The 60,948-nt window shown below is 44.0% G+C and overlaps 1 protein-coding gene across 1 annotated transcript; it reads right to left on the reverse strand.

Moving 5' to 3' along the window:
• Positions 1 to 15,748: 15,748 nt before the first annotated feature.
• LOC149451013 (vomeronasal type-2 receptor 26-like) lies at positions 15,749 to 46,864 on the reverse strand. The gene is made up of 8 exons (XM_089691155.1): positions 46,842 to 46,864; positions 46,243 to 46,420; positions 43,330 to 43,421; positions 32,617 to 32,908; positions 30,120 to 30,908; positions 24,157 to 24,384; positions 19,215 to 19,338; positions 15,749 to 16,659 (listed from the first exon to the last, which is right to left on the reverse strand). The coding sequence occupies exons 1-8, from the start codon at positions 46,862 to 46,864 to the stop codon at positions 15,749 to 15,751; spliced, it is 2,637 nt and encodes an 878-aa protein (XP_089547281.1).
• Between the last annotated feature and the right edge of the window lie 14,084 nt (positions 46,865 to 60,948).

Genomic DNA, 60,948 nt, shown 5'->3' on the forward strand with positions numbered 1-60,948 from the left:
CTCGTATGTTATTTCCCTTGCTAATGCCAAAAAAAATGACATTAATATTTTTGTTATAAATGCCTTTTCAAGTTGTTGAACACTGTGGCATGTCACAACCAGCTTTTTGGCTGATGTGCAAACCTGTATTCTATTTCTTATGTCAATGTCCAAAAAAAAGAAGGTAGATGCTAAATGCCTGCTTAAGCACTCAGAAATTGTGGCCTGTTCAAAAATGCGTATTAGCTATTGTGCAAATGTGTATGCTATTTACATCTTCAATCCATTTTTCAGTCTCCAGATTTAGACATTTTATATATTTCAAAAATGGACCGTGCTAAGGTCACAAATTGACAAAATAAACTGTGCAATCTTTAAAGTGATAACACTGAGCAAAAATACAAATAAAATATTAATATTCAGTCCCCACATGTGAATAATTGGTGCAACGGTGCTGTGTCTTTAACGGTGATACTCCATACTGAAATGACAAGTGCTTCACTGTGTTCACACTGGTGCTCCACATAGATGTAAACTCATCATCATTCCATGACCACCTATCTCTAGGTAAGTCACACTCACTTTTTGGGACTATCCCAGTGTGCAATCCGGTCCTGATGGCCGACATTCCTTCGCCCTTAGAACTGTGGTTGCTGGTATTAACCAATAACTTTCCACTAGATAGGCATCAATGTTAGGCAACTCCTCTCCTCCACAGGCAGTATTATGGGCAGCACAGTGGCTAAGTGGTTAGCACTTCAGCCTGGCAGTACTAGGGTCATTGGTTCAAATCTCAGCCACGGCACAACCTGCCTGGAGTTTGCATGTTCTCCCTATGCCTGTGAGGGTTTCCTCCAGCTACTCCGGTTTCCTCCCACACTCCAAAGACATGCTGGGATGTTAATTAGCTCCTGTCTAAGTTGTCCCCTGTATGTGTATGTATGAATGTGAGTTAGGAACCTTAGATTGTATGCCCCTTGAGGGCTAGGAACTGATGTTAATGTACAATATATACGTAAAGCGCTGCATAAATTGATGGCGCTATATAAGTACCTGAAATAAATTTCATATTTTCAGCATAAATCAAAACAAAACCAGAAATCCCATAGTGTAAAACTGTATAAAACTTTAATATGGTGTCAAACAATAGAAATGCCGCTCACAAAAAAAAGTGCCTTTCCTGGCACTAGGTGTATTCAGCTTTGTGTATTATGAATGGGAATTAAGATGGCCGCCGCATTCCAGCGTGCGTTCCAAATTCTGGAAGTGACGTCAGCGAAAGTTGCGTCATAAGCCCCAGATTTAGAAAAGAGCTCTTTTTTAGAGCTTGTTTTAGAAAATGTTCTTTTTACTATATCTAATTTGTCTGTTCACTCCATTGGGAATCGTGGAATGGCAAAAATGATTCAAGGAGTCTGCATGAAATGTGTACAGTTGTTTATGTAGAACGTCTGAGGAAAAAAAGACATTGTGATTTGTTTGTCCCAGATCAGGTCTGCTGGTTCTCATTCTGACATAGTATAGAATTTTAGTAAATAAGGATTACATACTTTCCAATTGCTAAATAGGTTCCATATTTTTTTTAATTTGTTTTGAAAAGCACTCATTTATTATTTAAGAGGATCAAACCTGCCTTGCCTCTCCATTTTCCATTGTAGCCTAGCAAAACACTTGGTGTGCTACGTGGCTGTGCAATATTTGTGGCTCTTGACTGTGACATAATAAACCAAAGTATTTTTTATAGATAAAATATGCTTCATCTTTTTGTCTGATACAGTGGCCAAATAAATATACTTGCTAAATAGCACTAGAGGTTTTTTCTAGCATGCTTGTAATATCACACCTTAAATGTTTTTTTTAGAAAAAAGAAACTAATTTCTCTCTCTTATGTTGCTGCCTTGGACCATAATCAAACTGTTTGCATGCTCTCCAGCTACTATGTGAAAATTTTTGCTTTTGTCTCCTAACCACCTCCCGTCCGGCCATTGTATATAAATGGCCGGACGGTGGCAGTGCAGGGGAGTGGCCATTTATAAATGGCCTCCCTGCCCCCTGCTTGTGCACGCTCCCTGGGAGCCCGCAGCACCGCGATCCAGTGCCCGCTGTGTCCTCCGGACACAGTGGAACACCGATTGTCATACGGGACCTCTGTGCGAGGTTCCGATCATGTGATCACTGATTGGCCAATCAGTGATCACATGCAGAGTAGTAAGCAAGATGTCACTTCTAACATCATTGCTTACTACGTTTGAAATCTGTGAATGATCACAGAGGTCACATGGTACAAGACTATTCACAACAGCCTTGTACCATGTGCCACGCTGTGACCAATCACAGCTCACACAGTATTTCTCAATGGCTGCAAGAATGCAGCCAGAGAGAAGGAGAAATTATTGCTTTTACAGCCTTCATGGGTGTAAAAGCAATCAGTGTAAAAAAAATAAATAAATAAATCTTCCATCACCCCCTACAAGTAGTGCAGTGTCACCATGGTGACACTGTACTGCTAGGGTGACAGTATGTACAAAAAAAACCCATAAATAATAATGTAAAAAAATAAAAAAAAAAATTATCATTTTTGGTTATAAACTAATTTGGGTTATTTAGATAACTGAATAAATTTTGGCCAAGATTTAAGATGAAATATTATTTATTTGCAAAATGTTATAAGAAAAACACTTTTTTTCAAAATGTTTGGACTTTTTCATTTATATAGCAAAAAAAATAAAAATCCCAGTGGTGAATAAATACCACCAAAATAAAGCTTTATCTGACTCAAAAAAATGCTGAAACATTCATATGGGTACAGTGTTGCATGACCGCACAATTGTCATTCAAAGTGTGATAGCAGTGAAAGCTGAAAATTGGCCTGGACGGGAAGGGGGTGAATGTGTCCGGACTTGAATTGGTTAAATATGACATTGTGATTACTTTTCTTGTTTGGGGTAACAAATGCAATATGTGTTTGTGGATTGTGGTTTGTGGTTGGCACACAATACTGAAAAGAAGATCACAACAAGCAATGCCCTGGGACTTATTTTATCCCTGTTCAGCATTTTATATAACATTGATAGCTTTCACTTTTTGTTTTTAAGTAAATGTTTTACAATAGTTTTTGGCTGTATTGCCACTGCTGTTTCCAAAGCTCAATTATTACTTGTACAAATGGAAATTGAATATAGTACTATACAACCCAAATTACTTTAGTAAGCAATCATTAACTTCATGTAATAAAAATAATAATTAAAAAAAATACAATTTACATTTTTGATTAAAGTAATCCTGTCAAATAATAACACCATATGCATTGTAAAGTTTAATATGAACTGTTTTCCTAGAAGTTGAAGGAAAACTAGAAAGAAAAAAAAATCAAATAGTTCTTTGTCCTTTGTTCAATTGAAAGATGGGGTCCTCAAGCCCACCCCCCAAGAGGCCGCATATGTGTGTATGAATGGCGGAAAAGTAGTTGAGTAATGAATCATCTCTCTGCCTAACATCTGCTTACTCAGCATTAATCAGAACTATCAACTTTGTCCACTGAATAGGAAAATAATCCAGGAAGCAATAAAGCTGAACCGGGAAGCATTAGAGTCATTTTCTGGCAGTGCAGTAGGGCAGAGCTGTGTAAACCAAAGATTAGCTGAACAGAACCACAAATACCTTGTCAGGTAAAACTGTAAACATACTGTACATGTATTACAACTAAGTATGAAGCTGTTTTCCTGGATGACCAATTTCTGCACAAAAACATGACCACTACGTCTTGTCCAGAAGAAACAATAGCACAATACCATCACTCATCTTTTATTTCATGAATACTAGCGGAGCTTTACATTTGATCAGGAAAAATGTTATATTGTATTTAGTTTTATTTATTGATCAGCTGTCTTTCCTTTTGACTCTTTATGAGACACAATGTATAGGTTATTACTAGAGATGAGCGAATCGAAGTATCCGAAGTGGAATTCGAGTCGAATATCTGAAAAATTTCGATTCGTGCCGAATCCGAAAAATAGCCTAATTCGGACGCGCGAATCGAAATTTTTCAGAAAATGGCGGCTGACATGTGCGGCGACGGAGCGGGGATGTCTGGGAAGGCGCGCAGACAAGGCGCGCTGCCCCATAATGCATTCCTCAACGACATGTGATCGCATCAGCCAATCAGCAGCCAGCCAGCCAGCACTGTGTAATGGTCGAGGTATATATAGCGGCCATTTTGGAATTCTTCATTTGCCTGCAGTCATTGAACAGAGGCAGACCGCTCTGTACTAGGGACAGGGACAGAGTTAGGGCCACAGAAACGAGAATTGGGGACAGAGAAAAGTTACTTAGGGACAGAGAACCATTACTCAGGGACACAGACTTGTTAATGAGGGCCACAGAATCGTTATTTAGGGACAAAGAAACGCTAGTTAGGGCCACAGAATTCATACTCAGGGACAGACAGAATTGTTACTCAGTGCCAGAGAATTGTTACTTAGGGCCACAGAAACGTTATTAGGGCCACAGAATTTTTACACAGGGACAGACAGAATTGTTACTGAGTGCCAGAGAATTGTTACTCAGGGACAGACAGAATTGTTACTGAGTGCCAGAGAATTGTTACTCAGGGCCACAGAATTCATACTCAGGGACAGACAGAATTGTTACTCAGGGACAGACAGAATTGTTACTGAGTGCCAGAGAATTGTTACTCAGGGACAGACAGAATTGTTACTGAGTGCCAGAGAATTGTTACTCGCACAGACACAAAATTGTTACTCGCACAGACACAGAATTGTTACTCGCACAGACACAGAATTGTTACTCGCACAGACACAGAATTGTTACTCAGGGCCACAGAATTCATACTCAGGGACAGACAGAATTGTTACTCAGGGACAGACAGAATTGTTACTCAGGGACAGACAGAATTGTTACTGAGTGCCAGAGAATTGTTACTCAGGGCCACAGAATTCATACTCAGGGACAGACAGAATTGTTACTCAGGGACAGACAGAATTGTTACTGAGTGCCAGAGAATTGTTACTCAGGGACAGACAGAATTGTTACTGAGTGCCAGAGAATTGTTACTCGCACAGACACAAAATTGTTACTCGCACAGACACAGAATTGTTACTCGCACAGACACAGAATTGTTACTCGCACAGACACAGAATTGTTACTCAGGGCCACAGAATTCATACTCAGGGACAGACAGAATTGTTACTCAGGGACAGACAGAATTGTTACTGAGTGCCAGAGAATTGTTACTCAGGGACAGACAGAATTGTTACTGAGTGCCAGAGAATTGTTACTTGCACAGACACAAAATTGTTACTCGCACAGACACAGAATTGTTGCACAGACACAGAATTGTTACTCAGGGCCACAGAATTCATACTCAGGGAAACACAGAATTGTTACTCAGGGACAGACAGAATTGTTACTGAGTGCCAGAAAATTGTTACTCAGGGACAGACAGAATTGTTACTGAGTGCCAGAGAATTGTTACTCAGGGCCACAGAATTCATACTCAGGGACAGACAGAATTGTTACTCAGGGACAGACAGAATTGTTACTGAGTGCCAGAGAATTGTTACTCGCACAGACACAAAATTGTTACTCGCACAGACACAGAATTGTTACTCGCACAGACACAGAATTGTTACTCGCACAGACACAGAATTGTTACTCAGGGCCACAGAATTCATACTCAGGGACAGACAGAATTGTTACTCAGGGACAGACAGAATTGTTACTGAGTGCCAGAGAATTGTTACTCAGGGACAGACAGAATTGTTACTGAGTGCCAGAGAATTGTTACTCGCACAGACACAAAATTGTTACTCGCACAGACACAGAATTGTTGCACAGACACAGAATTGTTACTCGCACAGACACAGAATTGTTACTCAGGGCCACAGAATTCATACTCAGGGACAGACAGAATTGTTACTCAGGGACAGACAGAATTGTTACTGAGTGCCAGAGAATTGTTACTCAGGGACAGACAGAATTGTTACTGAGTGCCAGAGAATTGTTACTCAGGGCAACAGAATTCATACTCAGGGACAGACAGAATTGTTACTCAGGGACAGACAGAATTGTTACTGAGTGCCAGAGAATTGTTACTCAGGGACAGACAGAATTGTTACTGAGTGCCAGAGAATTGTTACTCGCACAGACACAAAATTGTTACTCGCACAGACACAGAATTGTTACTCGCACAGACACAGAATTGTTACTCGCACAGACACAGAATTGTTACTCAGGGCCACAGAATTCATACTCAGGGACAGACAGAATTGTTACTCAGGGACAGACAGAATTGTTACTGAGTGCCAGAGAATTGTTACTCAGGGACAGACAGAATTGTTACTGAGTGCCAGAGAATTGTTACTCGCACAGACACAAAATTGTTACTCGCACAGACACAGAATTGTTGCACAGACACAGAATTGTTACTCGCACAGACACAGAATTGTTACTCAGGGCCACAGAATTCATACTCAGGGACAGACAGAATTGTTACTCAGGGACAGACAGAATTGTTACTGAGTGCCAGAGAATTGTTACTCAGGGACAGACAGAATTGTTACTGAGTGCCAGAGAATTGTTACTCAGGGCCACAGAATTCATACTCAGGAACAGACAGAATTGTTACTCAGGGACAGACAGAATTGTTACTGAGTGCCAGAGAATTGTTACTCAGGGACAGACAGAATTGTTACTGAGTGCCAGAGAATTGTTACTCAGGGACAGACAGAATTGTTACTGAGTGCCAGAGAATTGTTACTCAGGGACAGACAGAATTGTTACTGAGTGCCAGAGAATTGTTACTCAGGGACAGACAGAATTGTTACTGAGTGCCAGAGAATTGTTACTCGCACAGACACAAAATTGTTACTCGCACAGACACAGAATTGTTACTCAGGGCCACAGAATTCATACTCAGGGACAGACAGAATTGTTACTCAGGGACAGACAGAATTGTTACTGAGTGCCAGAGAATTGTTACTCAGGGACAAACAGAATTGTTACTGAGTGCCAGAGAATTGTTACTCAGGGACAGACAGAATTGTTACTGAGTGCCAGAGAATTGTTACTCAGGGACAGACAGAATTGTTACTGAGTGCCAGAGAATTGTTACTCAGGGACAGACAGAATTGTTACTGAGTGCCAGAGAATTGTTACTCAGGGACAGACAGAATTGTTACTGAGTGCCAGAGAATTGTTACTCGCACAGACACAAAATTGTTACTCGCACAGACACAGAATTGTTACTCGCACAGACACAGAATTGTTACTGAAGGCCACAGAACTGTTACTTAGGGCCACAGAATTGTTACTCGCACAGACACAGAATTGTTACTCAGGGCCACAGAATTCATGCTCAGGGACAGACAGAATTGTTACTCAGGGACAGACAGAATTGTTACTGAGTGCCAGAGAATTGTTACTCAGGGACAGACAGAATTGTTACTGAGTGCCAGAGAATTGTTACTCAGGGACAGACAGAATTGTTACTGAGTGCCAGAGAATTGTTACTCAGGGACAGACAGAATTGTTACTGAGTGCCAGAGAATTGTTACTCGCACAGACACAAAATTGTTACTCGCACAGACACAGAACTGTTACTGAGGGCCACAGAACTGTTACTTAGGGCCACAGAATTGTTACTCGCACAGACACAGAATTGTTACTCAGGGACACAGAATTGTTACTCAGGGACACCTAATCGTTGAATTAAAGAGTATGTCAGACAACATGCAGAGGAGTGGCAGAGGAGGCAATGTTTTAGGAGCGAGCAGACGTGGCAGCAGAGGAAGGGGTCGAGGCAGCAGTATTCGCAGCCAGAGGCCAGTGCTCCCGGTGTCATCCAGCGGTCGTGTCTCCACCGACAACCCTGCCGTCATTGATTGGTTGGCTCGGTCGTCTTCCTCTTCCCAGGTCACCTCTGACACCTACAGCCAACGGTCGGTGGGTACGTCAGACACAACCGTTAGTTGGCATGGCCCGGGAGCAAGCCCACTGAAATCACGTGTCCTCTACCTGCCCCTGTCCTTTGCTGTTCCCTCACCAAGCGAAGTATCGCATGCTGTGGGCTCAGCCCCACTGTACAGTGAGGAAGAGCTAACAGAGGGCGGTCAGGAACGGGGGGAGACATTGGCCTTTTCAGCAGCCAAGCGAACAAGTACTGGCGAGGAGAGTGGCTCGGTAGCCGGTCTAGAGACAGGTCTGTCTCCTGACCCAGACGCAGCCGAGGGGGCTAGTAGTGAGGCGGAGACCGTACTTGATGATGAGGAGGTTGATCGCACTTGGCTGCCTCGTCGTCATCAGGCAATTTCTTCCGCATCATCAGGAGAAGAGGGTGCCAGCTTGGCAGCGAGCGAAACAGTCGGTGGGTTGCCCAGGAGGCAGCAGGGTCGCATCAGTGTCAGTGGAGCCAAACGTCCACGGAGTAGAGCACCAGCTCCACTGCAGCCTACCACCACGGCCAGTAGTGGTGCCGGTGCGCACGGAGGAAGTAGCAGTCAGCCAGTGAAGAGTAGCGGGGGCAAAGTTTCCTACTCGGTGGTGTGGCAATTTTTCGTCAAGCCGCCCGAGGAAGTAAACGTAGCCGTATGTCGACTATGTGGCCAGAAATGCAAGCGTGGCCAGGGGGCCCATGTTGGGACTACAGCGTTGCGTCAGCATATGCAGCGTCACCATTCGGTGGCCTGGGAAAACCGTGATAAAGATACGGCGGTTCTGCCTGCCCCAGCCCCCGCTCCATCACCCGCTCCGTTACTTGCTCCGTCACCCGACGTCGTCAATCACCCTCTATCAGCCAGTCAAGGCTCCAACACCTCTGCTGAGGGGAGTTGTCGCTCGTTGGCATCTTCCGCTCGTTCAGATGCTCCTTCTCCTGCTACTCCTCTTCTCGGATTCCGTCAACAGTCTTTCTTGGAATCCGTATCCAAGAGACAACAGTTTGCGAGCACGCACCCGACGGTGCAAAAGCTGAACGTCCTCCTGTCCAAGTTGCTGGTGCTGCAGTCCCTCCCTTTCCAACTGGTGGACTCAGCACCTTTCCGAGAAATGATGGCTTGTGCCGCGCCGCGGTGGAGAGTGCCAAGCCGTCATTTCTTTGCCCAAAAGGCAGTGCCAGCCCTGCATTCACATGTAGAAGAGATGGTGGGCCAGTCTTTGAGCATGTCGGTCTCTGCCAAAGTGCACGGCAGCGCCGACGTGTGGAGCTGTAACTACGGTCAGGGACAGTACATGTCATTTACGGCCCACTGGGTGAACGTGGTGCCGGCACAGCCGCACCAGCAACTTGGACAGGTCACGACGCTTTTGCCTCCACGTTTGCACGTCCTTGGTCCAGCAAGCATGTCCGCCTCTACCACCTCTTTTTCCGCCGTGTCCTCAGCCGCCACCCCCGTGCCAAGTCCCATTACCCGACCGGCATATCACATGTGCAGGGCGCAACGGTGTCACGCTGTGCTGCACCTGGTATGCCTTGGCGAACGTAGTCACACAGGGGAGGAACTTCTGAGTGTAATGAACAGAGAAATCGACAGATGGCTGTCTCCGCGCAAACTGAAAATCGGAACCATGTTGACCGACAACGGAAAGAACATGGTGTCTGCTCTGCGTCAAGGAAGGTTGTGCCATGTGCCATGCATGGCTCACGTGTTTAATCTGGTTGTCAAGCGGTTCCTAAAATCCACCATCCCACTGCAAGACATCCTTAAAATGTCACGTAAACTTTGCATGCATTTCAGCCATTCCTACACCGCAAAGAACACCCTCATTGAGCTGCAGCGGCAGAACGGAATTCCACAGCATCGCCTGATCTGCGACGTTGCAACAAGGTGGAATTCAACCCTACACATGTTAGACCGCCTTTACGAGCAGCGAAAGGCCATCACCGATTTCCTGATGTTACAAGCGGATAAAGGTACTCCCCTGTGTAACTTAGATGTCAGCCATTGGCAGCTCATGCGTGACACCTGCCGCTTGCTCAGGCCCTTTGAGGAGGCCACGCTATTCGTGAGTCGGCAGGACTATGGGATGAACGACGTCATTCCTCTGTTGCACGTCCTGGAACAAATGCTGTTAACAATGGCTGGTCAGGGTGCGGTAGACGTGGCGCACAGATCTCAACGCCACATGACCCCTGTGGGGGCAGGACAGGAAGAAGAGGAGGAGGTAGAGGAGGACATTTGTGCTCAGGAATTATTGAGTGAAATGGGTGGTTTTTCCACTCAGCGGACAGGAGTGGAGGAGCAGGAGCATCTGGGAGAGGAGGAGGAGGAGGAGACAGAGGACCCAGACGCACCGTGGCAGTATGCTGTGGAGATGGAGGCAGGGAGTCCCTCGCATTCCTTGGCACAAATGGCCCATAGCATGCTCGGTTGCTTGCGTAGCGACAGCCGAATAATAACCATCAGACAGAGGGATGACTTTTGGCTGTCCACCTTGTTGGACCCTCGCTACCGGTCCAAAATGGTGGCCTTTTTCACACCTGCTGAGAGGGAGGCCAAAATTACGTACTATAAAAACCACCTATGTAGTCAGTTGGTCTCTGCCTTTGTGCGCCAACGTCCATCCTCAGACACTGTGGGCCCTGTGCGCTCGCATTCCGCTGGCATGGCAGCAGGGGAGGGGTGGGGTGGTAGGAGCAGTGGCAGCTCCACCAGCAGCGGCTGCCTCAGTCTGCAGTCGATGATGAGTAGCTTTCTTCACCAGCGCAGTGAGGAAACTACTAACCAGCCGCAGCAGCAGCAGCAGCATCAGGTGGACCTGGAGCAGGAGCTCAAACAACAGGCTTGGGCCTACTTGGACAGCACCCTGCCAACCGAGGTAGACAATCCCCTTGACTACTGGGCAACGAAACTTGACCTTTGGCCCCAACTAGCTGAATTTGCCCTTGAAAGGCTGTCATGCCCGGCCAGTAGCGTGGCATCGGAGCGCGTGTTTAGTGCGGCAGGAGGTATTGTAACTCCGCGGAGGACACGACTGTCCACCCAAAGTGTGGAGAGACTCACGTTTGTGAAAATGAATCAGGCGTGGATTAGTCTGGATATCAAACCACCAGTTCCTGACACAACTGACTAAATCCGCCATGAATCATGCCTCAAACATGTGCCACTTTCAGGTCTCCTCACACTGCTGGTGTGTTGAATTTTTTGACATAGGGTGCTGGCAGATTACGGGCCTCCTATAGCTGCTGCCAGGCCCCTAATCTGCCATAGGCCCCTATATACCACCTCCTCCTGCTGCTGCCAGGTCCAGAGTCTCTCATGGGTCCCTGTACGGCCTCCCATTGCTGCTGTCTCCATCGCCACACTCTGCTGCCATGTGCCACTTTCAGGTCTCTTCACACTGCTGTTGTGTTTAATTTTTTTAAAATAGGGTGCTGCAAGATAACGGGCCTCACATAGCTGCTGCCAGGCCCCTAATCTGCCATGGGCCCCTATATACCGCCTCCTCATGCTGCTGCCAAGTCTAGAGTCTCTCATGGGTCCCTGTACGGCCTCCCATTGCTGCTGTCTCCATCGCCACACTCTGCTGCCATGTGCCACTTTCAGGTCTCTTCACACTGCTGGTGTGTTTAATTTTTTTAAAATAGGGTGCTGCAAGATAACGGGCCTCACATAGCTGCTGCCAGGCCCCTAATCTGCCATGGGCCCCTATATACCGCCTCCTCATGCTGCTGCCAAGTCTAGAGTCTCTCATGGGTCCCTGTACGGCCTCCCATTGCTGCTGTCTCCATCGCCACACTCTGCTGCCATGTGCCACTTTCAGGTCTCTTCACACTGCTGGTGTGTTTAATTTTTTTAAAATAGGGTGCTGCAAGATAACGGGCCTCACATAGCTGCTGCCAGGCCCCTAATCTGCCATGGGCCCCTATATACCGCCTCCTCATGCTGCTGCCAAGTCTAGAGTCTCTCATGGGTCCCTGTACGGCCTCCCATTGCTGCTGTCTCCATCGCCACACTCTGCTGCCATGTGCCACTTTCAGGTCTCTTCACACTGCTGGTGTGTTTAATTTTTTTAAAATAGGGTGCAGGCAGATTACGGGCCTCACATAGCTGCTGCCAGGCCCCTAATCTGCCATGGGCCCCTATATACCGCCTCCTCATGCTGCTGCCAAGTCTAGAGTCTCTCATGGGTCCCTGTACGGCCTCCCATTGCTGCTGTCTCCATCGCCACACTCTGCTGCCATGTGCCACTTTCAGGTCTCTTCACACTGCTGGTGTGTTTAATTTTTTTAAAATAGGGTGCTGCAAGATAACGGGCCTCACATAGCTGCTGCCAGGCCCCTAATCTGCCATGGGCCCCTATATACCGCCTCCTCATGCTGCTGCCAAGTCTAGAGTCTCTCATGGGTCCCTGTACGGCCTCCCATTGCTGCTGTCTCCATCGCCACACTCTGCTGCCATGTGCCACTTTCAGGTCTCTTCACACTGCTGGTGTGTTTAATTTTTTTAAAATAGGGTGCTGCAAGATAACGGGCCTCACATAGCTGCTGCCAGGCCCCTAATCTGCCATGGGCCCCTATATACCGCCTCCTCATGCTGCTGCCAAGTCTAGAGTCTCTCATGGGTCCCTGTACGGCCTCCCATTGCTGCTGTCTCCATCGCCACACTCTGCTGCCATGTGCCACTTTCAGGTCTCTTCACACTGCTGGTGTGTTTAATTTTTTTAAAATAGGGTGCTGCAAGATAACGGGCCTCACATAGCTGCTGCCAGGCCCCTAATCTGCCATGGGCCCCTATATACCGCCTCCTCATGCTGCTGCCAAGTCTAGAGTCTCTCATGGGTCCCTGTACGGCCTCCCATTGCTGCTGTCTCCATCGCCACACTCTGCTGCCATGTGCCACTTTCAGGTCTCTTCACACTGCTGGTGTGTTGAATTTTTTGACATAGGGTGCAGGCAGATTACGGGCCTCACATAGCTGCTGCCAGGCCCCTAATCTGCCATGGGCCCCTGTACCGCCTCCTCATGCTGCTGCCAGGTCCACAGTCTCTCATGCCATGTGCCACTTTCCGGTCTCCTCACACTGCTGGTGTGTTGAATTTTTTGACATAGGGTGCTGGCAGATTACGGGCCTCCCATAGCTGCTGCCAGGCCCCTAATCTGCCATAGGCCCCTATATACCGCCTCCTCATGCTGCTGCTAGGTCCAGAGTCTCTCATGGGTCCCTGTACGGCCTCCCATTGCTGCTGTCTCCATCGCCACACTCTGCCATGTGCCACTTTCAGGTCTCCTCACACTGCTGGTGTGTTCAATTTTTTGACATAGGGTGCTGCAAGATAACGGGCCTCCTATAGCTGCTGCCAGGCCTCTTATCTGCCATGGGCCCCTATATACCGCCTCCTCATGCTGCTGCTAGGTCCAGAGTCTCTCATGGGTCCCTGTACGGCCTCCCATTGCTGCTGTCTCCATCGCCACACTCTGCCATGTGCCACTTTCAGGTCTCCTCACACTGCTGGTGTGTTGAATTTTTTGACATAGGGTGCTGGCAGATTACGGGCCTCCCATTGCTGCTGCCAGGCACGTAATCTGCCATGGGCCCCTATACCGACTCCTCATGCTGTGACGTTGCAACAAGGTGTAATTCAACCCTACATATGTTAGACCGCCTTTACGAACAGCTAAAGGCCATCACAGATTTCCTGATGTTAAAAGCGGATAAAGGTACTCCCTGTGTAACTTAGATGTCAGCCATTGTCATCTCATGCGTGACACCTGCGCTTGCTCAGGCCCTTTGAGGAGGCCACGCTATTCGTGACTCGGCAGGACTATGGGATGAATGAGGTCAAATCGGCCATGGGCCCCCGTACCGCCTGGTCACGCTGCTGCTGAGCCCACAGTGTGACCTGGGTCCCTGTACGGCCTCCCATTGCTTCCACTCTGCCATGTGCCACTTTGAAATCTCCTCACACTACTGCGGTTGTCCATTTTGTCATAGGTTGCTGGCAGATTAGCGGCCTCCCATAGGTGCCGCCAGGCCCCATATCGGCCATGGGCCCCCGTACCTCCTGGTCACGCTGCTGCTGAGCCCACAGTGTGACCTGGGTCCCTGTACGGCCTCCCATTGCTTCCACTTTGCCATGTGCCACTTTGAAATCTCCTCACACTCCTGCGGTTGTCCATTTTGTCATAGGTTGCTGGCAGATTAGCGGCCTCCCATAGGTGCCGCCAGGCCCCATATCGGCCATGGGCCCCCGTACCTCCTGGTCACGCTGCTGCTGAGCCCACAGTGTGACCTGGGTCCCTGTACGGCCTCCCATTGCTTACACTCTGCCATGTGCCACTTTGAGGTCTCCTTACACTACTGCGCTTGTCCATTTTGACATAGGTTGCTGGCAGATTCCAGGACTTCCATAGGTTCCGCCAGGCCCCATATCGGCCATGGGCCCCCGTACCGCCTGGTCACGCTGCTGCTGGTCCCACAGTGTGACCTGGGTCTCTGTACCGCCTCCCATTGCTCCCACTCTGCCATGTGCCACTTTCAGGTCTCCTCACACTCCTGCTGGTTTCCATTTTGTCATAGGTTGCTGGCAGATTACAGGCCTTCTATTGATGCCGCCAGGCCCCATATCGGCCATGGGCCCCCGTACCTCCTGGTCACGCTGCTGCTGAGCTCACAGTGTGACCTGGGTCCCTGTACGGCCTCCCATTGCTTACACTCTGCCATGTGCCACTTTGAGGTCTCCTTACACTCCTGCGGTTTCCATTTTGTCATAGGTTGCTGGCAGATTAGCGGCCTCCCATAGGTGCCGCCAGGCCCCATATCGGCCATGGGCCCCCGTACCGCCTGGTCACGCTGCTGCTGGGCCCACAGTGTGACCTGGGTCCCTGTACGGCCTCCCATTGCTTCCACTCTGCCATGTGCCACTTTGAAATCTCTTCACACTCCTGCGGTTGTCCATTTTGTCATAGGTTGCTGGCAGATTAGCGGCCTCCCATAGGTGCCGCCAGGCCCCATATCGGCCATGGGCCCCCGTACCTCCTGGTCACGCTGCTGCTGAGCCCACAGTGTGACCTGGGTCCCTGTACGTCCTCCCATTGCTTCCACTCTGCCATGTGCCACTTTGAAATCTCCTCACACTCCTGCGGTTGTCCATTTTGTCATAGGTTGCTGGCAGATTACAGGCCTTCCATAGGTGCCACCAAGCCCCATATCGGCCATGGGCCCCCGTACCGCCTGGTCACGCTGCTGCTGGGCCCACAGTGTGACCTGGGTCCCTGTACCGCCTCCCATTGCTCCCACTCTGCCATGTGCCACTTTCAGGTCTCCTCACGCTCCTGCTGGTTTCCATTTTGTCATAGGTTGCTGTATGGCCTCCCATTGCTGCTGGCTCCACCGCCACACTGTGGCTCCAAACACTGGTTTTGGCCCCGTGACTGGCCAAAGGAGTGAAGTGTGCAGTGATTCTAAGATCGACGGCACTCATCTGCATGTCATACTGACTGACAGTATTATTTCTCTTCCCCAGCAGACTCCAAGGGCATTTAAATTAAAGGTACAGTGTTCTGCACTAATATTAAGTCTCTCTGAAGCCTAGAAACACCCTTTTTTAAGTTAAATTCACAGCGAATTTATTCGACTTGAATCGAATATTGTCCACGAATTCGCCGAATCAGTCGAATCAAATTTTTCATTTCTTCGCTCATCTCTAGTTATTACCATGACACCATAACTAGTCAGAAACAAGATGCTGCACAAATAGCACATAAGAACAAATTAACTGCACACATAAGCATTTAAAAATAAAAACAACATATTTAGTGGTTTCTTGTTACCGGCAAAATCAATTGTTTTGTATTATTTTCTGGTCTGAACAGGATTATGTAACATTTTGGGAAAAATATACAACAGAGAAGTCCAGCACTTGATGACATAATGGCAAAAATCTGCACAGCCACCATGTCTTTCCCTTTAGTGCTCAGATAGGCCGGGATCATGGCAATCCAGACACTGCAGAACACCAGCATGCTGAAGGTGATGTACTTGGCCTCATTAAAAGTGTCCGGTAATGTCCTGGCTAAAAAAGCTATAATGAAACTCACAACTGCCAGAAGCCCCATATATCCCAGGACAGAGTAGAAGCCGATAACTGAACCCTCATTACACTGAAGGATGATCTTTCCCTGATAAGAGTGAGTGTCCTGATCCTGGAAGGGAGGAGAAACAGACAACCAAGTGACACAGATTATGACTTGGATAGATGAACACCCACACATTACACAGTTGGGCAATTTGGTCCCAAACCTTTTCCTCCAGGATCTCCCAGGTTTGGTGGCTTTAAAAGCAATACACACCATGATACTTTTGGCAAGTAGAGAAGAGACAGAAACTGAGAAGATGACACCAAAAGAGGTTACACGCAGCATGCAGGTTACATGTACTGGACGGCCGAGGAACAAGAAGACACAAAGGAAGCTCAGCATGATGGAGACCAGGAGAAGATAGCTCAGGTTCCGGTTATTAGCTTTAACAATGGGTGTATTCCGATGATAAACAAATAATCCCAATATAAGGCCAGTTATTACACAACATAAAATAGTCACAGATGACATTACTGTAGCAAGGGCATCATTTTGATAAGAAATAAATTCCAGTATTTTTCGCACACAGCGATCTTGTTTTTTATTGGGCCATTGGTCATCTGGACATCTCATGCAGCCTACACTGTCTATGGGGAAAAATACAATTACAGTTTATTGGTTATTTTTAGTTACTGCATTACGTGCACACTATCCCATACGGCATAATGTTGTAATGAAAGTCTCAAACAGGATCCTACTGATCCATTAGGGGTCATCAGCACTATTATCAAAAAATGTAACATTCTATTTATTAATCATCTGCATGCACTGCAGATGGGAGTATGGATAAAATATCAATGGTTTTGCAGTCCTCTATTTTTTCTCAAGCCAAATCATACAGGTAGATGAGTATAGAGCTCAGTAGAATTCATACATTTAAGATTCCAGTTGGATCCTTCTACTTCTAACTTCAAAGTCAGCAGTGCTATGGGAGGAGATCAGTGCAGCAGGTGGGAGAAATAACTGGAACTCATCTTTTGTGGCTCTCGTTGCTGCAGCTGGAGCAGGAGATGTTGGCTTTCGGCTGCTGCAGTGAAAGAACAAAAAATTGGTTTTAGTTTTCATTCTCTCACCTATTGCACTGATCACCCACTCTATTTACACACAATCTCCCCTGTTGGGAGGGGGAATTTCAGGGGCCCCCATGCACCTGGGGCCCCTGGCATGATTCCAGGGGTACCCATGCAAAAAGACGGTCCTGCTCATGGGGCTGTGTTGCCAACCTCCGATGACTTTTGTTACTGACGAGACATGAAAAATTTACTGAAGGAGCACATTTTTGTACTCTCAAGCCAAAACATGACAGCAAATCCTATTGTAAACAAAGACAATCAATATTTAAAGGCTAAAGTCACCATCAAGGAAAAAATAATTACTGCCCTGATATTTCCAGGAAATTAAATGTGCATTTATTATTTTTACCCACAGGAGCCCACAAAGCAGTGCACCTGTGCTCAGTGGATCCTGTTTCTAAAGGAACAAGCGGGCATTCTGGAGGATGTAAGGGGGGCAGTCTGGAGGTACTACGTTATTACCTCCAGAGTTCCTCCTTACCCCCTCCTACAGAGTGCCCTCTTGGTGCCTTTTGAGTGCCCCCTTACATCCTCCAAAGTGTCCAATTAGTAATAATGTACTAAGGGGGCACTCTGGAGGCAACAATGGGACATGCTGGATCATGTATAAGGGCACTCTGGGAGTACTAAGTTAGTACCACCAGAGTGCCTCCTTACATCCTCCTCCAGAGTACCCCTTAGTGCCCCCTTATGTCCTGCTCCGCCAGAGTGCCCCTTTTCATATAAATAAAACACTTCAGAGAAAAAAAACCCTCATCAGTGACTCTGAACTGTGAATGTGCAGTCTGGATGGAGCCAGTTAGTGAGCTGCTGAACTTGGCCTCTACTTGTGTGGCGGCGAATGTGAATATAAGCCACATCCCACTACTAATCTGAGGCTAATATGAGGCTGAGTCCATCCGTTCTCTAACTGGCTGGCTCAAGCCTGCATATGCACAGTTCAGAGTCACCAACAAGGATTCTATTTTCCTAACGTGTTTTACTGCCAGTCGGGATGTACTCTCTCCTTGCTTCACTTTTGTTTTACCTGGAAAAGCTCAGCAGAAATCACAGGCACAACAGTGTGCGGGTAGCAAGACCAGAAATTGTGATGACAGACCAGGCTACTGCTATGCAAGACAGGTGCTCATAATGTGCCCCCTCTCCTAGTTTGGTGTTGGTCAGGAAGGCTCACAGCACCAGGCATGGCGGGAGAAATACTATGATGGCTGGAATGCCAAGAAGGAGCAGGTGCAGAGACAATGCATAACCTCCATTATGGAGCTCGAACAGAGGAGGAGGGAATGTGGGAAGGCTTGGGGAGGCACCCTGCTGTGGCTGCAAGACTAGGAGAGACAGTAGCTGGATGGAACATACTTCACCTCTATCACCAAGCACAGGGAGAGGAGGGGGGAGAGCGCGGGAAGGATCACAGAGGTATCTGGCTAGAGCAGGCAGTGGCAGGCTGGATGGGTGTGAGAGTTGGGTGTACTCATGACTCTTCTACCTGTTGTTATGCCCAAAGGCGTTCGGGACAGAGAACAGAGTCAGCGGTGTGGAGCTGCCCGAGAAACCTGCAGATTGGGCCAGTATATGCTGAGTGGCAGCAGGGCTCCCATATCATGAGTCAGCTCTGGACGGTTGGCAACACAGTCATGGGGCCCCCTACTGGCTACGGGTCCTTAGGCAATGCCGAGTGCCCAACTGGTCAGTCTTCCCCTGATTGGTACATTTTGAAAATGATGTAAAGAGCAACTACAATGAAAAGGACCAGAAAAGAGAAATGTAGACTATATATATAGTATATACCAGGGGTGGACTGACAACTCATTCGGCCCCCGGGTAATAGGGATCATGGGGCCCCTGTGTCCTTGCCCAAACTCAAAAAAGCCTATGAAAAAGGTACCAGGGGCATCTCATGGGGCCCCCTACTGACACTGGGCCCTCGGGCAGTGCCTGAGTTTCCAAATGGTCAGTCCGCCCCTGGTATATACAAATGTATGCATCATCATCATCTTGATTAATATCACCAACACCCCCATCATCAACACAGTCTATATTTGTATAAACTGAGCAAGAACCAGATATACCGGTATCGTTAGATATTTCTCCTTCTGAACATGGAACGCAGTCATAACAGCACGGATATTTTGTTGATCTCAGCTTTTTTCTGCTTCCTGGTAAACAATGTTCAGAGCACTCTGACACCGGGACCTGAAAACAATGAAAAGACCAATAATCTCAGTGTTGATGCAGAATATACAGTTAGCACACACCAAACCAGGGGTGGACTGACCATTTGGAAACTCTGGCACTGCCCGAGGGCCCGGGGTCAATAGGGGGCCCCATGAGATGCCCATGGTACCTTTTTAATAGGCTTTTTTGAGTTTGGGCAAGGACACAGGGGCCCCATGATCCCCTATTGCCCAGTGGCCCCATGAGTTGTCAGTCCGCCCCTGCACCAAACTGAACGGAACCATCACTGCATGCTGGCCCAGAACCAGTTACAAACCTTTTGCTTCACAAAAAGAAAATAGCCAATAATGACCACAACAAATAACCTTAAATCCAAAATTCATCAAGATATAAAGTTCTATGACACAACCCGAACACATAAGAACACTTATAAGATACTCCTAATATCCAAAGGAATATCCTTCAATAATATACCAGTATAATGCCAATTATTTCCAATATTCGGAAGGTCTGGCAAACATATGAACAACAAACCAGTATTAATAAAAGGTATCACTGATATCTATATTTACCCTAGCTGGTGTTCTGAATAGATCAACTAGCTGGAAGGGACTCAGGCCAAAAATATTTTATAACAACTTTATATGATTCACTGACCATGAAAAATAATTGAAAAGTTTAAACCTCTAAAGTGATTGTAATGGCTGAAAATGTTTTCACCTTAACCCCCCTGGCGGTATTCCCGAGTGTAGCTCGGGGTAAAGTTTCAGCACCTCAAGCGGTAACCCCCCCGAGCTACACTCGGGAATACACTGCAGCGTTGCTCCGGGATCTCTTCTGCACTTACCTTGTCCTGCGCTCCCGCGATGTCCCTCCTGCAGTGTCCCCGGCCATCTCCTCCGGCCGATGCCAGCATCTGTCTTCTGGGTTCCGTTCCCTGCGACGTCGGGACATAAGGGGACGGAACTGGCGGGAAATTTAAAATTGTCAAAAGTGACATTCACTAAATACACTAAAATCACATAGTATAACATTACTGTATCAAACCATTTCACATACATTTTGTCCCGAGAGCTTTGTCCTGTGCCCTGCCTGCATTTTTACTGCTCTTTCTGCCTGGAAACTGAGAAACGTCCATGGCATCCAAAAAGCGTTCCTTTAGGTCAAAAGCGGTTTTAGACCGGCTAGAGAACAGCGATAGTAAATTAGAACTGTCACGGTCGCCCGATCGCCACCCTCAACATGCGACAATCGCACGACTGCGACCAACAATAATACGTCACGCCCGCAGCGTCAGATCCAAGACCTTCTCACCAAACTCGTGACCAAAGGACCGGCCGATCTAAAACCGCGATGTGACGTGCGTAACAATGCCACACTCAGCTGCGCCCTGCACAACGATTGTCCAGCTAATGGAACGCAATCGACGCACCGGCAGCCTGAATGCGCTTGTTACTGGGTCGGGTTATTTACGCAACTAACCCTTCACTGCCACCACCCCTTTTGTACAGAGAAAGCGGAAACTCTCTTTATCAAATATACACTGTAATGGTTGAAAAGTCGCCTGTCCAATATGGTCACCGCAGGCCGATTGGGCAGAGGATTAAACAAACACATTAGCGTCTCTTCAAAAGGCAGGAATTCATGAATTGCAAGTAAGCACTTAGAAACAGTTTAACACTTTCAAAAAGAAAGATTTATTACTAAAAGAGTCAAACAGGTGCAATAAAATATTTACAAAGAAAATGTAACTAAGATATATATTTATATATAGAAAACAGCCAGCACAGCACAGAGATAACAGGGAGAAGTTAAAATATTAAGTTACTTGCAATGTTCAGCCTTAAGGTAAGCAGATCTAAGTTGCAGAGCGAAAAGGTTCTTTAATCTCCTGCTGTTACGATGTTAAAATTTAGGAGATGACTCTTGCTTAACTCTTTAGGCCTGTTACCTGAGTTTTTAAAAGTCCCCCAGCAGGGGGAATGGCTTGGAGTAACTGACCAATACGCTGTTTAGGGAGGGGTCAGTAGGGCGAACTCTGAATTAGAACCAACATCTGTCATAATCCATCACATGAAACATAGGGAAAAACCTGACTTGAGGAATGTTCATTTCATTATGTCACCTTTAACTGTTAGGTTTTATGAGGTTACATTCTCTTTCAATTCCTGGGAGAAGCTGCCTTATCTGTTTTATGATGTGTGAGCCTACACAGGTACTTGGGACAGTGCTTCCCAATTCTCTGAGGAACACTGGCCTTATCATGACTTAGGTGAGGAAGGCTACACTTTCGCAGACTGCTCGGCACTGAATTAAGAATGCCTTAACCTGCAGTTGACCCATAACCAGCACACACCACATCTGTCACTGTGCCTCTCAGGAAGGGAGGGGGAAGGAGAATAAAGGATTGAGGAATACTTCTAATAGAAAAAAGGGGAACTCTGCGTCCATCTCTGATGAGCAAGTTTGCTACAAGAACCACTTACAGAATTGAGTGATAATGATTCGTGGCGAAATTCATCATCAGACACGGAAAACGATTCTGCGACTGAGCTCAGCAATGTGCAAACTTGGCGCTCTATTTCAAATTTCAGTGTTTTTGGTTTGATTATATTATTGAAATACATTTATTATTATTATTATTATATTATTTTTTATGATTATTTATTAAATTATAATTTATGATTTTGTGTTTCAAATTTTATCCTACCCGGGATGTTTACTAGACTCTTGTTCGGACAGATTTCAGTGAGTTATTCCTCCAAATTACAGGCCTACAATAAAAAACCAACATATTTCCATGCAAAAAAATGTACCGCTTTGAGCACAGAAATACTGACATAATCAGACTGCTAGGGAGGTTAAAGCATTCTTTGCATTAAGATAAAAACCTTCTATTGTCATCTACCCCCCAGCCCCATTAAGAACCTGAGCCCAGCTTCGATCCAGCACTGTGCCTGAGAGCAGTGAGGCTGCCGACTCTCTCCCTCCTTCCTGGACTCAGTGACAGTAGCGGGAGCCATTGGCTCCTGTTGCTATCAATCAAAAACAGTGATGGGGTAGCAGGAGGTGGGCCCAAGTCACACTGTGTGTCTATAGACACACAGCCTGGCTAGGGATCGAGCCCGCATGGGGGCACCATAGGAAGCGGCTTCCTATTATGGCACATGGAGGAGGAGCCAAGAGCACCAGCTTTGGACCCCAGAAGAATCACTTTAAAGTATTTTTTTGTTTGCATCGTGTTTCACTGTATACAGTTTTATCAACTGTTACACGATTCTTAACTAGCGATCTTAATCCTGATCCTGATGGGCAGCCCAAAGGTGAACCTGAACAGCAGGGTGACAATGCTGCTGCTATTTGTGATACAGTGGTTTAGCAACAAGAATCGCTGTTACTAACAGTATTCCTGGGAAGACACAAAAAACAGAGCATTTCCTTTTTTTGTTGTTGTTTTGAGTGTCTTTTTATTTGTTTTTGGGTGTAGTATTGTATTAGTGAAAATGTTTTAGGTGTAAAAAATACCATATTTATAAATGTTGAGATACTTTACGCTGTTAGGTATTTATAAATATAAATACAGATATAAAAAAGTGCAGCGCTAAAAGGTATATACTCCAATGAAAATACTCCAAATAAAATATTCCAGTAAAATCCAATAAAGTACTCTAATAAGATATGTTGTAATCAATATATTCTCCAGTCCAGATAAAAGTGATATAAGTAAAATTGATTAAATTAATGCATTAATAAAATGGTGACAGTTCGTGACAAGTGATTCAATATAGGAATTGTTTGTGACTTCTTGATCCAGTGGTCTGGTGATAAATAATAAAAATACGCACTCACCAGATGTGTTTTAATACGCATGTAATAAATAAACCAGAGGTCCCCCTCATGGGATGGGATGGACGAGCTGGGCCGTCTTAGCGGACTCTCCTTCTTCTGGATATAGGGCAGCCACAACGTTGTCTCCCTCTGGGAAATTGACAAGATACTGGGCAGCTTACATCAGGGCGTGCGTCATCCTTAGGAATGTTGTCACGTATCACAGACTCCTGAAGCTTGGGTTCTGGAACAGGTGTTTGGCTCACCAAGGAGCCAGTAAGAAAAAGCCCATAGTGTAGTAGTTTTAAAAAAATGGTGTTTATTAATCCACGTGGTAATCAATTCAAAAGTAGATAAAAGCAAGTAAAAACAATAACTGACCAATGTGTAATGTGCAATGGACATCACGGCGTGCAGGCCCCTTTAAAGCGTTTCATGCGATAGCACTTCATCAGAAGCACTTCATCAGAAAGGCATGGCCCAGCTCGTCCATCCCATCCCATGAGGGGGACCTCTGGTTTATTTATTACATGCGTATTAAAAATACGCATCTGTTGAGTGCGTATTTTTATTTATCACCACACCATTGGATCAAGAAGTCACAAACAATTCCTATATTGAATCACTTGTCACGAACTGTCACCATTTTATTAATGCATTAATCAATTTTACTTATATCACTTTTATCTGGACTGGAGCATATATTGATTACAACATATCTTATTAGAGTACTTTATTGGATTTTATTGGAATATTTTATTTGGAGTATTTTCATTGGAGTATATACCTTTTAGCGCTGCACTTTTTTATATCTATATTTCCAAAAATATGTCAAGTGTCTTTTTTATCAAAATTAAATTATTCGGAGCAAAATCTGACTTTGAGTGCTTAGCTTAGCGTTTTATATATTTACATTGGATATCATATATACAAACACTCAGAAACTGGCCTTCCTTCTGGCAAATGTACTTTTCCATTGGTATATTCAACACTTTTAAACAGGCATACCTGGTGGTTGTGTTTCCACGTTACGGCTTGTGAACTGATGAAGAGTTGCTGACCCTCTGCTGCCCATGGGGTAAAATTTCCGACATCCACATCAAGTCTATTCAGTCTATCGATAAATAATTTGTTTGTTATCTTGAAGTGGCTGATACGTTCCCCATTTTCATCAAAATAAGGCATGAGTTCATTTGGCTGTAGTGAATATTTCATTTCTTTTATGTTCTGCTTTGACTGTATATTAGAAAAAAACACAAAAAAGATCAATGAATACCATTGGAAAATTAAAGAATATGCTCACATTATGGAAATAAATGTTCATAGGGGCAGTATCGTGGCCTAATGACTAGCATGTATTCCTTGCAGCCAGGGCAGCTGTTAGAAACCACGGGGGCCACATACAGCCAACCTGACAGGGTCCTTCCCAAAAGAAACATAGTTTACTATGCTTCGGTTTATGAATGAGCACAGTGAGAGATTGGTATCAAACACATGTGTTCATTCAGGAAAGGAAGAGTCTGGTAAATGTGACATATTTACTGGACCCTTCCCCCAATATCCATCCTGAAGGATCCTATTGTGTGCTTGCAGCTGCTGGTGGGAAGGAGAATCCGGCAGCACTACGAGGATGAGGGCACACAGGGAGGTCCTGGGCAGCAGGGGGAAACGTATGGTGCACAGGGAGAATGATGGGTGCAGCCAAGTGGGGGCAATCACTGGAACTGATCCCCTGTATATCTTTCACTGCAGCAGCTGAAAGCCAGCGGAAGGGAGAGGAGAAGAGAAGCTTTCAGCTACTGCTGCAGAGAAAGCCATTCATGGGTTCCAGTAATTGCCCCCACCACCATGCTGATCACCCTCCCTGCCCACATTGATTCATCCAGCTGCCTGGGCCCCATACAGGACTGGTGTTACCTCCTTATCCACAGCCCTGTATGCAGCACTGGGGTTCTTGGTTCAAATCCTGACTTTGTGCAGTATTGAACATTGCTTGTGCGGGTTTCCTCTTGCATTCAGGGCATCCAAGTGATCTATTTTGCTCCTGTCTAAACTGGCCCTCATACATGTGTGGGTCAAATACAAAATCCCAACTCACACCTTCTAAGCAGGCCTTGTCAGTCTAGTGTCTAATGAAGCTGTGGAACGTATTTCAAACATGGAGCCAGAAAAAGTAAGGTCCCAAGGTTTTAATTTCATCAGTGGTGGGAATGGCACGGGAAAATTCATGCTAATCTTTAATTTTAGTCATATAATTTTATGACATAAAAAAACAAAAAAATTTTATTTACTTTATTTCCTATACATTTTTATTGGTATTCAAATAAGTGTACAGTGGCTTCATCGTGTGCAGTGAACAGTCTGTATTCCTTGAATACATCGGTTCCCAAACCATGACCCACTGGTTGCCCGAAACCAACCGCTGCAATGAAAAGGCCCCACATGCAAGACTTTCATATGAAAAAATGGAGGAAGGGAGGCATTAAGTGGCAGTGGGTGCTGGGCAGAGTATTCCTGCACCCAACAAGAAACATTTTGTTTACAAAACAGTTTGGTTACTCTCATACTTCCAAACCAAAGCAAAGCCAGCTCTAAATAAAAGCTCCTCAAATGCTGCAGGTGCTGTTATCGAGCTTTGTCATAGACTTTTGAGACTCTTGGAAGCATGAAGAAAGCAACATGAGTGGACTTCGTTGGACCTATTGGTGTAACCTGAGGTGTCCCTTGTCTGAGGATTTCGCTTGAGGATTCAGTCATTCCCAAGGGTTTGTCATGGTCACCGTATGCTGCCCCATTCTGCGGACCAGACCTTGATGTCCATCAATATACATACAACGCTCAGTTTGTATGTTGCTGTGGTAAGCGCATAATTATACCGGATTTTTCCACAAGTTTAATGGGAATTGGCATGCACCATACGCTACTGTGATACTGTTATTCTACCCTGATCACTATATACTCCTAATGAGGACTGTTCTTATGGATGGGTTTCTATGAATCAGGTTACACTGACTCTGGGTTTATCATTGCACTCAGGATTATATATGTAATTTATTACCCCTTTTAGCGCTGCATACCGTTTACTGGTATGATATTACATGGATGTGGTCACTGCTATGTCTTTTTTAAATTTTGTACAATAAACTTGGTGGTTTCTGGTATATATTCTTTATGTTGGCTTCTCTCACTAAGTGTATGCCTTCCTACACTCCCGTTGCTACAAAATCTTTCTTGTTTTATATATTGGTGGGATGTGGACATAATAACATGATATCTTCTTCTTTTATTTTATTATCCCTGCACCCAGAATTCTATCACAAAAATAGGCTCATCAGGTTGGGGAGTGGTCTCTTTGTATCATCTCTGCTGTGATGTTACCACAACGAGTGGCTGGGGATATAAGGCATGCACCTAGGTATGCTCTACTGAACACCAATTAAAGGGCGTTGTCTTCTCACCTCTAATGAAAAATGATGGGGAACTATACTCCTCCCACTGACACCATTGATGGGGCATTATTTTTCTCCCACTGACACCATTTAAGGGGCATTGAGTTCCACTCACTGACACCAGCGATAAGGCATAATGTTCTTCCTTCTGACATCAGTGATAGGGCACTATGTTCCTCTCTTTGACACTAGTGATAGGGAATTATGTTCCTCCCTCTGACACCAGTGATGGGGCACTATGTTCCTCCCTCTGACACCAGTGATGAGGCACTATGTTCCTCCCTCTGACACCAGTGATGAGGCACTATGTTCCTCCCTCTGACACCAGTGATGAGGCACTATGTTCCTCCCTCTGACACCAGTGATGAGGCACTATGTTCCTCCCTCTGACACCAGTGATGGGGCACTTAAGTTATTACTAAATGTATGCTTCCTACAAACACAAAGGAAATGATTAGTCTACTGACCACTGATATAGGGGCAATTATTATTCTTACTGACACACAGAAAATTATTACTTCTTCTGACCCTCGGTATAGGTGTATTTAGTGCTCCCACTGGCCACTGACACACGGGTTTTAATTTCTTCTACTGACCATCGACACCAAGGCATTTATGACCCGGAATGACAAAGGGGGGTGCATTACTACTATCAATACAGATATACAGTTGTGGCCAAAATTATTCAACCCCCAATGCTGTAAAGGGGTTTAGGGACTATAGTGTACATTTGGAATTGTATTCAGAATCAAATCCTACAAGGACGTTGTAACTACCCAAATGCAACTAAAATGACATCAATTGTTTATGTAATACAGTAGTAAATGGTTCTTATGTGGTTTCTTCATTGCCACAATTATTCAACCCCTTAAAGACTACCACTCTGAAGAACAGAGGTTCATACAGGTGCTTTCCATCAGGTATTGAAAACACCTGTGGATGTCACCGAGCAGCAATCAAGCATAATAAGCACCAATTAGGCAGCTTTAAAATGACTGTGATACTCAGCTCCTTCTAGACATTTACTGGTGTGGTTACAAACATGGTGAAGGCAAGAGAATGGTCCAGGAAGACAAGAGAAGAGGTGATTTCTCTTCACAGGAAGGGCAATGGCTATAAGAAGATTGCAAAGATGTTAAACATACCAAGAGACACCTTAGGAAGCATCATTCGCAAATTCAAGGCAAAGGGCACTGTTGAAACGCTACCTGGTCGTGGCAGAAAGAAGATGCTGACTTCGACTGCTGTGCGCTACCTGAAGCGTAGAGTGGAGAGAAGTCCCCGTGTGACTGCTGAGGAACTGAGAAAAGATTTGTCAGATGTGGGTACAGAAGTTTCAGCCCAGACAATAAGACGCACACTGCGTAATGAAGGCCTCCGTGCCAGAACTCCCAGGCGTACCCCCTTGCTGTCTCCAAAGAATAAGAAGAGTCGACTGCAGTATGCCAAAAGCCATGTGGACAAACCACAAAAGTTGTGGGATAGTGTTCTGTGGACTGATGAAACAAAATTAGAACTGTTTGGGCCCATGGATCAACGCTATGTTTGGAGGAGGAAGAACAAGGCCTATGATGAAAAGAACACCTTGCCTACTGTGAAGCATGGTGGAGGGTCAATCATGCTTTGGGGCTGTTTTGCTTCTGCAGGTACAGGGAAGCTTCAGCGTGTGCAAGGTACCATGAATTCTCTTCAGTACCAGGAGATATTGGATGGAAACGTGATGCAGTCCGTCACACACCTGAGGCTTGGGAGACGTTGGACCTTTCAACAGGACAATGATCCCAAGCATACCTCCAAGTCCACTAGAGCATGGTTGCAGAGGAAAGGCTGGAACATTTTGGAGTGGCCATCGCAGTCACCAGACTTAAATCCGATTGAGAACCTCTGGTGGGACTTAAAGAAAGCAGTTGCAGTGCGCAAGCCTAAGAATGTGACTGAACTGGAGGCCTTTGCCCATGAAGAATGGGCGAAGATACCCGTAGATCGCTGCAAGACACTTGTGTCAAGCTATGCTTCACGTTTAAAAGCTGTTATAACTGTAAAAGGATGCTGTACTAAGTACTAAGATTGAATGTCACTTGGGGGTTGAATAAAACTGATAATGCTGTGAGCACAGAAAAGACATTTGTGGTTATTTCATTATAACTGTTATGTTATATTTGTCTGACCTACAAGTGCCTCTTTAATGTAAATGTAAGCAAGATGACTGAATGATCAAAAGCAATGTCAAACTGGCCAAAACACTCAATTTCAGTGGGGGTTGAATAATTTTGGCCACAACTGTACTTATTACTCTCACCAACACAAGAGTACTAATTACATTGGCATTGTTTACACCCACTAAAACTGGGACAAATATTACTTCCACTAACCACTGACACATTGATTGATATATATTAATCCTTCTAAACACTGACACAGTTGCACTAATCACTGACCTCAGACACTGGATCATTTTTTTAAATTCTAATTTCCAATGGCCACAGTCTGGCCCCAAAACAATTGGATGGACAGGGATCTGGCCTTTTGTTTGAAATATTTGAGGACCCCTGCTTACAATCAACCCCAAAATATTTGGCAGAACCATTTAAGAGTCATTACTTTCATGAAATTATACTGCAGATAGACTGTGCATGCATTTGTTGCCTAGGTGGTAAGTAGGTGAATTACCCGGCAACAAGGTATTCCTAGAAAGGAGGCTCATGTCAGTGGAAGCACTTTTTTTTACTTTTTCACAGAAATATTGAAATTTGCATGTCATGATAGAAAATTACTTCAAACACCCAAACAAGTATATATTTTCTGAAAGCAAGGACTCTGTAGAACAAAATAGTGGCAGTTGCAATTTTCTATGTTGCATGAAATTTGGGCAACTGTTGATCAAAACATATCTTCAGGAAAAAATAGATTAAAGTGAATTTTAGTACACGCAGGCACAATTTAAATATTTTTTTCTTTTTTGGGGGGGGGGGGGATATGGGGTTGTGTTGAGTAAACAAGCGCCCATGCACTGGCAAAAAACTACAGTACTTCAAACTGCCCACAACCGATGCTTTAACAGCCTTTATTGCTCTTGCTCCGATATTCACAACAATGTCTTGCGTGTGTGTGACAATTGCTGTTTACATACATGTGTACCCAGTGTGTGGGTGTTGGGTAATGGGGTGCTTTCACAGGTTTTTACATTTTTTTTAATTAAAATTTACTTTGGTAACATTTTTTTTATTAAACTCTAGCTAATAAGCCTCCTATGTGATGGTATAGGCAGGTTAGGTTCTCCTTATGGAAAGATCAATGTCACCCATGTTTTCCACTGCAGCAGATCAAGTACATATTGTGCTTGATTAGCTGCTTACCCAGCTTCAGGTGCTTGGGAATGACAGCTCTGAACCTGGGAGGGATGTAATGTTTTTAGCTTCTGTGCCCATTTGCCACAGAGGAGATCTCGGATCAGAAGTTACAGTCATCAAGTAGTTATATAGAAAAGCATTTAAAATGATTGGTTCATTGTCACTTTCTTACCTTGTAATCAATGTTTTCTTCTTCATACTTCCATTTTAGAAATAAATGCCTATTGTGCAGAGCTTTAGCCAAGACTTCTACTGCATAGTACACATATGGAGCCACACCTGAGGACAGGAATTTATTTACATTGGGTGCAACAAATTCTATAGTTTCATTTTCTCCACTCATTGTGCTATTCATTGCAAAGAAAGTACTTCCATGTTCACCAAGGGACATAGATTGCTGGAATAATATGAAATTCAGTATATGAGCAATTTTGGGGTATTTTTGAATGCTGTGAAAAACATCCTCAGCTCTTATAGTCCGCAGCAGAGAAAGTTCTATAGCCAAGCTACAATTAATTTCCAGAAAATCTGCGACTTCGTTCAAAGGACTGGAGGTCCAAGATGGAGGAAATATGAAGGTTTTGTCAAAGAGCTCTTTTTCATTAAGTACCAAAAAATTTAAAAAGAGGACAGAAAAGGATCCGTACATGATTATCACACTGGCTTTAGAGTTTTGTAAAGTTTTGAATGTTGAAAAATATGGATTGCCAGAAATATTGGATGTCAATTTAATTATGAAGGCAGCACAAATTCCATTATCTGTCATGGACTTGGTTAGTCTCTGAAGCGCATTCTCCCCAGAATCATCGTCTGACACCAATATCCCAACCCAGGTCCAGCCAAAGTGTTTTAGGATTTCAGTTATTATAGTACTGTGGATGTGATCATTTTGAACTGTTCTGAACACATGTGGATAAATGTGTCTGTTGGTTAGAGAGTAGTCCATCGCTCCAAAACTTATCTGAAAATCATCAGAATAAAATACAATATTCTCCTGACATCTTAGCATGGAAATTTATGCTAAACACATATATTGTCTAAATACAAGAGCCATTCTTACTTGAATCTTGCAGTTCTTTGTGCATTTCTTGAAGGTCTGTGCAGGAATCCAGCATGAAAATACATCTGCACTTTCCTTATTATATAGACTGGTCACTGCTACTCTCTCTGGTTGTACGGGGTGACTGGTCTTGCCTCCGCCCACTCCCCTAGTTTTCTGTAGACGGCTTGTATTGGATGAGTCTGCTTGGTCCCACCCACAGTGTCACTCTTGGCACAGACTAGTGATGATGGCTGGCAACAGTATGATTTGTTTCCCTCAATGTATATACTGTATCTATGACAAAAATCTGGATAGGCTGTGTGTCTCCATATCGCCTGTTAATTTATCTATTGATAGACTTCTTGATATGTGTGGTCAGGCCACTTTGCTCCTCTAGGTATCCTCATCTGATTGGAGGTGTATGGGTTCCTTAGACTGACAAACCACATTCTCCTTTTATAATATCATTACAGACTATGTGAGTTCGTCTAAGTTTTGTATTAATATATATGATATGATGCAAGGTCACATATACATATAAATACACATTAATCAGGAATTTTCTCTTTTTTTTTTACATTTTGTATTGCAGGAGCAATGAAGAGTATTGTTCTGCAATGCAATGCTTGCTTTGAACTGTCATGAATGGGTTAAAGTGGAGTTCCAGTTGAATAAAAAAAAAATAAATAAAAGTCAGCATCTACAAACGCTACAAAGCCGGGTGCCCACTGCACATGTGCGAGTAGCACTGCACTTTGTGAATGGTTCCATAGTCTTCTGGGACCTGTCACGTATCCCAGAAGACTAAAGGGAGGGAGGGGGAGGAGAACTTTCTCTTCCGCTTACCTTAGACGATCGCACCGGAAGTGGGAGCAGGTACCTGTCAAATTCAGGCACTCCCTCCCCGCTCTGCAGAGGTGCCAATCCTTAACGGTGAGCACAGGACAAATCCTTAAAGCGGAACTTCCCCTATTGAGTGAAGCTCTGCTATAAGTTCATGATAGTTCAAAATACAGTGATCTGTGATTGTCTCCACCTGGTCACATGGTACAGGGTGATGTGATTGGCCCATGTACCATGTGAGAGCTGGGGCCAATCACAGCTGTCCAGAAACAGAAGCAAAGCTGTTATGAATCAGATAGATTCATAACAGCTTTGCTAGCTTTTTGATCATGTGATCCACATTCTGCTGTGTCCGGTGGACACCGCGGGTGCAGGGGGGGGTGTTTGCAGCCCCCTTCTGTGTTAGTACATATATTGATATATGGCCTGTAGCTGCCGCTGTCCGCAAAAGTACAGCGGGCAGTGGTTGATGCCCAATCACAGTAGTGTAGGCAGTTGGAGGCTCAGAAACGTAAATAAATGTTGAAAGCTTGCTTCCAGGTTTGGGGCGTGCAAGCACATGCCGCCTGCTGACCCGCGCTATGGTTGGACGCAGCACGATTTTGTCAGCAGGGGTCAACCATTGATTTATGGCTGAGACCTGCTGGTCAGCTATGGCCAATCACAGTGCAGAGCCCTGTGTTATCAAACACACAGGTCTCTGTACACAGAGCAGCGATCTGGCTGTTTCATCTCCCTGCAAAGCAGATATTTGTACCTCAACCAATTATTAGGAAAAATATACCTGTATATATCCATATACACCAAGTATTTGAGCCTCCGGTACTGTTGTGGTGGAATAATGATCTCCAATAACCCCAGCCAACTGTCCATGGTCCATGCAGCTATAATTAGGAACTGTTTTATTTGGCCCAGATGAAATACGTAAAACACTTCTTACAGCCATTCTTGCATCAATACAGGAATCCAATGCATGCCAACCCAATGTGATATTTGGTAAAATATCCGGACTCTGATTCATTTCATCAATGGCGTAGAAGAAAATGAGAAGATGTATAAATGTTTGGATACATGGGCTATAAAGATAAATTATTTTTATTTAAAACACATCAGAAACTTATTTTTTTAATTTCTTAAGTTAGCTTGTGCATCTTATGATTTATGATCCTGGAGTTGGGCTTCAAAACGTGAATTTTTTTTACTGACAAACCAAACCATCGCAACAAATGGATGATTACATAAACCTCCATTTATATTCAGTTTTAAAATTGCTGTATTACAAAACGTGATACATTGAAGGAAGGGATTAGAATAGAAACTCCTCCTTATTTAACAGGGACCAGCATCAAACACAATTTAATATATTTTGGTAAATTGACATTTACCTCCAACTGGTGGATTTGGCTGAATTGTGGGCAGTGAATTTTGGTGAAAGTGATATCAGAAAAAGACAGAGTGGGCCATCAAGTCTGCCCATCTTTTTTGGGGGGTGGATTTTTTTGATGTTTTTCAAGTCTTGCCACAGATTCTCCATTGAATTTAGGTCTGAACTTTGACTGGGCCATTCTAACACATGAATATGCTTTGATCTAAGTCATTCCATTGTAGCTCTGGCTGGATGTTTTGGGCCATTGTCCTGTTGGAAGATGAACCTTCACCCCAGTCTCATGTATTTTGCAGACTCTAACAGGTTTTCCTCTAAGATTGCCCTGTATTTGGCTCCATCCATCTTTCCATCAACTCTGACCAGCTTCCCTGTCCCTGCTGAAGAAAAGCATCCCCACAACATGATGCTGCCACCACCATTTTTCACGGTGGGGATGGTGTGTTCAGGGTGCTGTGCAGTGTTAGTTTTCCCCCACACATAGCGTTTTACTTTTAGGCCAAAAAGTTCAATTTTGGTCTCACCTGACTAGAGCACCTTCTTCCACATGTTTGCTGTGTCCCCCAAATGGCTTCTCACAAACTGCAAACAGGACTTCTTATGGCTTTCTTTCAACAATGGCTTTCTTCTTGTCACTCTTCCATAAAGGCCATATTTGTGGAGTGTACGACTGATATTTGTCCTGTGGACAAATTTCCCCATCTGAGCTGTGGATCTCTGCAGCTCCTCCAGAGTTACCATGGGTCTCCTTGCTGCTTCTCTGATTATTATTATTATTATTATTATACAGTATTTATAAAGCGCCAATAGTTCGCTCAGCACTGTACATTACAAAAGGGGGACAGAACATGTGACAGAACAATAACAATACAGATAGCTGTGGGGGATGGAGTAGTAGGAAGAGTGGAGGAGGTCGGCAAGTTAGCAGGGGGTGGGGTAGGCTTCCCTGAAGAGATGGGTTTTCAGGGTGCACCTAAAGGAGAGGAGAGTAGGTGATAATCTGATGGGTTGGGGCAGGGAGTTCCAGAGTATGGGTGACACCCTGGAGAAGTCCTGGAGGCGGGCATGGGAGGAGGAAACCAGGGAACTAGAGAGAAGGAGGTCTTGTGAGGAGCAGAGTGTGCGTTCTGGGCGGTCTTTGGATATTAGGTCGGTGATGTAGTTCGGAGCAGTATGGTGGACAGCTTTGTACGTCAGTGTTAGGATTTTGAATTTGATCCATTGCGCAATTGGAAGCCAGTGGAGGGATTGGCAGAGGAGGGTGGCGGAAACAGAGCGGTTGGAAAGGTGAATGAGTCTGGGAGTCGTATTCAGGATCGACTGAAGCGGGGATAGCCAGCGGCGAGGCAGGCCAGTGAGGAGGGAGTTGCAGTAGTCGAGTCGTGATATGATGAGGGAGTGGATGAGCTGTTTAGTGGTTTCTGGGGTTAGGAACGTGCGGATTTTGGCGATGTTGCGGAGGTGGAGTCTGCACGAGTTTGTTAAAGATTGGACTTGGGGCTGGAAGGATAGGTTGGAGTCCAGAGTGACACCAAGTACTCTGGCCTGCAGGGCGGGTTTGATGGTGGCGTTGTTGGATGTGATGGAGAAGTCAATGGGGGGTGGTGTCCGGGCTGGGGGGAAGACAAGAAACTCGGTTTTGGAGAGGTTCAGTTTAAGGAAGTGGAGCGACATCCAGTCGCTCAGTAGGTGTGTTATTCGGGCAGAGACTCAGGGGGTGAGGTGGGGGGTTGAGAGATAGATTTGTGTGTCATCGGCATAGAGGTGGTAGTTGAAGCCGTGAGAGTGTATGAGTTGGCCAAGGGAGGAGGTGTAGATGGAGAAGAGAAGGGGCCCAAGGACAGAACCTTGAGGCACCCCAACAGAGAGGGGGAGTGAGGGGGAGGTGGTAGCATTATAGGTAACGCTGAAGGAGCGTTGTGACAGGTAGGATGAGAGCCAGGAGAGAGCAGAATCTCTGAGGCCGAGGGAGTGTAGTTTTTTGAGGAGGAGGGGGTGGCCGACTGTGTCGAAGGCCGCAGGGAGGTCAAGGAGTAGGAGCACTGAATAGTGGCCATTAGCTTTGGCGGTTAGAAGGTTGTTGGAGAGTTTGAGTAAGGCGGTTTCTGTGGAGTGTAGGGGACAGAAGCCAGACTGTAGGGGATCGAGGAGGTGGTTGTAGTTGAGGTGAGAGCATAGGCGGGTGTAGACGAGGCGCTCGAGGAGTTTAGATGTAAATGGGAGCAGGGAGATGGGTCTGAGGTTGTTCGGGTCATTAGGGTCCAGGGAGGGCTTTTTAAGTATGGGGGTGATGTGTGCATGTTTCAGAGGGGAGGGGAAAGTGCCTGAGGAGAGGGAGAGATTGAAGATGTGGGTGAGGGAGCGTAGGATGGAGGGGGAGGGAGGTCGTAAGAGATGTGAGGGGATAGGGTCGAGGGGGCAGGTGGCGAGGCGGGCATCGGAGAGGATCTTGGAGACTTCCTCGATGGTAGTAAGGTCAAAGGTGCAGAGTGGTGTGGGAGCTTCAGTATGAGGAATGTAGGGTGGGGTGGAAGTGGAGGTCAGAGCAGTGGTGGGGCTGTGGGAGAGGGGTGATGAGGGGTAGCTGAGTGAGGGGGAATGGGGTTGGAGGGAGTTTGAGCAGAGACGAAGTCCCTGCGGGTTATGTCGAGGGAGAGAGGGGATGAGGGGGTAGCTGTGTGAGAGGGGACAGGCTGAGAGAGCGTGTGAGTTGCGGCGATGTCTTTGCGAATTGTGTCAATCTTGTTTTTGAAGTGATTGGCAATCTCAAGGGCAGTGAGTGAGGTGCTGGGTGGAGGTGGGGGTGAAGAGAGTAGAGAGCTGAAGGTGGAGAAGAGTCGGTGAGGATTGGAGGAGAGGGCCTTGATGAGGGTCAGGAGGGTCAGCTACATGTTCTTTTAATCTGACATTAAGATTTCTTTTGGTTCTCCCTATATATTGGAATTGGCACGGACATTCCAACCCTATATGTAACATACTTTGTATTACATGTAATGAATTTTTGAATGGAAAATTCCTCTCCTGTAGAATGCGATGTGAATGACGAAATCATCCTATTATTAGTCCCCGTAGTTTTACAAATCCTACATTTTTTGCAAGGATAGAATCCTTTGAGGTCAAAAATCCTAATGCCTTTCTCATTTGGAGGAGAGATGACACCCTTCACTAGGGAGCTTCTTAGATTATTGGTTTTTCTGTAACTAAAAGGCGGTTTTACTGGTAAAACTGATCCCAAAATATTGTCTTTTTAAAATTGGCCAATGTCTTTTAAAAATATTTTCTATTTCCTTAAATTGACAATTAAAACAAGAAATGAATGCATATTCCACTTTCTTATTACTATCTACCTTAATCTCTTTATTTTTCTTAATTTTTCCATCACCCAAATAGTTCTGGCTGATTTTAAATCTAATTTTTTCCAATTTCATTGGGTCATAGCCTTTAGAGACAAATCTATCCTTAATTAATTCCGATTGTAATATATAGTCTTCCAACCTGGAACAATTTCTCATAATTCTAGTGAATTGTCCCTTCGGTATTCCCTGAATCCAATGGGGATGGTGACAGCTACTTGTAGGAATATATCCATTTCTATCTGTTTCTTTAAAAAATGTTTTAAAATATAATTTATTAAACTTAAAAATGTTCAAATCTAAAAAGTTGGCCGATTCCATACTAATATTATGGGTAAAACCAAGCTCATATTCATTTTTCCCAATAAATTCTAAAAATAATTGTACCTTCCCATATTAACAGGATGTCATCTATGTATCTCTTCCATATTTTCAAACCTTTCCAATTTCTGCCATAAATTTCTTTATGTTCCCATTTTGCTAAGAAGATGTTGGCGCAAATTTGGCGCCCATAGCGACACCCTTTCTCTGCTCATAATAATCACCTTTATACCAAAAATAATTTTTACTCATGCTAAATTCCAACAATTGCACAATAAATTTCTTTTGTTTAATACGTAGATCTGTATGGTATTTTAAGGCCCATTTTATAGCTTCTATTCCATCACTATGTTTTATACTAGTATATAAAGAATGGACGTCAATGATAACTAGAAACATTTCTTGAAGGACCTCCATCCCCTCTAGCAAATTAATGACATCCTGGCTGTCCTTTAAATAAGAAGGCATTTCTTTGACCACTGGCTGTAAATAAAAATCTATGTATTGTCCCACTCTCGAATGAATGGAGCCAATCCCATTAATAATGGGCCTCCCTGGGGGTTTTGTCAGACTTTTATGGATTTTTGGTAAGATATAAATAAAAGGCACTTTGCAACGTGAAAGGATAAGATATAAAGCTTCTCTTTCATTTAAAATTTTATCTTCTTCCGCTTTCTTTACCAATTTTTGGAGCTGTTTTTTATATAAAACGATAGGATTCTTCCAAATTTTAATGTATATACTGTATCTGAATCCCTTAAAATCGAGTCCATTAACTCTTCATACTTACTTCTATCCATTACTACTACCCCTCCTCCTTTATCTGCCGGTCGAATTGTTTTTTAGTCCAAGTAGACCCTGATAGAGGGATTCTTCTTCCTTAAATTTATGTAAATTCAGTTCATAAAAGTCATCTATTACCATCTGTTTAAATACCTCTATGTTCAGATTTCTGGAATTAGAAGGGTTAAATGTTTATCTATTCTTTAGGTTACTATGGACATAGCTAGACCTTGTTTTAGGATTAGCAGATAATGTAGGACCCGGTAAAGAGGCAAAATATTTTTTTTATATTCAATTTTCTAATATACTTGTTAATATCAATATACACCTCAAGTTTGTTCAAATTAGATTTTGGAGCAAACTTTAAACCTTTATCTAAAACTTTAATTTCATTTTCGGTCAGTGGAACTGAACTCAGATTATAGATTCCTTCACCAACATTTCTCTTCTCTTTCTGTTGTTTTCATTCCCTCTTTCTTGTGAGTGGCTTTCTACAAACTGATTCAGGGGTCTCTCTTCTTCCTCCTCTCTTGGGGCATATCCTTGCTCCCAAACCCTCCTGTAACTGTAGGTTGGGTTGCTTGGTCCCCTCTTTCCCCAATGGGGTTGGTAATAATATCCTCTGGGGGGGGTGGACCTGGAGGGTGACCCCTGTACTCGCTCTGAAAAAAATTTCCCCTTCCCCTGTTTCCTCTCGGGCTATAATAATAGTTATTATTCCAACCTTTTAAAGGCTGAAATCTATTCTGGACCGGGACATTAAAACCATGATTAAACTGACTCATTGGTTTAAAATTCCCTATCACATTCTTCCGAAACGGTGATTTAGGTACTCCCGGCCCCTTCTGAAATGAGGGTGTATTATTCTTCCTTGTTAAGACCTGGGGTGCATGTCCTTGTGACACCCTGTTCTCATCTTTTTCCCCTAATGATGATTTAGCTGGTGATGAATCATTCGAATGACAGTTTCCTATAATTGTTTCCTGCCATTTATAAATCTTGTTAGCCTGATAATCCCCCTTATCTCTAATAAATTTCTTATATTTCTTCATTTTAATTTCCCCATCTTTCTTATTTAAATGTTCTTGTAGAGTCTTAAACAACTCATTCATATCCTTCTTATCTTTAAATCCTTCAACCTTTTTTTAAAACTCCACTAATTTGGATTCCACTACCATCAATTTCCTCTTTTTCCTTTCTATCAACATATTCAGTAATTGTTTTTCACATGTGTGAAAAAACCTTTTCCACTCCAAAATGGAATCCTCAATATTAAGTCCGTCATTGGGAACCAAATTCCATCTCAACCTCCTGGGTACTATGCCCTCTGAGATATACACGCACGGAAACTGGAATTTTGACTGCTGGAGAACGTGGTTCCTATGTCCATTTGACTGCAGGGCTTGTTCTGTTTCATTCATAGAGCTGATATTCGTAAACCCCAATGTAAGTCTTTTAATGATTGATGTATGTATATTTTGGTTTACTGTAGGAGCTTTACTGATGGAATAGAGAGTATTGCGTGTATTAGCAATAGACAGTTATTTACTATGGTAATATTCCTTGTGAGTTCCCAGAAGTATACTTTATTTAGTATAGTTGTTCCATGTGTAATAGTGAATTTTCCTGTTTAGCCCGTAATTAGAATGTTGGTTCCATGTTTTTTTGAGATTAGAAGTGGTTCCAGCTTGCTCGTTTTAGTTAGGGGAAAGATAGGAGTATGCGGGGACTGTTTTCCCACATCTAAAATGGCGGCTTTAGCTTCCGGTCAATTGAATACATGAAGATAAGAGGAGTGGCCTCGGGGATGTCTGGATCCCTTCAGACGAAGTCCGGAAGTGACGAAACGCGTTAGAGACGTGACGTCAAGACGCATGCACGGAAACCAGAAGACTGCTGGAGAACGTGGTCCCTGTGCCCATTTGACTGCAGGGCTTGTTCTCTTTCATTCATAGAGCTGATATTCTTAAACCCCAATGTAAGTCTTATATTAAATTTATCCCTACACGCGGAAATCTATTCTAAGAGTCTTCTTCAACTTTATGAGGACTATGGAGGATGGGCTGCTGAAGTGAAGGAATACTTGGAAGCTATACTGGTACCAGAGATATGGAATACGCTTATGAATACTACCAGAGGGTAATGGTATTTAATTTCACTATTTGTAGTGTTCACGGAGTGTTCACTGTATGAATTGCAGTGGTCATTGAGTGTTCACTAAATTATTGTAGTGGTCACTTTAAAATTGGATTTTGGTTCACATTTTGGTTTTTCAATATCACCTATAATCACAGTTTGAGTGGTTTGGATTTTGCATGGACTTAATATTGCACTTTATATTGTTATTGATTATTTGAAAGATAATGCACTATATAAGTATTCTTTTTTTGGAGGTATCACGAGGATTAAATTAGGATTGGAATCCTTCCTACTGGATTTATTTATTTGATTTGGTGGACATTTTATTGATTTCAGGGATTTAATTAATTATTTATTCATTTATTTACTGATTTTGAGAATATTTGGTTAAGTTTATATTCAGTATAGTCACGTGGTATGGTGATAGAAAGGTTATTTTATATTATTTCTACTTTCTAGGGAGAAAGTGTGACTTTGGGGTGGGGATTCACTTATTAGATGTGTATTTGATTTATCAGTGAGTGTACATATCTCATTTCTTGAGACCTTAAAATGCCTGGACAGTACAAATGCCCCCCAAAATAATAATAATGGAAAGTAAACACCCCAAGGAACTTAATAAGAGGAATGTCAAGCTTTTTGAATTTGTAGTTTTTGAAAAATTAAGAAATTAAATAATTATTAACAATTCATTATTTACATACTGTCACTGGAGCAGTACAGTGTCACCATATGGCTGGTGGCATTGATCCGGGACACTGACAGGTGAAAGTATGGTGATGCAGTACAATGTCACCATGGTAACACTGTACTGCTGTGGGGAGGAGGTCACTATTTGTTTTTAACTATGATTGCTTATTATAGTAATGGTCACTGTTATAAGCAATCATTTTCATGAATGGCATCATTCATGCTCTATTATGTACTTTTGTGATCTTTGTGATTGGCCAAAGCTATCATATGATACAGGTCTGCTGTGATTAGTCCTGCACCATGTGATCACCGTGACCAGTCACAGATCACAAAAGTACACCAGGGCTATGAATGAAAGCCATTGTATACAACTGACATAGGATCGTTGTGATTGGTCACAGTGATCACATGGTAGCAGGACCATGCAGAGCAACATGGTACAACAACCCGGTGGGCTCAGTAGGTCACAGATCTCACTGCTGCAAGTACACAAGGGTACACGAGGTGTACGAGCAGGAGAAAATTGTAGGACATCCACCCAGAATGACAGTGTTCCTGCCCCACCTTATTATTATAATAGGCCAGGCAAGACGTGGCTAAATAGTGTATTAGAAACAGCAGGGAGATATTTAATAGAGTATTACAGAGAGCATGGAAATAATAAGCATTATATTACCGAGATTAGGAGGATAATTAATAGTGTATTACAGAGAGCAGGAGAACATGGAGGTGACAGAAGAGACCTTAATGAGTGTATTACAGAGAGCAGGAGAACATTGAGGTGACAGAAGAGACATTAATGAGTGTATTACAGAGAGCAGGAGAACATGGAGGTGACAGAAGAGACGTTGATGAGCGTATTACAGAGAGCAGGAGAACATGGAGGTGACAGAAGAGACATTAATGAGCGTATTACAGAGAGCAGGAGAACATGGAGGGGACAGAAGAGACATTGATGAGTGTATTACAGAGAGCAGGAGAACATGGAGGGGACAGAAGAGACATTGATGAGTGTATTACAGAGAGCAGGAGAACATGGAGGTGACAGAAGAGACATTAATGAGTGTATTACAGAGAGAAGGGAGACATTAAAGCTGAACTCCAGGATTTCTATGTATTGCATACTAACATTCATCCAGATTGGCACAATGTATATGTATCTTATTCTTGATGAATTGTTGGGGAATGTGGAAATGTGTGTAGAAGATGGAGCTATTACATACAGAATATCCACAATACACTATGTAGCCTCCCTAGCGGTATGATTATGTCAGTATTTCTGTGCTCAAAGCAGTACATTTTTTTTCGTGGAAATATGTATTTTTTTTATTGTAGGCCTGTAATTTTTAGGAATAACTCCCTGAAATCTGTCTGAACAAGAGTCTAGTAAACATCCCGGGTATGATAAAACTTGAAACACGAAATCATAAATTATAAAATAATAAATAATCATAAAAAATAATAATTTTAATTCAATAATATAATCAAACCAAAAACACTGAAATTTGAAATATAGCGCCAAGTTCGCACATCACTGAGCAAAGTCGCAAAATCGTTTTCAATGTCTGATGATGAATTTCCCCCACGAATCATTATCACTCAATTCTGCAAGTGGTTCTGATTTACTATCGCTGTTCTCTAGCCGGTCTAAAATTGCTTTTGACCTAAAGGGACGCTTTTTGGACGCCATGGACGTTTCTCAGTTTCCAGGCAGAAAGAACAGTAAAAATGCAGGCAGGGCACAGGACAAAGCACTCGGGACAAAATGTATGTGAAATGGTTTGATACAGGAATGTTATACTATGTGATTTTAGTGTATTTAGTGAATGTCACTTTTACAACTTTCAAATTTCCCGCCAGTTCTGTCCCCCGTACGCCCTGAAGTCGCAGGGAACGGAACCCGGAAGACAGATGCTGGCAACTGCCGGAGGACATTACAGGGGACACTGCAGGAGGGACATCGCGGGAGCACAGGACAAGGTAAGTGAAGAACAGATCCCGGAGCAACGCTGCAGTGTATTCCTGAGTGTAGCTCGGGGTTACCACTTGTGGTGCTGAAACTTTACCCCGATCTACACTCGGGAATACCGCCAGGGGGGTTAATGACTTCTGGATCCTGCTCAGGAGCCCACTGCACACTGATCACAGGGGGGAGGGGAGGCATGTTCAGCACAGCCGCCATTCATAGAACCCCTTGTTCAGGTGATTTATGATTGGATAAGTTGGAGATCAGCCCCTCATGTCCACCTCATTCAGTAATGATGTGCTGAAATCAAGTTTGGTGAATTTCAAAATCATCCCCACTTGTCACTTGCTGGAAGTTACAACATTGCAGTCTGATCAATGGGGAAGAGGAGACTAATGGCATCATCTCAACCGAGGAAAGAGTTGCTGGACTGGAGCTCAAGGATACATTCTTGGGTCATATTTACACATACGATTCCCAACTCACTGGAAAATAAATTATCCCTCAATGTGTTTGGAGGACAGTACCACCCACTGAAAGCATCGGGGGGATAATGTTCACCGTGCTGCAATGCAAAACATCACAACCATGACCTTGTGTAAATTAAGGCTTAGTAATGAAACATGAAGCTATTCAGACAAATCATTCTGTTGCTATATATTGTGAAGTCAAGAATTTAATTTTCATGCAGATTTATGAAGTTACTGAAAGGACCTGTTTAATTTGTAAAAACTACAAAGTTCTTTACAGTTCACTAACATATAATTAAAATGTATTTGTCCTTGGTAAAGCAGTATGCATCAAATCTCAAAATTACATTACAACAGAACAAAAGGAATCAGATCAACTAAAACTTACTTTGAACAACCTATGATGGGTCCTTCTGGAGAGACATCATCATCTCCCCTGCTGCTGAGTGAAAAGATTCCACCAATTATGATATCTCCAGCCTGGAAATGGTCCTCATGGTCATCATATGTTGTTCTTATTCTGAGATGACATGCAGTGGTAGGAGATTTCATCATGGATCTGCATACTAAAATGAAAAGCACACTGCTATAAAACAGAACCTCCAGTAGATGAAACGTCCTCATAGTTCTTCTAATGATGATACAGAGATGCATTCATATTCAGTACAATGCAGATTGGCACTAGATAAGTTTCTATAGATCTCAGTATTAAAGCAGCAGGATGGTCTGTTATTCAGTGCATGTGAATTGATCTTCTTACTGTTCTTCACATCTTTTATACAATTTTGTGTTAGATTTTTACTATACTGGCTGGTGCCACCAACCCAAACATGTTTGTTAAAACTCTTAAAATATCTTCAAACATATATTGGCTTTCTTAGTTATCTTCATATTTTTATTGAAGAGATTTGTCTTATGTTATTCCTGACACTTTAATCTTGAAATACAGAACTGTAATTTATGGACATTTTCAACTAATCTTATTATTCAATTCAAAAGCCCAGCTCCAACCAAATCTCACCCCTGGCTAGATGGATGGAATAAGAAAAGGGGGGTACTCCTCCAGCTAGAACACAGATGGCTATAAATACACGTTCATATACAGTATATATATATATATTTTTTTTTTTTTTAATTAACATTTTAGAAAATTTTCAAATGTACGTATATACATACATTAAATTTGAAGAAAGGGAGGAGAGAAAGAAGCTCATCGATTATAGAAACTTGTAAGGGTATAGAACATACAAGGTCATAAAATAACAGTGGAAGAGCAGGTAAATCCATACATTTTGAGCAGGTTGAGCAGAGGTAAAGGCATCCCATGGGTTCCATATTGCTTCAAAAACAGTAATCGAGCTGGCATGTAAAGCGGTCAGATATTCCATTTGTCTAACGTATGCAATAATTTTAAACGGAGTCGACATTGAAGGAAGTATGGAGCAGAGCCAACACGTAGGAATGCTTCTCCAGGCCGCAGTCAGGCTCAATAAAAAATACAGAGGTTTGAAAGGGAGGGAGGCATGCAATTGCAATTGTAGTAAAGACAAAATCTGTTCCCAAAAAGGAGTGATGGACCTACATTCCCAGGGAATATGATAGAGGGAGCCAGATTCTTTCCCACATTGCCAGCAGGCAGGAGAAGCATTCAGGTTACCGGCATGGAGCACTTCAGGGGTTCTGTACCACAACATCATAATTTTGTATGTTTTTTCCTTATAGACTACGCATGCAGAAGATCTGAGTGCGTTTTCCAATATTTTTTTCCACAGCACCAGATCAATGTCACATTGTAGAAACTGGGACCACTTGCGCATGTAGTGATGAGTGTCATTAGATAACGGAGAAGCATCCATAAGGAGTTTATATGTAGTAGAGATAATACCCCTTTGATGTGGGCCCTGTATACATAGGCGCTCAAAGGGGGTTGGCTTTCCAAGGGTCAATGAGGGTGATATGGTAGAGAAAAAATGGCGTATCTGAAGGTAGACATAGAAATGTTGGGGAGGTAAGTGGTGTTTTTTCTGGATATCAGAGAATGATTTTAGCTTCCGAGTTACAGGGTGTACCAAGTGGCGTAGTTGGAAGAGGTCGGCTGCGACCCAAGGGAGCATTTGGGACATGGCCAAACTATACAGGAGGCTGGGATTAAAAAGAATGTTGGTTAGTGGAGAGCAATCGGAGGCCAGTGCAAATTTAGCCTTACATTTCTGCCAGATAGTCAGGTAGAATTGCATGGGACCAAGCAAGAGATGTTGAAAAGAAGTGATATCCATCGCTGATGTCGACCAGAGAAGAGAGCATGGGTGGGTCAGAATTGCAAAGATTCAATCTCGGTCCATTTGTTGGGGGGGGTATTGGGTGGACCATGAAATTAGGAATTGGAGGTGGGTAGCGTAGTAGTAGGTCTAATATCTGGTGACCCTAAGCCCCCCCCTAGAGCACAAGGAGAGGAGCACAGTACGTGCAATTCTATGATGTTTGTTATGCCAAATGAAATGTAAGAGATTTCTGGAGGTAATGCAGATTGGACAAAGGGATGGGAATGGGAAGAGTCGCGAATAAGTACAGGAGTTTGGGCAGTACAGTCATTTTTATGACGTTGATACGTCCAAGGAAGGTAATGGGTAAGGTATCCCAGAATTTCAAGGAACGGGAAATGGCTACAAATAAGGGGGGAAAATTAGCCTCATATATAGAGTGGTAGGAGGAAGTAAGGTTAGTACCCAAATACTTTAAGGAATGGGTGCACCATCAGTATGGGAAGGCCTCTTGGAGGGAAGACAAGACATTGGGTGGGACGTGTGGCGGGAGTGCTTCAGTTTTGGATGTATTGACTTTGTAGCCCGAAAGGGCCCCAAATTGTTGTAAAATCTTATGTAGAACTGGTAGGGAGGTAAGGGGGTTTGAGGGTGTTAGAAGGATGTCGTCTGCAAACAGGGATAGTTTGTATTCACGTTCATGGGAATGTATCCCTCGTATATTGGGATTGGACCAGATGGCGATAGCCAGCGGTTCCAAGCAGAGAATAAACAATAAGGGGGAAAATGGACAGCCCTGTTGCATACCGTTTGACATCTGAAAAGAAGGTGAGAGGAAGGAAGCCAGTCTGACCTGCGAAGAGGGAGAGGAATAAAGAACCTTCAAGGCCACCACGAACAGGCCCCGGAAGCCAAACTTCTCCAAGACCATAAATATTTAGGGCCAGCTAAGGCGGTCAAAAGCTTCCTGAGCATCCCAACTCAGTAATATAGCAGGGGTCGAAGATCGGTTAATCAGGTCTGGCAGGCACAAATCCTACTTGGTCCCTGTGTATGAGCTTGGAGATGAATCTGGACAGTCTGTTGGCCAGAATCTTAGTGAAAATCTTGTAGTCGGAGTTTAGTAGGGCGATGGGGTGATAGTTGTCCAGGATAGAATGGTCCTTGTCAGGTTTGGGGATAAAGAAAATATAAGCACGAGCAGCCTGAGGAGCGACGCTGTCAGGGAACAAGAAGATCGCTGCAGCACATGAATCTGCACAGGCGCAGGATCCCGACAAGGCATACAGGGAGGCGGGCACTAGGACCCAGGCGCACCTGTCACCAATGATGGACCTGGCAGGCACTAGGACCCAGGCGCGCCTATCGGCGCTGGACAGGCTATTTAAGGAGCACCTCAATGATGATTCACTGCTGACTGGTCTTCAGCTTTCCCCTGTGTCCTGCTGTTCCTGTGTGATTCCTTTGGTGCTGACCCAGCTTGTTCCTGACCCGACTCTGATTCCTCTCCTGATCCTGGTTTCTGACTTTGGCTCTGCTCCTGACTTTGGCTTCTCCTACTGATTCAGTACCTTGCTGCCCGACTTGATGACCTTGGCTTCCTTTGACCCTGCTCCTGTCCTGTGTCCTGGCTACCTACCTGCTCTGCTGCACATCCGGCATTATCCAGAACCTGCTCTGTCTGCTATTACAATACTCAAATCAGAGGATACACTGCCTTCTCAGGCCATCTGCAATAGCCACAAGCAACCACCTCAGGCGCTCTTGTCCCCCTGGTCCCTAGACTCCCTCTGTTCCAACCTCAGCGGGGTCAGGGCTAGTGACACAAGTGAGGCCGACCTCGTCAATTCAGTCTCCTATCAGGTACGTGAAAGTACCAGTCAGCCATGATGGAGTCTGAAAGGGAGGCCTCACAACTGGGGGACATTCGCCAAGCAGTAACTACCTTGTTCAACGTAATGCATGAGTTACAGAAAGACTTTGAACACTTGGAGAGCAAACTGCGAACCGACTCTAATGTCCTCTTAGACACAGACCTCAATACTACCCTTGATGCGGTCACACAAACAGAGACCAGTATAACCTTTGAAACTTCTGCTCTGCCAGAACCCCGGGTGCCTACGCCCGCGTTCTTTACAGGGGATCGCGGGAAGTTCAGGACTTTTCATAACTCCTGTGAGTTATATTTTTCCCTGCTCCCCAGGACCTTCTTGGCACCTAACACTAAGGTGGGATTCATTATCACACTCCTCAGAAATGAACCCCAGTCCTGGGCCTACCACCTACATGAGTTGCATGACCCGGCCTAAGCTTCTGTGGACTCCTTTACAGTGATGGCACAAATCTATCATGATCCTTTCTGGCACCAAACTCCTGAAGTCATGCTCAGTAAGCTACAACAAGGCCAGAGACCTGTGGAAGACTATGTCACTGATTTCCGTATCTGGTGTCCTGATACCCAGTGGAACGAGTCTGCTCTCCGCCACCAGTTCAGTCTCGGTCCTTCCGAAAATCTGAAGGATGAGCTGGCTTGAGTGGGGGGTGCCAACCAGCTTGGAGAGCCCGATAGACCTGGCGATTCAGATTGACCGCCGAATTCGGGAAAGGCAGAACGAGAGGTCCAATGGAAAGATTTTGATATGCTCTGAATTAGGACCTCCTACAAATGTGGCCTCATCAGCATTACCCACCAACTCCACTAGGAGAAGCTTCTGAAGGCCACAGTTATCCGCAGCGGAACGCCTTCGCCAGTCCAACCTCTGTCTCTACTGCGGGGATGCAGGTCATTTTGTGGCCACCTGACCGGCCAAATCCCACAGATCCTTTTCCAACTGTTTTTACATGATGCACCCTCAAGGGGAAAGTCGGGCACATCTCTCTTTTCATCTGCAGCTACAACTGGCCAAAAGGACAATCGGAGTCCCAGCCATTATAGACTCAGGTGCCTGCAGGTTCTTTATGGATGCACAATTCGCTATGCAAAATCAGATTACGCTCCGTAACAAAGCACAGAGACTTGCAGTTCTCCTGGCTGATGGATCTGGTATCAGTTCTGGCCCTGTGACACAGGAAACCGTGCCAATATTCTGCTGCTCTACTGTGGGACACCAGGAATTCCTATGCTTAGACATCATTACCTCTCTGATTTTTTTCCAGTCATTCTCAGCATGCCCTGGCTAAAAGCCCACAACCCAACCATCAATTGGTTGCCCAGAGTAATCTCTTTCACCTCAGAATATTGTTTGAATCACTGTACTCCCAAAAGGAATACTGAGGCAACTCCTCTTCTCGGCATTCACTCTGACCCTGAGACCATGAAACTTGTTTCTGCAGCATACCATGAATATCTGGACGTCTTCAATAAAAAAAGTGCCAACTGCCTTCCTCCCCATCGCTCATACGATTGTCCTATTGAACTCCTGCCCGATGCTGAAATTCCTTTCGGCAGAATCTATCCCCTATCCAAGGCTGAATTAGAGGTCCTCCGGGAATATATCAATGAGCGCTTGGAAAAGGGCTTTACATCACCAGCAGGAGCCGGTATCTTTTTCATGGAGAAGAAAGACCATACTCTCAGACCCTGTATCGATTACCGAGACTTAAACAAGATAACGGTAAAGAATCGTTACCCCCTTCCGTTGATACCCGAACTATTTCAAAAGGTTGCGAGGAGCATGCTTCTTCACAAAACTGGACCTCAGGGGCGCTTACAATCTGGTGAGAATTCGGGAGGGTGACGAGTGGAAGACGGCTTTCCGAACTGGGTTCGGACACTTTGAATATCTTGTGATGCCCTTTGGCCTCTGTAATGCCCCGGTAACTTTCCAACACCTGGTGAATGATATCTTTCGAGACTACCTGGATCTCTTCCTCATTGTCTATCTGGATGACATGCTGGTTTTTTCCAGTACCATAGAAAGCCACCGGGAGCACGTAAAGAAGACTCTGGATAGATTACGCCAGCATCGTTTGTACGCAAAAGCCGAGAAATGCGATTTTGAGAGGCAATCCATCTAGTTCCTTGGGCTAGTGATCTCTTCTGAGGGCATCTCTATGGACCCCCAAAAGGGTGTCCGCCGTCTTAGAATGGCCCATCCCAGGAGACAGGAAAGCAGTGCAGTGCTTTATTGGTTTTGCTAACTTTTATAGAAAATGTATTCAAGAATTTCTCTGGAATTATCGCACCAGTAACACAGCTTACCAGGCAGCATATTCCCTTTAAATGGACTCCCGAAGCTCAAACAGCCTTCGAGCAATTAAAGACTATGTTCACATCCGCACCTATTCTGAAGCATCCGGACTCTGCTCTCGCTTTTGTCCTTGAAGTTGACGCTTCGGAGAACGCAGTTGGAGCCATATTAGCCCAAAGACAGGGACTCAAATCCCTTCTGCATCCTGTTGCATTTTTCTCCCGAAAATTGAGTGTTTCCGAAAGGAACTATGACGTGGGAGACAGAATTAGTCGCCATTAAGGCAGCATTGGAGGAATGGCGCTATTTACTGGAAGGTGCAGTTCATCCCATTCTCATCTTCACAGACCATAAAAATCTTGAGTACCTGAAAACAGCAAAACCCCTTAGGCGTTTCTCTCGTTTCACCTTCCATCTGACATACCGTCCTGGATCCAAGAATGGCAAACCTGATGCGCTCTCCCGTATGTTCCCTGACCCAGTTGCGCAGTCTGAACCCGACACAATCCTGCCTGCCAAAAACTTCTTACTCCTTCAGACGGACCTTGTTACGCAGATAAAGGAAGCCGTGAGTAGTCACCCACCTCCCATGAATATGCACTTGCAATTAAAGGATGGCTTGTATTTCCACAAGGAGCAGATCTTTGTGCCCGAAGAATTCCGGACTCTTGTTCTCCAGAGATGTCTTGACCATCCACTAGCAGGTCATTTTGGGATTCACAAAACCTCTGAGTTGGTTTTCCGTTCTTTATGGTGGCCAAACACAGTGAAGGATTGCCAAGACTACGTGAGATCTTGCACAGTCTGCCTGAGAAATAAATCCGATAAAGCCAAGACTTGGGGCCTGTTGGAGTCCTTGCCCGTACCAGAAAAACCTTGGAGCATGATCTCAATGGACTTTATCATTGAACTTCCACCATCTGAAGGATTTACCACTATCTTCGTAGTGATTGATCGCCTGATGGCTCATTTCATCCCCTTGAAAGGGACTCCATCGGCCACAGAAACTGCCTCCGTTTTCATCAAAGAAATCGTAAGATTACATGGTGTCCCCCTGAATATTGTATCTGACTGGGGAGTGCAGTTCACATCTAAATTCTGGAAAGCTCTGTGTGAGGCATTAGAGATCAGGTTACGCTTCTCATCTGCTTACCATCCCCAAACAAATGGACAGACGGAGAGAACAAATCAAACTCTGGAGCAATACCTCCGATGCTTCTCCTTGTATTCGCAAGAAGACTGGGCTTTGCTCCTTCCATTAGCGGAATTCTCTTATAACAATTCCTGTCACGATATAAGGTCAGGTTCAGAGACCAGTTGCTATAGCAGTAAAAGGCTTACCTGAGACCAGCTGGATAGGTACACCAGCGGATCCCCCTGGGAATGACGCAGGCTGACCTGAGGTGCGGAGTCTAAGTATTAACCGGTATTCACCAGAGCTCCTAATGGTGGAGATGGATTGGGCTGCATGTTAATACCAGGTCGCAGATCTCAGGATCACCCCACCAGGGAATGAGCAGACTGGGAACCAATAGCGGATCAACAGGTTAGGGATCAGACGAAAGCAGAGTCAGTCACAAGCCAAGGGTCGGTCACAAATGGTAGCAGATCAATCGTAGTACGTTAGGATGAGACGAAATCGTGGTCAGGAACAAGCCGAATATCAGTAGCAGAGGTGTAGACAGCAGCAGGAACAGTAGCGGGATATTGGCTGGAAAGGCACAATAATCTGGCAAGGAGGAAGTGCATGGACATGGCTTTTATAAGGAAGTTCATGGGAGGAGCAAGGAGTTCAAGGTTCAAGAGTAATCAAGGCACAAGGCAGGATTATCCAAGAATTGTCAAGGGAGCTATCCAGCATTCCAGATAGCTCAGTGAGAAGAGACATTGACTCTCACTGCAGAAGGACCAGGTTCGATCCCAGGCTCTGACAGTACTCCTCACAGGACGTCTTAGGACCAGGCTTGTGAGGAAACCTCTGGTGAAATTCTTTTGTCAATCTAGGAGCATGGACGTTTTCCTCCGGCTCCCAAGAATTTTCCTCTTGCCCATATCCTTCCCATTGGACAAGATACTGCAATTTTCCTCTAAACATCCTAGAGTCAAGAATATTCTCTACCACATATTCTTCTTCACCCTGTACCTCAACAGGAGGAGGAGGAAGAATTCTTCCAGAGAAAGGATTTTCATGAAATGGTTTGAAAAGTGATACATGAAAAACAGGGTGAATCCTCATACTGTCAGGAAGTTTTAAGCGAAAGGTGACTGGGTTAATCTGAGCAGAAATCTGGAAAGGTCCCACAAACTTTTGGCCCAACTTTGCAGATGGAACATGAACCTTCAGATTTTTAGTAGATAGCCAAACCTTGTCACCTACATGAAAGGTAGGAAGTGATCTGCGATGACTGTCGGCAGCCCTTTTATAACATTCCTGAGCCTCCCCCAAGGTCTCGATCTTCGCTTGAGTCTCCTGCAAGGTAGTTAATCTGTTGGCAACAGCAGGAATTTGAATTGTGATAGGGAGATCCGGAATAAAAACTGGATGATACCCCATATTGAGGAAAAAAGGGCTTTGGGAGGTGGAGCTATGTTTAGCATTGTTATAGGCAAACTCTGCCATAGGTAAATAGTCCACCCAGTCATCCCGAAGATAGCTGACAAAACACCGAAGGTACTGTTCCAAAGTTTGATTGGTCCTCTCTGTCTGACCATTAGATTGTGGATGAAAAGCAGAGGACAGGTTAACAGTTACCCCTAAGGCTGAACAAAAGCTTTTCCAAAATTTTGATGTAAACTGTACTCCTCTATCAGATACCACATCATCAGGAATTCCATGTAATTTAAAAACATCTCGAATAATCAACTCTGCAGTTTGTTCGGCAGAAGGTACCCCCTTGACAGGTATAAAATGAGCCATTTTAGTAAGGCGGTCAACGACTACCAAGATAGTAGTCATTTCTTTTGAGGGAGGCAATTCGACCACAAAGTCCATAGAAATTGACCCCCAAGGTCTCGATAGAACAGGAAGTGGCTGGAGTAACCCCAAAGGAGAAGCTCGGGGGTGTCTTATGACGTGCGCACGTCAGACAAGAGGCCACGTTTGATATCCTTCTTGTAACTGGGCCACCAGAAGGAACGTGACAGAAGGTCATCAGTCTTTGAAATCCCAAAGTGTCCTGCCAGTTTGGAGTCATGAACTAATTTGAGGTCTTCCACCCGAGCAGACTCAGGTACATAGAGACGATGTGCTAGAGTCCAAAAGCCGTTCTTGTACACAAGGTTTATGTCCTTAGGAGGATCCCTGAGAAGTGGATCATTCTCATACCCCTCTTTGAGGAGGCTCAAGAATGTCTTTGCACTTGTGGCCCCCAAGAAGTTCTTTTGCGTTAGGATTGAACATTCGGAATTGTCCTCCTGGGGAGGCTCAGACAGCATCCTTGATAAGGCATCGGCCTTACCATTCCTCGATCCAGGTCGATATGATATAACAAAATTTAATCTTGAAAAGAATAAAGACCAGCATGCTTGTCTGGAAGACAATCCCTTGGCCGAGCGAATGAATTCCAGATTTTTATGGTCAGTGAGAACAGTTACAGGATGATTGGCCCCTTCTAGCAGATGCCTCCATTCAGAAAAGGCTTCCTTAATTGCCAGTAGCTCTTTATTCCCAATGTCATAATTTCTTTCGGCTGAGGACATCAAACGGGAAAAGTAGGCACAAGGATGAAGCTGCATCTTTTCACCACTTCGCTGAGACAGGATCGCTCCCACGGCAGAATTGGAAGCATCCACTTCCACTATAAAGGGTAGTTCAGGGTCGGGATGTACCAAAATTGGTGCAGAAGTGAAAAGAGTCTTCAGCTTTTCAAATGCAGCCTGTGCCTCAGAAGTCCATACGAAGGGTACCCCTTTTTTTGTCAGCTGTGTGATTGGAGCTATTACTTTAGAAAAGTTTCTTATGAATTTTCTGTAGAAATTGGCAAACCCGACGAAACGTTGAATCTCCTTAACATTTCCTGGTGCTGACCAATCTATCACTGCTTTGATTTTCTCGGGATCCATGCTCACTCCTTCTAGAGAAATGATATAGCCTAAGAACTGGATCTGGGTTTGTTCAAACTCACATTTCTCCGATTTGATGTAAAGTCTATTTTGCCTTAATCTTTCAAAGACCATGCAAACATGTTTGCGGTGCTCTTCCCAATTATCAGAAAAAATAAGAATATCATCCAGATAGGCAATTACAAATTGGTCCAACAGATCACGAAAAACATCGTTGATAAAATGCTGAAACGTTGCAGGGGCGTTGCAAAGTCCAAACGGCATCACCAAGGATTCGAAATGCCCATACCTGGTTCTGAAGGCAGTCTTCCATTCGTCTCCTTGACGAATGCGGACAAGGTTATATGCCCCTCGTAGGTCAAGCTTGGTAAAGATCTTGGCAGAACGAAGTCTTTCCAACATTTCAGAGATCAAGGGTAATGGATAGCGGTTTTTAATAGTGATCTTATTCATGTCTCTGTAGTCAATGCATGGACGCAAGGTGGAGTCCTTATTTTCAACGAAGAACAGGGCTGCCCCCGCAGGAGAAGTTGAGTGTCTAATAAAGCCCTTCTCCAAGTTCTCATTGATCCACACCCTGAGTACTTTTAATTCGGGTTCCGACAGATTGAAAAGGCGACCGAAAGGTATTTCTGCCCCTGGGAGCAGCTCAATGGGGCAATCATATGGGCGATGAGGGGGTAATTGATCTGCATTCTTCTTGTCACAGACATCCCGGAACTCATGGTAATGTGTGGGCAAGTTGTCATATGACTGGGTAGCCACTATGTCACCTTGCGCTTCCTTGGTTGGTGATGAACTTGGTCGGCAAGGTTTTTTGCAATGTTTTTCACAGTGGGGGGATGTAAAATCTATAGTCCGAGCTCCCCAATTGATGGAAGGATTGTGAGTGGAGAACCAAGGAATGCCCAGGATGATGGGAAACTTGGGTGATGTAATCAGCTGAAAGCTGATAGTCTCACTATGGTCAGCCTCAAACAGCAGTACCAGGGGAACCGTTTTATGGGTAACAGGTCCTGAAGATAAAGGTGACCCATCTACTGTCTCCATATCAATAGGGGTAAATGTGTTTCTGGCTTGAATACCATGGTTGTTAGCAAACTCCATATCCATAAAGTTCCCCCCAGCCCCGGAATCCAGCATAGCAGAGCAGGAAATTTCACGGCCCTCAAATACCAGTTTAATGGGGATAACAAAACGAGAAAGCAGGGAGTTCACCTTATTCTGTTCAGGAATCAGCGGGGAGACCGACTGGCTTATGGAGTTTATGTGTTCAGGCTCAATCACATCAGTCACAGCAATAGTTCTTTTAACCTTGTTAGGACAATTAATTGCATAATGACCAGAATCCCCACAATATAGGCATAAATTCTCTGAACGTCTTCTCTCTTTCTCCTGAATGGAGATGGATCTCTTGATTGCATCAACCTGCATAGGCTCAGGAGTGTTAGAACCCAGAGAGACTCTTGAATCCTGCTGAACAAAAGGACTAGCAGAGAGATGCATGCCCCTATTACTTCCAAGTATTCCCAACTTCTCCCTTCTCCTTTCTGTAAGTCTTTGATCGATTTGGATACACAATTGGATGAATTCCTCAAGATCATTAGTAGTATCACCTCTGGCAAGCTCATCCTTTACCTGTTCAGAAAGCCCTTGGTGGAACTGGCTCTTTTGTGCTGCAGGGTTCCAAGTGGTATCTGCAACCCAACTTCTGAACTCGGCTGTGTATTCAGTGACCGAGCGTCTACCCTGCCTTAGACTATGTAATTTTGCTTCGGCAGAAGCACAACGGTTGGGATCATCAAAAACCTGATTCATCGCAGTCAAAAAGGTATCAAAATTATTTAGAATGCCATGGTTTTGCTCTATATAGGGGGAGGCCCAAGCTAAAGCTTCCCCAGTAAGAAGCCCAATAATAAACATTACCTTCTTTTTCTCTGAAGGAAACGCAGCAGGGTACATTTGGAAATATACACGACATTGATTAAGGAAACCCTTGTATTGGCGGCGGTCTCCATTAAACTTAGATGGTTGGGGCTGGGGCATATGTGAGCTAGGATCATCACGGTTCAGCAGTTGCCTCTGCAGAGCCTGAATCTCTCCCTGTTGCCTATCCACAATGCTTTCCAGTTTGGCAACTTTTTCCTGATGGGTAACCCCAAATTCCTGCAGCTCAGCAATTTGCTGCCTAAGAGGATTCACAACACTTGCTATAGCGGCCTCCATGTTTGGGCCAGATTATTCTGTCACGATATAAGGTCAGGTTCAGAGACCAGTTGCTATAGCAGTAAAAGGCTTACCTGAGACCAGCAGGATAGGTACACCAGTGGATCCCCCTGGGAATGACGCAGGCTCACCTGAGGTGCGGAGTCTAAGTATTAACAGGTATTCACCAGAGCTCCTAATGGTGCAGATGGATTGGGCTGCGTGTTAATACCAGGTCGCAGATCTCAGGATCACCCCATCAGGGAATGAGCAGACTGGGAACCAATAGCAGATCAACAGGTTAGGGATCAGACGAAAGCAGAGTCAGTCACAAGCCAAGGGTCGGTCACAAATGGTAGCAGATCAATCGTAGTACGTTAGGATGAGACGAAATCGTGGTCAGGAACAAGCCAAAGGTCAGTAGCGGAGGTGTAGACAGCAGCAGGAACAGTAGCGGGATATTGGCTGGAAAGGCACAATAATCTGGCAAGGAGGAAGTGCATGGACATGGCTTTTATAAGAAAGTTCATGGGAGGAGCAAGGAGTTCAAGGTTCAAGAGTAATCAAGGCATAAGGCAGGATTATCCAAGAATTGTCAAGGGAGCTGTCCAGCATTCCAGATAGCTCAGTGAGAAGAGACATTGCCTCTCACTGCAGAAGGACCAGGTTCGATCCCGGGCTCTGACAATCTCTCATGCAGGAAAGTGATGATTGTGATGAGAATGAACCAGAACTGGATAGTCACAATGATGTGATCAGAAGAGTTGATCTAAATATTAGGTCAACTAAAATGCCAAAAATACATTCCAACATGAGAATATCGGCATTTTTAGATTTAGTTGCAGATGATCTTAAAAACCTTGAGTGGAAAATGCCAATTGGTGACAATCTTACAAAAAAAGAAAGAAAAGCCCTTAAAGAATTAAAAGAGACCAAAAATATAGTACTTAAGAGAAGTGATAAGGGGGGTAATGTAGTTATTTTAAACGAACAAAACTATGTTAAAGAGGTGAAGCGCCTATTGGGGGATTCATCTACATATAGGAAATTAACTACTAATCCTTTCCATGTAGTGGTGAAAAAACTAAACTCTATGTTGACATTTGGTAAAGAGGCTGGTCTGCTAACCAAGAAGGAGTTTGAATATCTGAGAATTGAGGAATTTAATCATCCCACCTTTTATATCATCCCGAAAATACATAAAAATCAAGAAAATCCTCCAGGTAGACCTATTGTTTCTGCCATTAATGGTCCCTTAGATAAAATAGGGAAATACATTGACCTGTTCCTCAAAGACATGGTCCCTAATCTATCCTCTTATGTAAGAGATACTAAAGATGTTTTGGCTAAAATTGAGAATTTAATAATAAATGAAAACTCCATTCTAGTTGGAATTGATGTAGAATCACTTTATACATCAATCCCACATGAATGTGGTTTGAGGTCGACTTTCTACTTTCTTGATAAAACATACCCCACCTTGGGGGGACAGAACGAATTTATTAGTGAATTACTGGATTTTGCATTACGACATAATGTTTTCCAATTTAACAATAACTTTTATCAACAGATTAGAGGTACAAGTATGGGGGCACCATGGGCCCCGGCCTATGCCTGTCTGCATCTAGGTTTTTGGGAGGAGCAGGTTGTCTTCAGGTCAGCAGGGTTTCTTGCACATGCCCAGATTTGGTTGAGATATATTGATGATGTTTTCCTTATATGGAGAGGAACATCGGAAGAATTAAAACTTTTTATGGAGGAGTTAAATCATAACTCCTTCAATATTGGACTTACATATCTGTTTGATGAAAGATGTATCTCTTTTCTAGACCTGGAAATTAGACTTGAGGACAAGAGACTCCTTACAAAGACATTTAGAAAACCAACTGCAGCCAATACCTTATTAGAGGCCAGAAGTTATCATCCACGTTCACTGATTTCAGGAATCCCAGTAGGACAGTTCCTGAGATGTCGGAGAAACTGTTCAAATATCAATGATTTTAGGATGGAAGCACAGGACCTCTATAAAAGGTTTAGAGAATGGGGATATTCTCACTCTCAAATTAGAAAAGCTCGAAGACGGGCATATCAAACTGATCATAAGAGTTTATTGTCCCCAAAAAAGGATGAAAAGGTTAAATTAGGTGAGCAACCTGTTAGAATGATAACTCAATTTGGAGCTCAATGACAGGCTGTGAAACAAATATTAGAAAAGCATTGGAAGATTCTAACCCAATGCCCCAAATTAAGTAAAATTGTAGGTGAGCGCCCTCAAATGGTAGCAAGAAGAGCACCAAATCTTGGTGACCTCCTTATTCATTCTGACTATCAACCGTTAAAACAAACAACATGGTTGAAATAACGTACAAAAGGGATGTATAAATGTGGAAAATGTCAGATCTGTAAATTTGTGGATCGTACAGATTTTTTCTGTGATTCAAAAAATAGCACTCACTATAAAATTCAAAGTCTTATAAATTGTTCTACAGTAAGAGTATTATATATACTGACTTGTCCTTGTAAAAAGATGTATATTGGTAAAACTAAAAGACAACTTAAAGTACGAATAGGTGAACACTTTAGAGATATCAGATCCAATGACCCTGAGAGTAATTTAGCTCAACACAATGCTAAGCATCATGGAGGTAAACTGGATGGTACAAAAGTAAAAGGCTTTTATGCATTGCATTTTCCCCAAAGGAGAGGTGATTTTGATAGAGATTTATTAAGAAAGGAAAAATATTGGATATATAAACTTGATACACTGTACCCAAAAGGGTTAAATGTAGAGTGTGATCTCCAGGTATTTCTGGATAAATAGCTTTACTCGGATTTTTTATTTAACATCGCCATTCCCTTCTTTATTAATGTTAAAATAACATGTTAAAATAACATGATAAGTTTTTCCCTTTGTGGAGGTGTTCAACTGTCTGTTGGTTTAGATTTGAATTTAAATTTAAATGCGATAAAAGATCAGCTGTTGAGCTATTTAGCTTCCTTTTATTGAGAATAGCTGTATGTTAATAAATGTTCATCGTGATTTCCAGGTATTTTTGGTGAAATAACCCTATATAAGGACTTTTTAATTAACATCGCCATCTTCTGGTGGTTTTGTGGTAATTATTATTGTGATCTTTTGATATTTTTGGTTAAATAGCCATATCTAGGGATTTCCTTATTAATATCGCCATCTTCTGGTGAATTTGCGGTAATTTTTTATCTTCTTGAACATTAATAGAATTGTTAAGCCTTTCCTCTCTTTGATATATCCAGTTGCCTGTTCTTTTAATATAAGTAATGACCAGCTGCTGTGCTAAGTAATTAGCCTTTTTCTCCCATTGAGAATAGCTGCAAGTTAATAATTTGCATGAATGGGTGGGTTTAAACCCACTATAAATAGGAAACTGAAATGCAGGAGTCTCATTGGTCCTGACGAAGCTGAGTGAGATACGCCCATCGGCGAAACGCGTTGACGTCATACGTCAGATACGTCACTTCCGGTCATGCGCACTGGCGATATGCACGCCGACCTACAAGGAGGCAGCCATTTTCACATGCCATGAGTCATGCAAAAGCTGTACAGGCGCCATGGAGAGGTCGGAACCCGCGAAATGTCGGCTGATGTAAGCGGTAGTTCCCTGGATCAACACGGCAGTACTTATGAAGGATATTTCTTCTTTCTACTACCCAGTGCACAGGTGGTGAGTAGACTGTTACAGGACTAATGAAAAAGGCTCCTTGCGATTTATATTATATATACTACAGAGTGAGAGCTCTTAAAGTGACTATCCTTATATCGTTTGTCTTATTACAGGATGGGGACATTATGGTGCTTTATATAGAAACAAGGCATACTACATATATTGCAACAGGCGGAAGACCTACTGGGCCTCATCTTGTTTCAAATATTAAAGTGGTTTGTAGTCCACATGTTGTGGTGAAGAAACCATATAAAGCAGGCCTCTGCTATTTGCATCTATTTCTCCATCAAGACAACAACAGAGACTCTTTTATCTATAAGAGTCCTTGCAACTATCCACGTATATTACAGATAAATGGGCCCCAACCACATGTGCCTCTATAGGGTTGTACTGCATGTATCCATTAATATATCATTGGGGTTATTTCCCTTTCTCCATTCAATGTTTTACCCACATTGCCTTATATAGGCTTAGGGTTATGCCTCTCTCCAGATGGTAACTGTTTCTGTCTTTTTTGCCTGCATGTGATATTATATACCCATGGTATAATTTTTGGAAAATCTCCTTCGGGGAGTGTAACCTATAAGTAACAATACATATAGCATATTATATTTCATACCTATGGTATAATTTTTTGAATACACCTCCTACAGGGAGTGTAACCAATGTGCAAGTGCTGCAAATGCTTTAGACTAGGTGGTCATAGCCTTTGCAGCACATATATCTAGACCGGTCTTGGTGTGATTTTAATGGTTTTAGGTCTGTGTGTATTGTCTCCTACTGGGGTGATGGTAAACCAGGGCGATTGCCCGTGTGTCAATTATTAATGTGTAATAAAGCATAATTTTTGGAAATTTTTCTGAGTATCGCATTGTGTTTATAATGTAGCCGCTTTCCTGTGAATCTCTTTTCACAAATCCCTTTTTGGTCTTGAAATTTCCACTGGCCTGCTCACCAATGGTGAGTGGAAATTATGGTGGGGGCCAGTGTGTCTCCCAGGGCCGTCTTGCTGAGCAGGCTCGAAGCTCAGGCCGGATCTGTCATTAGCACTGGGAGCCGTCAGACTGCTCAGTAGCTGAGCGCAGTGAAAGCAAAGCAAGGAGTGTGTGCTGTGCTCTCTGCCTCCCCCTAGAGTGCAGTACCCGACTCTGTGAGTGAACAACGAAGTACTGTAACTTTTTATGGGGTTGTGTATGTGTACGTGTACATGTGTGTGTTTGTGTGTGTCTGTGTATGCATGTACAGTCGTACATGTGTCTGTGTGTATGTACATGTGTGTATTTGTACATGTGTCTGCGTGTATGTACATGTATGTGTGTGTGTATGTACATGTGTCTGTGTGTGTGTGTACATGTGTCTGTGTGTGTGTATGTACATGTGTGTGTGTGTATGTACGTACATGTGTCTGTGTGTACATGTATCTGTGTATGTTCATGTGTATGTATGTACATGTGTCTGTGCGTGTGTATTTCTGTGTATGTACATGTATATGTGTATGCATGTCTGTACATGCCTGTGTGTGCATACATGTGTCTGTACGTGCCTGTGTGTGTATACATGTGTCTGTATGTGTGTGTGTAATTATTTC

This window comes from Staurois parvus, unplaced genomic scaffold (assembly GCF_062004578.1).
Source record: "Staurois parvus isolate SC_StPar_1 unplaced genomic scaffold, SC_StPar_1.0 ptg000552l, whole genome shotgun sequence".
In the NCBI taxonomy this organism is placed as follows: domain Eukaryota; kingdom Metazoa; phylum Chordata; class Amphibia; order Anura; family Ranidae; genus Staurois; species Staurois parvus.

Excerpts from the sequence above, each read along its gene's own strand:
- LOC149451013 (XM_089691155.1), bottom strand. The coding sequence starts at position 46,864 with ATGCCGGATGTGCAGCAGAGCAG. Across the intron at positions 30,909-32,616 it reads GTGTATATGGATATATACAG|ATAAGTTTTGGAGCGATGGA; the intron begins GTATATTTTTCC and ends GATGATTTTCAG. Across the intron at positions 16,660-19,214 it reads AGAAATATCTAACGATACCG|ACAGTGTAGGCTGCATGAGA; the intron begins GTATATCTGGTT and ends TTTTCCCCATAG.